The following is a 53,402-nucleotide window of genomic DNA, read 5'->3' on the forward strand; positions in this document are numbered from 1 at the left end:
TGATGTAAGTTTAAAGGTCTGTCAGTGGGTCAGCGACAGGTTCACGCACTTACAACTCTAAAATACGGAGTTTCGCTACGGTGGCCAGAGTACAAGTAGCATTGTGTATACTTGCAGTAAGAGATGAACATCACCTGAACAAACACAGCATCGTATATGTATATTTTTTTGAAGGGGTAATTCCATATCTTGTGCTCATCATAAAAATTTACATCTCACATTTATTGATGTTTTTCGTATTAACTGATTTATTTCCTTAATAAAAAGCATCTACATTCAGGTAACTTTAATTTATTGCCCACGTTTATTCTTCACGTTTGAATAATAATTTTGCTTTAATTTTTCTCATTTAAATGAAACAGCAGCATACATACAAATTTATAAATAACGTTTTAAAATTGGAAGTATGTTAAAAGTGGTACTTAGTCGTTAAAGAAAGCGAATAAGTTTTAGATGTCTTGAAACTCAAATCAAATATTATAAAAATATATTTCTTTTGATTATGTGCAGTAACAGAAGTAAGAATAATATTTTTTTATCTTCTTTAACCTGTTCAGTGCCGTAGACGAGATAACTCGTCCAAGCTGATCGGTAACAAAGTGCTACGGACGAGTTAATTCGTTCTCAGTACTACCTAACTTCAACTCTAGATGTCAGCACCTTACATGCATTTGACCTACTTACAACTTGTTTCACTTTCGATCCAAAATGGCGTCACGAAAAAAGTTACAAGATGAAGAAGCATTAAAGTCGTATTTTGAACTTGGTTCGGAGTTGCCGTAGCAGCTGAAATACTTGGCAGTCAACAGGTTAAAAATCGATTTACGAGGGTTTATTTTAAAATGATTGAATTGAAGTTAAAGGTTTGGAGATGTTGTAAGTTTCGTTTCTGAGCTCCACAATATTAGTGTCATTATCTGGAACCCACTGGCTCGTTGAACCATAGCGAGAGATCGAGCCGGGGAATCAAAGTGCTGTTACATGGAACAAGAGGATTCCTGAAAAAAACAAACACAAATGGACTCACTGTTAGTATATATATCTATGTATAATAAATTTGCCAAATTGACAAAATAGTAATAATAATAATTCCATAACCAACTAATCAAAATGTATATCGTAAAAAAGTCCACATTTAAAACATAATTATAGGTTCTAAAATACCATTGAATTAGAAGAAATATGGCCCATCACATCTACTGGCGTGACAAAAGTTGTTAATGAAATAAGTGAAAATTAAAATTACATCCACCACTTTCAAAACGTGTACACAAGCTCAATTTACCATACACACGGAAAATTGTTTGTTTGTTGAACGTCGCGGAAAGCTAGCTACACGAGGTCTACGTACTACAACCGTCTCTAATTTCCTAGTGATATATTAGATTTCTTTCCTCTAATCCACCACTTCAATCAGGGACGAATAGCCCTAGTGTAACTGTGTGTGAAGTTCGACAATCAAACAGGAAGAAACGTGCGACATAAACTTGCAGTTATCTTTAACTCAACGTAGTTCGGAGGAAATATGTACCATTAAATCCTCATTGTATCCAAATCAACGTATATTTAGGACTTACTGGTCAAAGTAAAAAAAAAAAAAAAGATAACATATTAACCACACTATATCTTGAATATGTAACAACAACGCAGATTTTTGCTCAGTACTATGGATACTCAGAACAGCTGGGATAAGATATACAAAGTAGTAGTTAAGAAGCTATTTATATAATCAATTACTTGAACAATAATTGTTTCGGTGTAAACTAGATTAAGTTGATGAACTTAACATTTAACAATTTTGTTTAAGCAATTAAAAATCGTAATTAGGTTTATGATATTTAGCGGCCATCATATTTATTAATTATTTAAGATAGTTTGTAGCAACAAGGGCATAAAATCATAGTTAACGTATAGTTAGGAGGCAACAGATGGCGCTAAGTTCAGTTTACCTAAATTAAATTATATCTAATTTTAACTTTTGTTAAAAAGCAACAGATGGCGCTAAGCCCAAGTTAACTGATGACTACACAGGTGCACGGTTTTCCTTACATGGAGAACGAGGCTGAGTATTTTGACGGGTAAACAAAGCAAATTTTTTTCATTCTTCCCACTCCTAACCACAGCTATTACGTATGTCATCAGATGGTTAAACATAATGATATTCACACAAATACAACTTATCATAAGTAAGTTTTAATAGTACACTTAAGTCTTTTAAGAGGAAAACAAAGGGGATAACTACAGGTCTAAGACGATTAAAAAAGCGTTTTAGGCCTATATTGTAGTTAACAATCAGCTACATAATTTACGTCTCACTTTATACGAACAAACGTGTTTTATATAGTTTCGAGTTGTCCCTTTTCATCACATTCTCATGTTTATGTTCGTGTTTACAACACATTGTAACTAAAATAGGATAAAATACAAACACAGGAAAATGTAACTGTTTGGGTAGATGAGGGTAAGGGTGTCGATTTGATGTATCTAGATTTTCAGAAAACCCTTGTCAAAATACCACATAAGATACTTGTAAAGAAACTTATTTCTCTAGATATGGGAGATAAATTAACTAACTGGATAGAAAAATGGTTGGATAGGAGAAAGCAGAGGGTTGTACAAATAGAGTTTTATCAAACTGGATTAATGTCACAAGTGGGATATTTCAAGGCTCAGTCTTATGACCTTTTCTCTTTTGTAATTTGGCCTGGTATGGCCAAACGCGTAAAGCGTGCGACTCGTAATCCTCGGGTCGCGGGTTCGCGCCCGCGTCGCGCTAAACATGCTCGCCCTCCCAGCCGTGGGTGCGTATAATGTGACGGTCAATCCCACTTTTCGTTGGTAAAAGAGTAGCCCAATAGTTGGCGGTGGGTGGTGATGACTAGCTGCCTTCCCTCTAGTCTTACACTGCTAAATTAGGGACGGCTAGCGCAGATAGCCCTCGAGTAGCTTTGCGCGAAATTCCAAAACAAACAAACAAACAAACAAACTTTTGTGATTTACATCAATGATATAGATGAGGGAATGATCAATAAATTACTTATATTTGCTGAAGATATTAAAGTTTGCTGTTAACATACGGATATTTGAAAACCTTCACCATACCTTGTCAAAAGCCATATGCTGGTTTATTTATTCGACAAAGATAAAGGTGGTCAGGTCATTATGGTCACTAAACATGTCCCTATGCATTGTAAGGAGGTAACAGGCGGCATTAAATACCAGTTACGTCTAATTCAACGTATAGTTAGTTAGCAACATAGGACACAGAATTCTAGTTATGGTTAAACCAACGTTATATTATGAGCCAACGTATGGCATTAAATCATAGTTATATCTGAATCAACGTAAGGTTAGGAAGCAAAAAGTAACGTTAAGTCCTAGTTACGTCTAATTAAACGTATACTTAAGAAGCAGTACAAAACAAAGTCCTATTTACGTCTAAACTAATGAACAGTCAAGAGGCTACACTTGGAGATAAGTTTCATTTATACAGAAATAAACATACGTTAAGACGATCACAGGTTCCTGTGAAAGATTTGGTAAGTGGAATGTATCATTATAACATTTGTGTTAATTACATAATGAATGAAGTACTTTTGTTTTAAATTAATAAAAGCACTAATTATCCTCAAATTTCCATTTTGCTGGATAACTAAAGCAAAATTCAGTTCCAAAAATTAAAGGTTCTCATATAAAACCAAGTAACAGTTGTGATTTAGAGCTAAGTTTTATATTTTTAAACAGTTATTAATTTGATTAAATAAATACTCTACAGTTAGTAAATACACTTCTTTACATACACATCTCCAAAGAGCAGTCTGTAGTTTGATAATTGCTAAAATACAGTAAATCACATCAAGTAATAATGTTGAAATATTGCTTATTAAACGTTCATGTCTTAAAGAAATATTTAATTCACTAACTAATCCAGAATTTCATTCTAGACAGACTGAAACTTGCAACATGTGTAGTCGATAATTAGGTAAGTTAAACCTTCATTCTACAACGACAAGAACTTGGAAACATGTGACTAAAGCCTTGATTCTACAAAAACTGTTTGTTACTAATTTTATATTCTTGTGTCAGCTACAAGTACATTTTGTAAAAACAGAAAACTTACGTTCCTGAATAAGTTTACACAAATCTAATGTCAAAGTTGTAAATAATCACCCACACCCACAATCTGTTAAAATATCATTCATTACGAGAACCTTCCCAACGTTTACATTTTGGTGTTATTGTGAATAAGTAAAGATTAGTTTATCAAAACTTTAATATTTCATTTTGTTCGATTCTGTTTACATACAGAAAATGTTGAAGTGTAAGGGTAATTTATGAGAAAAAAGTTAAATACATAATCCGAAATATGAAAATATTTCTTAAACTTAAGAGTGATTTACAAATAAACAGATTTGTTTTGTAAGAGATACTTCACAACGTAAATGTTATTAGATCTTAAAAGTACGTTCGAGGTAGAAGCAGATGTAAATTAGTAGATATATGCAATAACAATAGATACAGTTCACTTGTTTCCAGTACTCACCAGTAACTATTGGGTTGCAGAAAGGCCAAAGGCTGCATCCTGTAAAACCTATCACTGTTGTCGCAGATAATTCGGGCGAGACTCGTTTTTTTGATTTCAGCAAGCTGATCTGAAAGATTCCAAGATACGTTAAAATGGTTACAAGGGTTATCACACTCGCTTCATGTAATACACGTGCTTTGTAATTGTTCAAGTTTATGTACTGTTGCATTTTTATAAGCTTGAACTTTCGTATCTGTTTTTGACGCTTAAAATATAAATCAATAGTTTTTTCTGAATATCTAAAGGCACAATATTATAAGGTTTGAGTAACGTTGCTGATGAGTTAATATTAATAGTTCAAAATGGAAGTTAACGTAATTTGTCTATCACTGTTTTTTGCATCCAAATACAAGTGATGCTAATTTGTAGGCTCTACTTATGGTCAATTCAATAATACGAGAATATATAATACCGTATCATTACTGTGAGTACGATAATATATAATACCACATCATTACTGTGAATGCGAAAATATATAATACTGCATCATTACAGTGAGTAGAACAGCATGCATTACCCATGAGTATTATAATTTACTATTTTATTATACGACGTGACTAAAAGAATGCCAGATGTTCCATCATTAGCATGGTTAATACGAGTAGGAATGTACACGTGATTGCATAATACTATGAGTTCGAGAGCGTACGACTTTGTTTCATTAGTACAAGTACCAGAGTGTACGGTGTTGTAATACATACCTTCAGAGAAGACAGACTCCATACCACTGTTGATAAATACCTTCAGAGAAGGAAGACTCCATACTACCGTTGATACATACCTTCAGAGAAGGAAGACTCCATACTACCGTTGATACATACCTTCAGAGAAAGAAGACTCCATACTACCGTTGATACATACCTTCAGAGAAAGAAGACTCCATACTACCGTTGATACATACCTTCAGAGAAAGAAGACTCCATACTACCGTTGATACATACCTTCAGAGAAAGAAGACTCCATACTACCGTTGATATATACCTTCAGAGAAAGAAGACTCCATACTACCGTTGATATATACCTTCAGAGAAGGAAGACTCCATACTACCGTGATACATACCTTCAGAGAAGGAAGACTCCATACTACCGTGATACATACCTTCAGAGAAGGAAGACTCCATACTACAGTTGATACATACCTTCAGAGAAGGAAGACTCCATACTACAGTTGATTCATACCTTCAGACAAAGAAGACTCCATACTACCGTGATACATACCTTCAGAGAAGGAAGACTCCATACTACCGTTGATACATACCTTCAGAGAAGGAAGACTCCATACTACCGTTGATACATACCTTCAGAGAAGGAAGACTCCATACTACCGTTGATACATACCTTCAGAGAAGGAAGACTCCATACTACCGTTGATACATACCTTCAGAGAAAGAAGACTCCGTACTACCGTGATACATACCTTCAGAGAAGGAAGACTCCATACTACCGTTGATACATACCTTCAGAGAAGGAAGACTCCATACTACCGTTGATACATACCTTCAGAGAAAGAAGTCTCCGTACTACCGTGATACATACCTTCAGAGAAAGAAGACTCCGTACTACCGTGATACATACCTTCAGAGAAGGAAGACTCCATACTACCGTTGATACATACCTTCAGAGAAGGAAGACTCCATACTACCGTTGATACATACCTTCAGAGAAGGAAGACTCCATACTACAGTTGATACATACCTTCAGAGAAGGAAGACTCCATACTACAGTTGATACATACCTTCAGACAAAGAAGACTCCATACTACCGTGATACATACCTTCAGAGAAGGAAGACTCCATACTACCGTTGATACATACCTTCAGAGAAGGAAGACTCCATACTACCGTTGATACATACCTTCAGAGAAGGAAGACTCCATACTACCGTTGATACATACCTTCAGAGAAGGAAGACTCCATACTACCGTTGATACATACCTTCAGAGAAAGAAGACTCCGTACTACCGTGATACATACCTTCAGAGAAAGAAGACTCCGTACTACCGTGATACATACCTTCAGAGAAAGAAGACTCCGTACTACCGTGATACATACCTTCAGAGAAGGAAGACTCCATACTACCGTTGATACATACCTTCAGAGAAGGAAGACTCCATACTACCGTTGATACATACCTTCAGAGAAAGAAGACTCCATACTACCGTTGATACATACCTTCAGAGAAAGAAGACTCCGTACTACCGTTGATACATACCTTCAGAGAAGGAAGACTCCATACTACCGTTGATACATACCTTCAGAGAAGGAAGACTCCATACTACCGTTGATACATACCTTCAGAGAAAGAAGACTCCATACTACCGTTGATACATACCTTCAGAGAAAGAAGACTCCATACTACCGTTGATACATACCTTCAGAAAAAGAAGAATCCAAACCACCGTTTTCATACCAAAACCTATCACCAAGCTTCAGTCTACGGAACTGGTCTGCAGTGATACAGGCAAACGTTGGTCCTAGAGTAGCTCCAGGAAGTGGATATTCGGCAATACCAGCCGGGAATAAATCGATGTCATCTACGTTCCTGGTCACACAAAAAACTCCTTTGACTAAGTACAAATTAACAGTTCTAAAACATTTCGATTCAGAAAAAAAATTCTACACGGACAAGCAGTATAAATACGTCTCTGGTCTCAATAATTTATTCAGAAATCAATAAATTCTGATATTTTTTTACGTCAGTAGTTTACTTCAATAACTGGTTTCGTTTGAATTTCGCGCAAAGCTATACGAGGGCTACCTGCGCTAGCCGTTCCTAATTTAGCAGTGTAAGACAAGAGAGAAGACAGCTAGTCATCACCACCCACCGCTAACTCTTCGGCTACATTTTTACTAACGAATAGCGGGATTGATCGAAACATTATAACGCCTCTACGGCTGAAAGGGCGAGTATGTTTAATGTGACGGGACTCGAACCCGCGATCCTCAGATTACAAGTCAAGTGCCCTAATCACCTCGCTATGGCGGGCCAGTAGTTTATCCTTGTATTATTACATAATTTATTAGGTCCGGCATGGCCAGGTGGTTAAAGAACGCGATTTGTAATCCGAGGGTCACGGGTTTGGATCCGCTCTCTACCAAACATGCTCGCCTTTTCAGCCGCGTTATAATGTGACGATCAATCCCACTATTCGTTGGTAAAAGAGTAGCCTAAGAGTTGGCGATAGGTGGTGATGACTAGTTGCTTTCCCTCTAGTCTTACAATGCTAAATTAAGGACGGCTAGCGCAGATAGCCCTCATGTAGCTTTGCGCGAAATTTGAAAACAAACATAATTTATTGCTCACTTTAGTATGTTACTTAAATCTGTTGCAAACTTTAATATTATTTGTAGTTAATTTTAATTATTTATTTGTTGTTAAGCGCAAAGCTACACAATAAGCTATTTGTACTCTCCACATCGCTTGTATCAAAATCCAAATTTTAGCGTTATAAGCTCCTCAGAATCATAACAAGTCACAGTATTTGACATGCCCATAAAATATTTACAGAACTTTGTCATTTTTCACATTATGATATTAGGTGTATTTTAGAAAATGTAAACAAAGTTACTGCTAAGAAGTTGATAAAGTTATAAACAAAATAATGTTAGAAATTCAATAATCTGTACCAGCGCCATTATATTCTAAGATAAATTTATCTCTTGATAAATGGAATAAAAACCTTCAAACTACCTGTACAGTCTCTTGAAAGCTTCAACAGATCCTGTCCTCATCCATGGAACTAGGTCGTCAAACGTCTGAGCTACGGGTAGACCACAGAGTTCTCTCCAAGCGTTGTACCCTGGCAGTCCGTGATCGCGCCCACGTTGGATGTTCAATGCAACAAGGTCCATTCCGAAATTTTGACCAGGAGGTTGAAAAAGATGGTTGGTCAGCTGTGGTAAAACATTGAATATTACAGTCATGGTTTAGGGCATGTTTGCTTGTCTAATTGGCAAGTTTCTTCCTTGAAGCGTGTTTTCAAATAATTATCTTTATTTTTTAATAAAAAAATTGTACAATCAGGTCAAAACATGTAATTCAAGAATATTCAACGTTTAAAACAGAACGTTTCAGTGTTTGCATTATTCAACCACGTAACGCAAGTAAAGAACAGATAACATGTAAATATCAGTGAAATAAACATTATTGTTAAAATTACTGACGTATAGAAGATGGTCTTCACAGCCAAGAAGGTCTGAAAATATAAATTTCTATTAAATTATTAAGCTATCAAACCTCATTGTCAGTTCAGTCTTACTCAGATATAAAATACAATAAAAACGTTTTCTTAATTGGATTAATAATTGATAAAAATTAAATCACCTGGTCAGTGACAAAGGAGTCAAACCGTTGGGAAGGTTGTCGAACTAAGCCTCTTAGCAGTTGATCCAGGCTGCCTTGCATGTATAAACGGGATGGATTAAAAAAGGCCGTTGATAAGGGCACTCTGTCCACGAGCTGATTGTTTCTCTCAAGAAGGTCCAGTGTTCCCTAGAAGGGAAACATTTCACCTAAATGTTTAATTGTATTAGTACAGAAAAAAATCCGTTATATTTTTTATAAGACAGGTAGTGTTAGGCTTACTGTATTTCTAAACAATGCGTTTTTCATTGGTTAACTCATTGTTTGTTTTATTATTATTTTAATCTCACTGCGTTTCACCATATCCATTGCAGATGACGAATTTCGCTAAATATCAGAAGTCGTACAACAAATATGGTAGATATCAGCCAGCTTAAAGCCATTCACACGGTAAAATGTTGTAATCCAGTTTTCTATATAACTGTACATAATATAAAAACAGTTATAGCATTGATCTCTTCATGTCAGTATTGCACTATTTATATATGTATAGGTAAATGAAAAGACAAAAAGATAATTTTAATATTAAAGCTGTAATGATTGCTACAGGCAAGAGTTACACTAATCACTTATTCCGAAATACAAACTGTTTTACCTGTACAATTGAGGGACCATAGTAACGTATTCTGAAATATAAGCCATCTTAGCTGTACAAGAGTGTGGCCATAGCGACATATTCCGAGAGAGAAACCATTTTACTTGCACAATAGTGTGTCCGTAGTGACAGATTCCTTAATATAAACCATGTAGTTTGTAAAATAGTGCAACCATAACGAAAATACAAACGAGTGTATCCAGAGAGACGTATTCCGAATTAGAAACAATTTTCCCTCTTCAAAAGAGAAATAATAGCGAGATGTTCCAAAATACAAACTATCTTACCTGTACAAGGGTGTGACCATAGCGATAGGCAGCTCCTGAAAAGGAATTTGATATGCTGGGATTGACACTTGGATTGTAGTTGTTACTATACCCGCTCTGTGTTAACGACAAATCAAACGCTGCAATTACTTTCCTACCTGAAATTGTACCAAGAAAAAATAGAGTAAAACACAGTAAGTTGGTGAAAAAATTCGATCTTAAAGATGGTAAATAAAGATCCTTATGAGATTTCTAGATTATGAAAATCTATGTATTTTACAACTGAAATTATTTGTTAAAGATTTCTTTACGTAAAAATAATCAGTTTTTAACCTTAGGAGATTAATGTACTTATTTATAAACCAGTTGTCCACATGGGTCGTCGGTAATTTCGAAAGATTATAATACAAAATTCAGGACTCGATCCATACGATGGACACAGTGCAGAGGAGCCTTTAGTGTACTTTTGCACTTACAAAAATATAAGATGAAAAATAAAAAGGTTAAAAGTGTTAAAATCAAATTAAGCCTAACATAATTTATTCTACTTTAAAGTAATCTTTGTTCTTGCCAATTTTACTGACCACTGGAAAGTTTAAAATGTTGATTTTTTTAAAATCACCTAACAGAAAAATATTTCTTACCTAATAGAAGAGGTAAGAACTCGTTAAATACGATGTGCTGCATCTGTGCACCAACAATACGACGGGATTCTTGGTACAGGATCTCATCATCCCAGTTCGTGTTGTAGGCTAGAATTGTGGCTATTCTGTTGTGTTCCCTCATCCAAATAGTATGGAGAACCGCTAAGTCAATTTGTTCGTTAGCACGTTCGTCACCTGGATGGACGTAGCACAGCAGTCCATATTCATTAATTTCAAATAACAGTATAAGTATATCGTGTGAATAACTGATATTAAAATTCACATTATGCATTAATTTCATAAACCTTGAGGAAGTAATTTTAGTAATAATTAAAACATTCATTTAATACTAATAATTTTTCTTTCAGGATGCAACTTGAGTAAAAATAATAATTTTTCTTTCAGGATGCAACTTGAGTAAAAATAATAATATTCCTTTAGGATGCAACATTTGTAATGATAATAATATTCCTTTAGGATGCAACATTTATAATAATAATAATAATAATGTTCCTTTAAACCTGGCATGGCCAAGTGATAAGGGTGCTCGACACGCCATCTGTTGGTGATGGGTGGTGTTGAACAGCTGCCTTCCCTTACGTGGATTTGCGCGAAATTCAGAACACACAGACAATATTCTTTTACACGTGTGTAATGAGTAAACTTATATGTTAAAATTCTGTATGAATTTATATACTTTCAATTGAAAAAAAGAGAACAAAAAATATACACTGCCCTTTAATAATAATATTCTTCGTCTAAACCACATATGTTCTTTCCTTAACAACGATAAATCTTCGTCCAAACGACGTAGTATTCTCTTCCTTAATAGTTATGCTCCTTGTTCAGCCGCATAATTTTCCTACGTTTCATTATTACTTAGGGAACCTTATAGTTACTGAATCTTAAGAAATTTCACACGAAACCTTCATAGCAAAGTTATACATTTAACAACGTTAATCTTTCTACCTCAAGATATGAGCCTGAAACTCAACCATTATGTGAGAAGCTAAAAAAGTCATGTAATCAGCTAAGTCCTGAGCGAATATTTATTTCTAATTTAATTTAATAAATTTAATTTAATAAAGGAAAAATTGTTTTCAAGAGAGACAAACTTTACTGACACAGGATCCATTATTTGGAAAACATTCATAAAGCTCAGTGTATAAAAGGTTTTATTTTGAATTTCGCGCAAAGCTACACGAGGGCTATTTGTAGTAGCCGTACCTAATTTAGCAGTGTAAGACTAGAGGAAAGGCAGCTGGTCATCATCACCCACCGCCAACTCTTGGGCTACTCTTTTACCAACGAATAGTGGAGTTGACCGTCAAATTATAACGTCTCCACGGCTGAAAGGTTTAACATGTTTGGTGCGACGGTGATTCGAATTCGCGGACCTCGGATTGCACGTGTGTACGTCTATTTTGAAAATGAAAATTATCTGGATGTTCAGGTTACTGGAGTATGTACGACATTCGTTTTATAGCTCTCAATACTTCTGATATTGCAGACCCGAAAATTACTTCGTTCGATATGGAATGAATAAAACAGCCAAATCAGAGACCCCCTTCCAACATTCTGTTTATTACTTTAGCTTGTCTTGTGTTAGTAACAACTCTGATTACCACAACATCGTACACGTTCTTTGCACAATGCATTTTCAGTAATTTTACAAGAACTATTAAATAAAGCAGATCCTATTTCTGATAGGAGGAATAATATTTATAATTTATAGATAATTATGTACTGAAAGCATCCGCAAAAACTTCCCCAACGGTAAATTGAAATATTGAATCAGTCACAAAATCACTGTATTTTGACAAAATATTCTATTAGATTTGTTTAGAATTAAGCACAAAGCTACACAATGGGCTATCTGCGTTCTGCCCACCACGGGTATCGAAACCCGGTTTTTAGTGTGTAAGTCCGCAGACGTGCCACTGGGGGGCATTCTATTAAAAGTTATATACATAGATAATTAAAAAAGCAAAAAAAATCCACATTTTTTACTACCATTTACAAAGATTAAAATTAATCGAATTCCTGGCTTTTGCATTTATTATTAGCTAAACATTTTTGAACAGTATTGCTTAGATTTCAAAACTCTTGTAATTTGCGTGACGTTATTAGACCCGGCATAGCCAGGTGGTTAGGCCGTTTGACTCGTAACCTGAGGATTGCAGGTTCGAGTCCCCATCACACGAAACATCCTCCCCCTTTTAGCCGTGGTGGCGTTATAATGTTAGGGTCAATCTCACTGTTGGTTGGTAAAAGAGTAGTCCAATAATTGGCGGCGGGTGGTGATGACAAGCTGCTTTTCCTCCAGTCTTTTACACTGTTAAAGTAAGGATGGTTAGCACAGATAGCTTTGAGCGAAATTCAAAAAACAAAAAAAGAAGTTAGACTTTACATTATTCCAGTAAAGTTTAGAAAGTGAAGCTTATTCTAAAGACTTAAATACACTTTACCTGCTTTAAAACAAAGAAAATTTGGATTTTCCTGTGACCGCTGACATTCAACGTTCTCGTCAGTTTCTAAAGGTAAGAGGTCAACGTTTGCTATCCTGGATACACGAAGCTGTCCTGTGAAACAAAAGAATGTCGTTTACTACATTTAAGAATTAAATTTTCGTATCCCAAATGTTTAAGTAAGCTCAGAGTCAATCACTATACTTTGCGTGCCACATGTTGTTACAAAACGTTAATAGGAAGTTTTGGTGACGAGGCTTATTTCAAGAAGTGTAATAAATTAATTATATTCATCACGTGCAACACTTTTCATATAATTTTGAAGAAACATTTCACCAGTAATTAAGAAAGAACAATAATAAAAAACAACAAACAAAAATAATGAATGTAACAATAAATAAATAATTTTTGTCTATTAAAACTACAACCAAAACATTTTCAATGTGAAGGCTGCCCCATTTACTTCTTCTAGCTTCTGTTGCGTGTTTGATTCCAGAAAATGAAGATGAGTTTTGTTTTGTTTGTTTCGAATTTCACCCAAAGCTGCACGAGGGCTATCTGCGCTAGCCGCCCCTAATTTTGCAGTGTAAGACGAGAGGGAAGGCAGTTAGTCATCACCACCCACCGCCAACTCTTGGGCTACTATTTTACCAACGAATAGTGGGATTGACTGTAACATTATAACGCCTTCACGGCTGAAGGTGCAAGCATGTTTGGTGTGACGAGGATTCGAAACAGTGACCCTCAGGGTATGAGTCGAGTGCCTGAACCACCTGATCATGCCAGGCCCGAAGATGAGTTATAATTTAAACGTTGTTAACACACATTATAGTAATAGTAATATATTACGAGATTGCCTTCATTTCTTCTTAGAACTTGGTTAATGTGTCTGATATTTCAAATTTATATGGCTGAACTCCTTTTATAACTTGGCGTTTCTTCACACTGACAATGTCTTGGATATCATTTCGTTTTTTTCACACACATGTTTAATGTCACTTATTTAAGCCGTTGTCCTAAATTAGTCATGAACAAATATATTTCGAACGTATGTGCTACTGGAAGATGTTAGTTTTAAGTCTTCTATACAAATAAAACAACTTAAAACAGCTAATGATACTAGCGTTTAGAAACTTGTAACTTGTATATGACCTGAAGTGTATCCTCCTGGGTTAGATTACAGAGTAATATAACGTATACAAGGTTGCAGGTTCGATCTACACTACTTTACACTTTTATTATATTTAATTCCCAGGGAATTCTCAGGAAACAAACACTCCCTTCTTGAAATATGAATAAATAGTTTAATACAACGATACAATAAAAATCACTGTATATGCATTTCCTAGTTTATTTTGTCATTTTGAGAGCTTACCAATCAAGTGATGATCCAGCAGATAGCCCGATGTGACTTTGCTATAAGAAAATTCACTCACCCACCCACTTAATCAAGTGAAAAATGTACCTTTGATGCTATGTACCATATTACTAATTAGTACTAATGGCTGGCGTCCATACGCTGACTTTCAAAATTTGTAGTACATACTAAAGGGATTTATACACTTTGGTAAGAAAAAGTTTAAAAGAAAAACTACCTTTACTTTCCAGCTATGTGTATAACTGTTTTTAAACTTTAACCAACGTTTAAACTTTCCGGCTTTCTCAAGGTTACTACATATTAAATAAAAGAGATCCGCATAAACCCACTCAGCATTTTAACTAAAAAATAATAATTATTTATGTATAATATTGATCATGGATCTTAAATGTGTTAACACCAGGTCTCTGAACAAAATATTATCGATAGTTTAATTGACTTAATAAACAAAATCAATACACAATGAGCGACATCACCCGATGTGCGGACCTTACCATAGGAAAAGCTTCTAAGTGCGATCATCTCCTCTTCGGTAGACCCGTAGACATTTGATGCATCGATAAAAGCCGTTAATTGGTTCAGTTGTTCGCGAGGTCCTGAATAAATATGGGAACTTCAGTAATTAGGCATTTAATGAAAAATGACAAATGGAAACATATTTGGCATGACCATCAACCTAAAGTTTTTAATGTATTACGTTCACTTTTACTTTGTACAATAAACGCAATCTGTAAAACTATAAAACTAAAAACGTGTTGTATTTGTTTAAGGTGGAAAAAACTCTTCAAAAACTGTCATTGAATGTTCTTTACAATAGTTGAAATAACAGATACGTACCGAAAGAACAACCAGGTCGTGGTGCAGGAAGTGACCTCACAAACTCCATACATGTTTCACCGAACCAGGAGAAGAAGGGGTCATTCTTGGATATTGCTATTTCGAAGCAAGCTGGATGACGAAGCCTAGGGTTCCTCAATACCTCCTCATTGCAGCACACTATACCACTACCATTGTTTCCTAGCAACAAAACAAAATAACAAGCGAATTGTACAGATTTTCACTGTTTGTATGAGCATAAAAATAATATCCAAAAGAAATAAAATTGAAAAGATATTGTTGGTATTGTTTAGGGAGTTCTGGCTGTTTAAGCAAAACCCAAGTTTACAACTTTGAAGCAGTTACATCTTTTACCTCAAATTCCTTGTGATTTATACATATATTTCCTAGCTTTTGGAGTTTTAACAAAAACAAAACTCATTTATGTTTTCCTTCTGTGTTTCAATTACTTATTTACAATAAATATTTTCAGAAAAGCTCTGTAATTTACAAAAAAAATTATGCCTCAAACTTGAAATTCAAGTCGTGGACTCACGATGAGGAACTACGTAATGATTGTATTAAATGTATAATGTGATGATATAACTACCTCTTGTCAAGCCCACTAAAGATAAGTCATGATCCAAAAACTGTGCAAACTGCATAACGAGTAACGTGTAAGCTTCATGAGGTACGTTAAAGTCCGGGGTCGCTTCTACGGAGATGTCGCGTGCACTAGGAAGAGGTCCTCCATCAGAAGCTATCCGTGGCAGGTTAAGGCCTGTCAAATATAATTTATTGTATTATTTAAAATACAAACCTTATTTATTTCATCAGGAATTTAAATTCAAACCGTTTATCACACTGGTGTAAATATGAACAAAAATTCCTCACTTGACAATATCTTATAATTCAGAAAGCGACACGACTTCAAGAAAATAACAAACTAAAACTTGCTGTAGTAATATGACCTGTTACGTCATTTATTTTCGTACAGAATGCATTTGTTGATACGTTCTAACTCTATCAGAGGATTCGAAAAAAATCTTATCTTGCCCTTTCACTGTTTATATTTAATTATCCTTAAAATTACAAACGTAATTCATACCCATCAGCTCTCGAAATACATTTACTACAAATTTTTATTTGTTCAATCACTTGTGGGTCCGTGATTTAATTGGTTTAAGGGCCGTTAACAATATACTGTGCAGATAGCCTAGTTACTTTGCGCCATAAAACGTCAAACCAACCAACCAATAACATACGAGTCACACATACTAAAACAAAATTAAAGCAAATATACAATCATACTGAAGATAAAACACGATCGGGTGAAACATACGCTCGTATGTTAACTGTGTAACTGCTAAAACATACAACATAGATACCGCTTATGGCTATTTCTTTTCTTTTTTTTTCATAATTACTATTTTAATTACCAAATCCTAAATTAGAATATAGAGTTTACCAACAGGATACTTACCATCAGCGTAATCTGATTGCAACAAACGGATAAATGCTGTAAATGATTGGCCCCAGGTGGGATTTTGTAGGTTGTTACAGCTACCATCTATGGTTCTGTATTTTGACAATTGGCAAAAGGGAATTCGGGGACAAACAGAGTTTGCTAGAGTGTCCTTCAAACTAAACTGAGGAAGACTGTTTCTGCTCTGTGTGGGGTTCAAGCGCAAACTAGAAAAACAAAAATAATCACTAAATTAATAATTAGTAAAATAAAACTAATAAAATACGAAGGTTGTTTATGCTCTGTGTGTATTCAACTGCATACTACATGGACAGTTAAGTATGATTTAATAAACTGAAAAGTAAATGAATTAAAACAAAAGTTGAATCCATTGATTTGACTGTTCCAAAGGGCCTTCATTCTAAGCGTACAACTTTGTTCTACTTGCGTTGTGTTATTTACTTATAATAGTTTTAAGTATATATATATATATAGTAAAACCTGTGTAAGGCGGAATCGCACGGGTCCGAGTACAATTTCCAGCTTAAGCAGGTTTTCCGGCTTAGACATAGTGAACATGAATTTCCTTAATTATATATAATTTTTGAGCGGAACGTTATACTTGTTTGACTCAAGGGAAGTAAGACATTTGTGAATAAAGTCTATGCTGTATTTATTAGAATAAGAACAAAAATTGACATTCAAGATATACACAAGTACAGAAAACCTTAATCAAATTTATCTGAAGAAAGTATCCAATTTCAACTGTTTTTTTTTTTAATGGGCTTTCTTATGTGGTTAAAAGAGAACACTAATTCTACAGCCTTTTCATGAAGCTCATTTCCCCCCCTTCATTTTTACATACAATTTGATAGCGTTAACATAACTTAACACTTGTGATGATGTAGGAATTTCTATTTCCTCAATATCTTTTCCATGTTGTTCATCTTTTGAATCTCTCACACTGTTACCATCTTGCGATTCTATTATGGATTTTAAATCATACATTTTAAAGCAATTATTATTTTTTGTTTTTTGTGTTTATCTGCATATAACTGTTAAACCTCGAAAATGTATATTACAAGTTGTATATGATGTATACGTAAAAATACTTTTCAATTTTAGAATGTAATTTTAAAGAGAATGTTATTTTATAAAGTTTGTTATAAAGAATGTTATTTTGAGGCATGTAAATAACATCTAAAAGCACAAAGAAGTTTGTTGGACTACTCACGAGAGCGCAGATAGCCCTCGTGTAGCTTTGGGCGAAGTTCGAAAACAAAATCAAACTGCTCAGGAGACAGAGATAATAAAATATTATGATAAAAATTGGAAAACAATGGACTATTATACGAACTCGACAGGTACTGCATATATGATGAAGATGACCCTAAGCACCTCTCCCCGATTAATTTATATATTAGATAATTAAGATAAAATTATTAAATAATTAAAATAAATAAATAAAAATAAAAACAGGCCACCAATGAGCTAGACATTAGTGAAGGAACTGATGGTACAAAATACATGGACATTATCCTGATAGGGGCCCGAGTAAATGTGGGTTACTCTGGCCCTCATGTAGTAATTATTAATATACTAAGCAGTTCACACCAATAAGGAAAAGGAAGAGGTCAAGTGCACCTGACCCTCCTAGGAATATACACACACATATACCCAAACAACGAGATAGAGAGAAAAAGACACACATATTTTTTTAATGTTTCGTGTTGTTAGCGCCCTCTTTTATATTTACACTAACGACACGAAACATTAAAAAATATGTGTGTCTTTTTCTCTCTTTTTCAAATATTAATCGTAATGATAGTAAATTTCAAAATTTACTATCATTACGATTAATATTTCTGTTAGCCGTTTTCGTAGCAAATATCTTAATGAAAAAGTTTCTTTAAATTTTTCCTTTTTAAAGAAGAAGACATGCCATTTTAACAACGTGTATATTATTCTGTACTATTTTGAGTATCCCAGCAAATGTGTCTGTCACGTGTGAAAATTGAATACTTTCACAAACTAAAAATCTTGTGACGTCAACACGTTTAAGTCGTTCAGAATACTTTCCCTGAGCTGATCACTAGAGTAGAACGGCTTAAAGACAAACACAAAAATCATCGTTAGGGTTAGCTGTACGGAAAACGTGATAGGATTTAAAATAGGTTATACTGACAAAGTCAATAAATCGAAATGAACTTACTTTTTAGCCAATTCTTCAGTTGCCTTCAAACCAACAAATCCATCATCTCCTACCTTCTGAGTAAAAGCTTTTGTACCGAAAAAGGCCTGATGGTAGGCAGTAGATGTGCCGCTTTGCACAATTAAACCTGTTGAAAATAAATACTGTGCTGTTGAGAATACAGAAGGTAATGCTAAAACGTAAACTCCAATTAGTATTATTATAAAAATACACACACAAACAAAACAACAATATTTAATAATCTTCTGCTTTTATTATTTATTTTTCTTAGCCCTCTGTAATAGTAAAGTTAAGATGCATTAATAATGAGTAGCTGTGTTTCCTGGCATTGAACTCCCCAACCCCTTATTTCTGATAGTGAAACAATTTCCCACAAAATCCGACAAATGTATGTATATATACATACATATATTTACACACACACACACACACATATATATATATATACAAACTTAAATAAACTTTCAAATTTGGCAACACACGTAACAGGAAGTTACGTGTAGAACTCAACTCCAACTTGGTTCTTTGTTGTGTTTAATTTCGCGCAAAATGTGGGCTATATGTACTAGCCCGCTATAGCTTTAAAATGACAGATAAAAAGGAAGACAACTAGTCAACTGTGGAATTGTGATTTTGATACCTAGTTCCCTTTCCTTTAGTTTATCAATTAAATCCTGTAAACAGCTATATGAATATAAATAGTTTGTGTATGTAGTTTTATGCAAAATTATAAATAAAAATATGCTAAAATAAAACAGTGGTAGGTTAGGTTACAGTATTTATTTTTCTACAATTTTTTTTTTCGTTCATGAGAAACTTAACCGATGCATTATTATAGCTCAATATTTAGTTAGATTTAGCAAAATATTTTTCTATCTCATTTAATTTTTTGCTTCATATAAAAGAAATATTTTAACAACTCTGCGTAAGGACGAAATATAATAAGACACAAGTGTATTACCAAACAAACAAGGAAATAGTTACTAGAGGTCTTTTTATTTCACGAAAACCTGTAACAAGTAAATGAACAAAAGTAGCTTTCAACTGAACGATTCTATTAACTTACCTAGGATTTGTAGCTGGAACTCCAAATTTTGCAGCTCTCTTAAGGCTAACAATCCAGCTTTTCCAGCTACATTCAAGTCGTTTAATCTTACTTGCTCTCTGCTGTCCCTTATTGGAATGACCACAGTTGGAACCCTAATTGGAACTGGTAAAATAGTTAATGCTTTATAAACATGGTACTGAGTATCCATAAAGCACATTACAAAATCTTCAAGTATTGTGTATATCATACAGAATAAAACACAGGTATTGAAACATGTTGAAGGTGTAACATGTATATTTCGAAACATTCGAGAATTAAGTTTGGACTTCAGATTTACAAGTAACAAGAACATAACTTAAAGAAACTGATTCTTCCTTTCTCACATGGAAAGAAAACGTTATTTATTATCTGCAATAATATTTTGCATTAACAACAGATTCAAAGGTCGCACTGTAATGTAACACGCATAATCTGATTAGTCATTGTGGCCTTATTATTGTGGTTGTTTTTATCTGCTAATTAATCCTAAATTAGTCAGGTTTCAGTTACACACATTCAATAATCCGAAAATAATATTTCATAGTAAATTTCAATAAGGTTTGTACAAGAAATGAGATAAAACCCCATTCTGTATTTCAAACAGTAGTCAGTTTGCGAACGGTCAGTTGCAGGATCTCTCTTTGTTAACCTGACGATAACCTAGGAAGGTCAAAACGTCGTTGTTCTCTGCTTATCAATAAATGATAATACCCATACCAGTCATTCTGAGATACATTATTATTTCAAGTGGATTTCTGTTATCGAGAAAAAACCCATTCTATTATCTCCTAACTCCATTTTTTGTTTATTGGAATAAGAATAAGGTCTGCTGATCAAGAGATAATGAACAATTATATTCCAAGCGACTTTGATGTTACATGTCACAAAAAACCAAGTATCAGAGGTAATGCTAGATAACACTGGAAAACATAAAATTTGCGACTGGAGAAAACTCCAGTGATTTGAGGTAATTTGATTGTGCCAATTTAAGAAATTTACTCAGAATTTGTCTACTACTTCTAGATTTTGAGTTATTGTAATATCTCAATATATTTTATCAGCACTATGTGAAATACCATGTAATCAATTCAGTACAATAGATTTATGCCGTGAAACTAAGTTTAGTTGGATAGCTTAATGGGTAAATGGCATACATTTTTATCCTTTCAAGCATTAACTGTATTGCACTGGATAATATTGTTCATAATTATTATTCGTTCTCGATATAATTGTCGCAAACTGCACCACTTTTTGTTCATTTTCAAGCTCAGCTGCTCTGTCAGGGAATATCAATTTGCTAGAACATTCGAAAAGTCTCTCGACTTAGCATAAAACAGGTGGAGTCAGATGCCTCTCTCTTAGTTGCTTCTTACTCACTCAGTTGATCACTTCGCCTCATTTCATGCACACTCAGAACAAAGTTTGATCTTCTTTTTCAAATTATGTCTGTGATATAATCAAATTTTGCAATTTTTTTATAAATCTTTGAAAATCTAGTTCTATAAACATAAATCCTTTTATAATTTTTAGAAAAATCAGTTGAAATGCTGGTTCTCTTCAGTTCGAGTAAAGTCCGAAAATGCAAAAAAATCATCCCAAATTTTTTGAAAAAAATACATAGGATAAGGCAGCTTACTACCACTATTTTGGGTGTCAAATTTGTGCCCAACAAAAACATTAGGTTCCATATGCATGTTGCACATTTTACACATCTGGCTTGATACAGTAGCTGAATAAGAGGAGAGTAACTATGTCATTTACAGTTCCATGATATGGTGTAAAGATCATGTAACCAACTGTTATTTTTTGCATAACTGTAGTTTCTGGATATTAAGGCAAAGCTAAACAATAAATTAAATATCCGGATACTGCATTTGAAATTAAAACAGTACCTCATAAGTGATGATTAAAGATATGCTCAAGAACTACAGGAAAATGTGGTTTAGGATGTCACCAAAGATGAACTTTTTACACTTCCATTTAGTTTTCTTTCCAGATGATTTAGGTGCAAAAAACAAGAGTGAGTGTTTCAACCAAGGATAATGGAATACTGCGATGACGGGAGATTACTGTTAGTTCTTACAACGTGAAACTGAGAACATTCACAAAAGACGCAACAAATCATCAAGCAGATACTTTGTAAAAATAAGAAAATTATAAAAGTTTTGAACATAGCCTGAATGTATTTTCAGCATATAATCTAGTTATATTCATTAGTTTTAAAGTGGTATCGTTATTATGTATTGTTTCTGAACATTCTTAAATGCAATTGCAGTGAATAAATAAAGTTCTTAAAGAAAACGTTATTTTCACGATTTATAAAAATACTTTGAGCAAGTCTTATCGTAACTCGTAAACTAGAGGTGATAAGCAATTTTCAACATGGTTTTTAAGATCAACATCGTCAAATTACTCAAAAATAGTTCGGTGTTTTCTCGTGGCAGAGAAAGTTTGTTGTTGTTGTCCGGTTACTCTAAGCATAAGAGATCAAAGAACTAATTTTATTGTGGAAGTAGTGCAACAAATGATGCACTGAATGGCTAAAGAATTTTAGTAAGAACTCTATTCCAACAAAACCTTTCTCTTTTACACCCACGGCACAAAAAAAAAGATAACTCTTTAACTACCATAGAAGTGAAAAAAAGTAATAAAAATATTGAGAAAATGGTTGTACAGGGCACAACAGGGCGACTTCCAGGGCAGAAAAAAAGTGTTTACCTTTGTGCAACTTTACTGCTAACATGCTAGACAACGTATCACTCCCTTCTACACATAATAAATTACACATTTGTTGATCATGCATTGCACAAGGCATAAAACTAGGGATAATTTAGAAGTTTTCTTATATATATACTCACTACGTATTTCAGACTTTGGCAAAAACTTGACAATATTTTAACGTTATTTAAAGTTTGTGAAAAGCTATTTGTGATATAATAAACTGGGTGCAACACTTCATCTCAAATCATGAGATATGGTCATGCACAACACTGAAAGTACAAATACTTTAAAAATAATAGTAGCACCATCTGTGTTTTTAATGTAAATGACATTATACAAATATTACGAAGCTCCCTGATGTTTTATTTGTTACGTTACGTTGACAACGTCAAAAGTTGACAATGACACAGTTTGTAAAACAGAATTTTTTAGATCGTGAAAGTTTTTGTACAAGAAAAGCGCATGTACCAAAATAACGACCAGGTGAACTGAGCATATAAAATATAATATAAATATAACAACAGTGGTGCTATTGTGTTTGTTTTATACAACAGCAGATGACGCTAGCATCGTCCTATGCATGATTATTTGACTGGACGTAATTGTAATTTGAATGTTCACTTTAGAGACTACAGTTTGCACCTGAATAAATCTACTATCCATTTAACTATTTCGAATACTTTATAAATAGGGTTCGCAATTAAGAGGACACCTCTTAAAAAGAAAACATTTTAAAGTTGTTTAATAAGAAAGCGTTTTCGAGGATTAAGTTCTTCCACAGTATCATTTGTCATTCTGGTTGTCATTTGTATAGTAGTGACAATAAAGGTGGCAATTATATACATGACATACTTGATTTTATTACTGTAAGAGCTTGAACTGGACAACAGGTGCCGATGTCATTGTTGTCTAGACGACAGGTAGATTTTTGTAGGTCATCAACACTCTCAAACTCAAATACACAGCTGCTACGGTATTTACAGTATCCTTGAAGTCCGCTAGATGTGATGCAGTGTTTCACCTTAATTGGTTGGTAATGCCCAGGAAAAACCAGTGGGGCATCGAATTCCTTCCCTGCAAATAATAAAGTAATACTTATAATGTTTCGTTCCAACGACAACAAGAGCAACAAAAACAGGCGGTAGTAACGTTACATAATATAATATTAGTAAAATAACTAATCCGTAGAAAACATACACTATATCTCTCAACGTGGCAAGAAGTTAGAATATGCTTTGTTTGTTTTGAATTTCGGGCAAAGCTACACGAGGTCTATCTGCACTAGTCGTCCATAATTTAGCAGTGTAAGGCTGGAGGGAAGGCAGCTAGTCATCCCCACCGCCAACAAGTAGTGTACTTTTTCACAAACTAATAGTGGGATTCACCGTCACATTATAACGCTACCACTATGAGAGCCAACATGTTTGGTGTGACGAGGATTCGAATACGAGACCCTCAGATTACAAGTCGAGTGTCTTAACCACCTATCCATGCCGGGCCATTAGAATATAGAAACAAATTCATCATGAAAATCTAGGGTGAGCGTTGAACAGCATCACAAGAAACACTTTTACAGTGAGTGGAAACAATTTGTGTTCTAAGATAAACCACAACATAGATTAATAATCGAGGTGATGAGTGCTACTGATAATATCATGTTGGCTACGATATTATACTGATTGATTGATCGTTTGTAATTAAACACAAAGCTACAAAACGGGCTATCGTTGTTCTGCCCACCACGAGTATATTGAAACATATCACTGAATTCAGTTAAAATATTTTTGAAAATAAATGAATGTAAGCTAAATCAAGTTTTCATTGTTTGTTTATTTGTAGTTAAGCACAAAGTTACACAATGAGTTATGTGAGCTTTGCCCACCACAAGTAAAAAAAAAATCGGTTTCTAACTTTGTACGTCCGCTATGCACCCCCCTAGTGAAGCGGTAAGTCTACGGATTTACAACGTTAATATCAGGGGTTCGCTTCCCCTCGGTTGTACTCAGGAGATAGCCAGATATGGCTTTGCTATAAGAAAACACACACAACACATACGCGTCCGCTATAAATTAAGTTACTTATTTGTCATGTTAGTACGTATTTTGTTTAATAAATTTTATGTGAAACCTCACAATTTGGGCTGTAACACAATGTCAGTAGTATTGCAGTATAATTATCTAAGCTGGTATACAATTTCAATGTGATCTAAGATATAGTAAGCATAGTCTTAGTTATTTTTAATCTTTTTCGACTTTATATGTTTCAGCAATTATCAAAATATATACAGTGTGTGATTTACCCTTATAATGAATAGATTTAATTAACTTTGATATAAAGACAGTTATTTATATAAGCAATATTAGCAAGCGTATCTTATTTCGGCGTTTAAAATATTTTTGATATTAAAAAGTCCCACTATGGGTCAGGGGTAATTCTGGGGGGCTTATGGCGCTAAACAATCATTTGGGTATCGGTGTGTAACTTTTGTTGAACAACACGTAAAAAAGAAACCCTATTTCAAAGATAGATAGATATCTTCTGATATAACTAAAGCAATTAATCCTCACATTATAGGGGGAGGGTCTATATATTGCACAAAGTTAAGAAATTTTATTTTTGTGGCTGCTCAACACCCATTTAAAGAACTAAGCAAAAACGTTTGGATAAATCGTTTATTTGCTATGTAAAACAGGCGGAGGTCACTAGCCATGAGTAATGGGAGTAGCTGGAACACTGAATGGATTTCTGTTCATTGTTTTATGCGAATCATATGTTATAAAGAATTATATAATCAACAAAATCGTTGACTTGCAAAAAATTTGGTGCATAAACAATCTAGAAAGGTATGTTTAAATAGGTCAATGGGCCCCAGTGGTATTTCCGAGACTAAATGTTCTAAGAAGAACGGATGGTCCTCAGTGGTAGTTTTAGGGTTAATTACTGTAAAAAGTAATAATCTTGGGTCTAGGGCTCCAGTGGTAATTCTTGGATTAATTATTGTAAGAAGAATGGATAGGTCCCAGTGATGAGTTTAGTATTCAATAAAAATAAAATAGGATTAAAGTTTCTTTACCATAGGTTGGATTCACGTGGAGCTTGATATGTTGAAGATTTGTTGTCCTACAACGGGAAAATCCTCTCCTAAACTGGAGTCTAAAAGGATTGGCGTCATCTAGTTGACATTTGGGCAAATATCCTGTCCATTGTAAATGACAAAAACAACAAAAAAGTTGGGTTAAAACCTAATACCTAAACTAAGATTATTAATTTAGTTGAGTTTTGTTACATTGAGAATTTGCCTTTTAAGTCAGCACCAATTAGCTTATGATTGGTTATTTTCTGAGCCTAAACCGAAATTGTGTTACATGGTATGTAGTATAATGTCGTTAGCTCAGAATAAATTCAGCACCTTAAGTATACGGACACTACCTCGGACCATTGGAACTGACTTATAACCCTTTGTATTCATTACAGTTTACACGCTAGTAACTTCTAATACATTAAATGTATCTTCACAAAATTTGGTAGACTTTTAGTAAACATTGCAAGGCTTTTGCACACGAAAAATAATTTTAATGAAGTATTTTTTATTATTCTTTGTTCGTGAAATTATCGATTCTTTTTAACTGATATGAGAGCAAAACGATTTTGATTTTGAGATTAAAAACTCTTTTTTGTTTCAAAAATGTCATATTTCACTTGTATAACCTTTAAAACTTCTTAAATAAATATATATTTTTTTCAGTAAAACTTTATATTTAATTATTACGTTTATTACTTTATATTTAATTATTACGTTTATTACTTTATATTTAATTATTACGTTTATTACTTAATTCTTCAGCCTGTAGAAAACTCAAATACAATGAAAATAAAAATCAGAAATAAAATGAGCAGCTGTGTCCTTTTCTTCATTATTAATAAATACTTTTTAAAGTAGGTACTTTGAGAGTTTCAACTATTAAACGTATCCCATAAATTTTCTGTGTTTATTTTACTTTCAACATGTAAAGTTAAACCCACTTTAAATAAAGCTATAACATTGACCGTCTCAGCCCTGTCTTTGCGCAGTACCATGTGAAAGGACACCCTACAGAGCAAGAACGCACGCGCAAAACAGAAAAATGTCGTTTATACATGCCCTTGCTCCAAAAACACAAAGTTGGACTAAGCGGCTTATGTTTCCTACAACACTTACAAAAGAAATTTCCAAGGGTAGTAAAATTGCAGTTAAAATCTGTGAAAACGTTTATTATACAGTTCAAACTTGCGCTGGTGAAATAAAAATTGTAGGTGTTTCAGTACTACTGCTCAGCTGTTTAATGTCTGCCGAATCCCATCATATGTGTATGAAGGTATTGTTTGGGCAATTAATTATAAAATTTACTACCCTCGTGTCTTAAAGTTGTCAAGTTTTGAATGTGGTATAATGCGGTGATAAATTTACCTCAGCTAAGACAATAACATAAATGAAGTGGCCTAACTATGTATTAGCCTAGAAATGTATATTATTTCGGCTACAGTACATTGCATACGTGTATAAATATATATATACATATTACTATTTACTCGTAAATGTTTAAATTTTAGATATATTTCTTACAACATAGAAAGTAAATTAGAAATGCATGGAAAAACATTGATTTGGAGTACGTAACTCTAGTGCGAAATTCTGCACTCGTGCACATGTACTATCCTAAGCCTTGTCTAGGCTTGCGGGTGGGGTATGTAGAGATAATAATTTTTGAGGATTTTTTAAAGATTAACTTTTGAAAAATGAAACTTAAATATCAAATAACAGTATTAATATCCCCAAAATCCCTGTAATTTAAGAGGGTCTCTGAGTAAAGTGTACGTACGTTGAAACAAATCCCATTCCTATTTAGTTTCTGAAAAATTATTTATTTTACCTTCAAGTCACTTACAAACAACTGTTAAAATTACGTAGAGGGGAAAATTCTCTTTCTAACGGTTATAAACTTGAGCTACTTTAATAGTACAGTGGTACCTCGGTTCTTGAAATTAATCTGTTCCAGAAAGCTGTTCGAAAACCGAATCAATTTTTCCCATAAGAAATATTGTAACTTAAATTAATCCGTTACACCCCTCAAAAAATTACTCATTATGAAGCATTTTAAGTAAAAGTATTGCTTATTTATACCTGTATAATAATACTTACATGTATAAAGTCTACCACAAAAACTATAAACACAATAAAAAAACAATAAATGAAAATTTAACTGCACTTTACCTGTGCTGAAGAGACCTGATGGCGTAAGTGAAAGGTAGTGAGGAACATGGAGAGTAGGAGGGTTATTATTGTTTGGAAGGGGAGTCACCTACCACAAAAACGTCAGGAAGCTCTCCTTCTGGGGTTCTTTCCCTTTTCTGTCTCTTTGCTCCACTACAACCTGCTTGAGACTCACTGGACCTATTTCTCACTAAAAACTTGTCTAATGAGGTTTGTTTCTCCATGCATTTTAAATTGTTTCTGAAGTAGGATATGGCATTGCCATTGAAAAGGTTTATGCTGCGGTTTGCTACAGCTTTGTTAGGGTGAAAGTTTTCCACAAAACTTTGTAACTTTCCCCATTTTCCACACATTTCCTTGATTAGTGAACTAGGAACATCTTCCCTTCCCTCCTCCTCATCTGAAGACACTTTCTCAGTTGCCTTCTGTTGCTGCTCCTTTTGAAGGTCTTGGAGTTCTTCCGTGGTAAGCTCAGTGTTGTGGTCTTTCACCAACTTCTCCACATCATCACCAATCACATTCAAGCCCATACACTTGCCTAGTGAGACAATATCCTCGACAACAGGCTCAGCCTTCAAAGTCTCTATCTGCTACTGAGTCTGGCCACAATTTCTTCCAGGTCCTCAAAGACACTTCCCTCCAGGCTTTGTCTATAATCCTCAAGCAATGGAGGATATTAAAGTGATTTTTCCAGAACTCTCTGAGGGTTAACTCTGTGTCAGAGGTTACTTCAAAGCGCCTTTGAAACAGTGCTTTGGTGTAGAGTTTCTTAAAGTTCGATATGACCTGCTGGTCCATGGGCTGAATGAGAGGAGTCGTATTAAGGTGCAAGAGCTTCACCGTAATGCTGTACTCCTCCACCAACCCGTCCTCCAAGCCTGGTGGGTGAGCAGGTGCATTGTCCATCACAAGAAGGGCCTTGAGTGGCAACTGTTTTTCCGTGAGGTAATTCTTTACACTTGGGGCAAACACTTTATGGACCCACTCAAAAAAATATTGCCTGGTTACCCATGCTTTACTATTAACCCTCCACATGACATTTAGTTTACTTTTCAGGACATTATTTTTCTTAAAAACCCTCAGGTTCTCAAAATGGTACACAAGCAAAGGCTTAAGTTTTAAGTCCCCACTTGCATTACTACATAGCAATAGAGTTAGCCTGTCCTTCATTGGCTTGTGTCCTAGCAGTGACTTCTCCTCCTTGGTGATGTAGGTCCTCTTTGGCATTTTCTTCCAAAAGAGGCCTGTCTCATCACAGTTGAACACTTGTTAGGGAAAAAACCCTCAGCTTCTACATAGACCTTAACTTCCCTAAAAATTTATTAGCAGCGTCTTTGTTAGAACTGGCACCGTCCCCATGTCTCACTACACTGTGTATGCCACTTCTCTTCTTAAATTTTTAAAACCACCACTTACTAGCCTTAAAAGCATCACTTGTATCAGCACTCGTTCCAGGGGTGTTTTTCAGGAGGTTAGCATGCAACTGCTTTGCTTTCTCACAAATGATGGTCTCAGAAATGCTATCACCAGCTAATTGTTCTTCGTTTACCCAAATTAACAACAGTTTTTCTACCTCTTCCATTGTTTGTGATCTTTGTTTCGTAAGCACTGTCACTTCTTTTGCAACATCAGCTCCTTTGATGACCTCTTTATTTTTCAGTATGGTGCAGACTGTAGACTTCGTTATACCAAACTGTGTAGCAAGGTCAGACACGGGAACACCACTCTCATACTTTGCTACGAGATCTTTTTCACCTCTATTGTGGCTCTAACAACTTTTTTTAGTTTGCTGCTTTCATTATCCTTCTTTGACCCCATGGTGGCTTATTTAATCAGAATATTTAGAAAAACAAGAAAAACAAACAAAAAGAAAAATGAGAACGTTCACAGCAGATTTTAGCGGGGGTGTGGACTGAGCGACAGGTGCAGGTAAAATGTTTTGGACAAGCTTGGCGTGGGCCGAAAATAGTCGAAGGGTCGTTCGGGTCATCAGTCGGGTTATTTCGGGGTTTCGGGCCGCAACAGCTTGGTTCGGGAACCGAGTTTATGTTCGACAACCGAGACAATTTTTTCTCAAACGATATGTTTGAAAACCGAATTGTTCGAGAAGGGAGTCGTTCGAGAACCGAGGTATCACTGTAAATTGTACTACTTAAGAACTTTCAAATTATTGATTTCAAGGGCGGAGCCACTATTATAGATTTGCTAAATATATTGACATCTCAGCGAATCATAGCGATTGGAGGTTCTTATTTTATATTTAGCTTGTCTATATTTCAAATTTGATTTTCTAATTCGTTAGCTACTTGTACATGTTGTATGGCGGGCGTAACAAAATAGAAACTGAGCAATAAGACAACTGATCGTGTTATATGACCCACAAAAGCCGATACTTAACATTTTTTCTTTATATTTCCTTTTAAATTAAAACAAAATTAAAACATATACAGTTTTAATATTTAAATTATAACCTACGTTTTGATACCAATCTCATTGACGTAAGTGGTAAAAATATTATTTAATAATTTTTTTAAAAGGGGCGAAAGAGTGAAAGTTCTGTATTACACCCCTATACTACTTCCGCAAATTTAGGCTTAAGTTGATAATTATTATATTTTATTATCTCTCTATGCCGATTACAAACGATAAAGATTTTGTAGGTTATATTGTTTCATTAAATCAGTAATAAATTAAGCCTTTGTTAGTATTATTAAGTACATACATGCGGCGCAATTTCTATTGATTTCAATCTTACAGGTGTTGTCTTGAAGCTGAAAAATATTAGCCACAAAGAAACGAAAAAAGGCATAAAATGAAATGAAATTCAAACGTATAATTAAGTTCCAATAAACTTTAAAATAATGAAAATATCTATGAATATAATATAAATGCTTTCTATCCAAGTAAACAGTATGCATTACTCTTATCTACCGCCTATAATATTTCATTTACCGAATGAGTTTTCTATGCAAAAAAATGTGTTAGTTTTGTGAAACAACTTAAAATATTATATAACACAACCTTATATTTTTCTACATTCGTGATTAAATAAACCTGTATTTCTAAAATGAACCCATTTACAAATGGAGGATAATTCGATTCATGTCATTCAGAAACCCAGGAAATATCATTCAACAAATGAACCCACTGCATGTCAGGAATAAGTAAGTTGAATAACAACAACACATTATTTAAGTACAAAAAGTCAAATTATTCTAACTGTTAACAAGAAAAACATAAATACATGTGGGTGTAAGCACTCATTTCATAGACAAATGTGACTTGATATACTCAGCGTGTGATACATTTCACTCTTATTATATGACGTCATTGTCCTACCTTGCCGTTTCGTCCTCTTCTTTCCTTTCAGGACGCTAAAAGCTGATATCAGAAGAAGGGCAACAAACACATTTGATAATGTTATCTTCATTTCTATTTTCTGCACAAAAGAAAAATCCAACAAATCGTTATAAATGGACATCGAATATCTGGACACTCCGAATCCATATTTTTGAGCTGAAGATACGGACAAGGAGTGCCTTAGCGCAACATTTAGTATTAAACCTGAATTACTTTAATTACCACCGCCTTTAAAAATATTAGAGCGTAGCCTCTAATGCTTCAGTTATACCATAGTATAAAATTAGTGGAATCTCAAATGTTTGTTTATTTTTGAACTTCGCTCAAAGCTACACGAGGGCTATCTGCGCTAGCCGTCCCTAATTTAGCAGTGTAAGTCTATATGGAAGGCAGATAGTCATCACCACCCACCGCCAACTCTTGGGCTACTCTTTTACCAACGAATAGTGAGATTGATTGTAACATAACACACCCACGGCTAAGAGATCGAACATGTTTGGTGTGATGAGAATTCGAACCCGCGACCCTCGGATTACGAGTTGAGTGGGCGGTCTCTCTCTGATATTCTAGCTCGATTATTTGAATCAGTGCTTACGAATACCATAGTGCAACCGCTAATATTTCAGATCTATTATTTGAACCACTACATTCGAGCAACAGAGGTATGATCTTAGTGTGCAAATTCGATTAAACTTAGGACATTTTACAATAGTAAATCACCTTAGAATGTTCACTACTGGAAATTTCTAGAAGCCAAGACAATAATAATATGTATACGATTGATTTACCAAAGATCCACAAAAAACGAAACAAAAAACGTACGCATGTAACACAGATTACTTTGTACCTTAGCTATAGTAACATGTATACATGAAGAAAAACATTATCTAAACTTGGAGAAAAAATGTTGTTTTTTTTAAAGAAAAGGTACAGTCTAGTGTTGAGTCATATTTTTATTAATTTAACTTATATATATACATCTATACGTTACAGTTAAGTATTCCCTCCAAGCAGTAATTATTTTGTTGTATGGAAATCACACAAAAATATTTTACACATTTTCTTGTAGCTTTTCTAAATAGAAAAATAAAACGACTGAGAGACAGAACTGTGTGTTAAGAAACGTTTTAGTGTTTAAATATACCAAAATTATCCAGTGCTTTTAGAAACGTTTTAGTGTTTAAATATACCAAAATGATCCAGTGCGTTTAGAAACGTTTTAGTGTTTAAATATACCAAAATGATCCAGTGCGTTTAGAAACGTTTCAGTGTTTAAATATACCAAAATGATCCAGTGCGTTTAGAAACGTTTTAGTGTTTAAATATACCAAAATGATCCAGTGCGTTTAGAAATGTTTTAGTGTTTAAATATACCAAAATGATCCAGTGTGTTTAGAAATGTTTTAGTGTTTAAATATACCAAAATGATCCAGTGTGTTTAGAAATGTTTTAGTGTTTAAATATACCAAAATGATCCAGTTCTTGAAATATTCTATTTGACCTCTTGTTTGCGTTTCATAAACATATTTCGAATATGACAAATAACTAAATTACGGTATGATAACTGGAGTATTCCAAATATGTTTGTTTGTTTAGAATTGAGCCCAAAGCTACACAATGGGCTATCTGTGCTCTGCCGACCACGGGTATCGAAAACCGGTTTCTTGTGGTGCGAGTTCGCAGACATGCCGCTGTGCCACTGTGGGAACTTTTAGATATGAAAGCTATAAAATGTTGGGAATTTTTTAGGAGGAAACGCCCTGTCAGTATCAATAGAATTCAAAAAGGGAAGAAACAAGTACTGAAAATACAAGAAATTCAAGGGGGTAACTTTTTCTATATTAAAATGAAAAATATTGAAAATGCGAAAAATAATTTTTTTTTTTTATCAGAATGAAAAATGTTTCTGTACAGAGCAGCATCTATTATTGCTTCCTAAATATCTTATATGTTAGGGCACACTTTTAGTTTTTAAAAAGGCTCCCAGTAGTTTAACCGTAGTCTGATGACTTGTAACTCTTAAACCTGGGTGCTGACAGCCCATTGTGTAGCTTTCTGTTCAACTAGAAACCAATAAACAAGCTATCGTTAATTAATTAAATTGTATGAAAACTTATATCAAATTTAACGTCTCATAGCACCTAAAACTTTCATACCAACCGAGATGTAAAAGTATTATGTAACCAAGCAGTTTAACGTTACGAATCTTGGAAATTTTTGAATTACAAGTATTCTGTCAAACTTTCTTTTAACACGAGTTAGCTTAGAAAACTGTACTAGTATCCTTACACTTCGCATCCCCGAGTGTGGGTATGACAACAAATTACAGGAAAAAGTGCCGTAAAAATGTAACAAAAATACAACAAATGATGGTGTCAGCTTATTCTACGTGTTTTAGAGTTTTCCTTTTATTCTTTACCGACTGAAATGTTTCCATGTTTTCAGACCTTTACTAACTGGACCAAAGTTGTTTTTCATTGACTGGACCATATGTTTCAAGTTTACAAAGCCATTGACAACACTGCACAACAAAGTTTTTGCTTCTTGAACACTGTTCGGTGTTACTTATAAATTTTTGGCTGCTGATCACGAAAATCACATCCAAATTTGCCCATCACGTATCATTTCATCGAAATCTTCAGTTTTGTCATGTTTTTTCTTATATTTGTGTCCAAAAATTTTCGTGTCTGTAAGAGACCTATGAACAATGTTTTGTGCAGTCTGGGCATGTTCAGGCATGAAATCAGGCCAGGTTGAAAGCTGTTCTGTGGAAGTATGCAGCCCGGGCATGCCTGGGCAGGTCGAAGCCAGCTTGACACTGTCTCAGTAGGCTATAAAAGTGGCTTGCATACACAAATGCTGCTCATTGGATTAATATAGACCTTATAGTGTGTACGTATTGTTTCAGAATATAGCATTGCCTCAGTAGCACTGTAACAAGTAAGTTAGATGTTATAGACGTTTTACAGGACGATTGGTGTCAGTTAATATGTCTCGTCAATGTCGTAACAGCCGCGATACATTCTGCTATATTTGTGGCGAGTATACGTTTGTTCATCAGAGACGCTCAATGACTGCTCATGTGAAGAAAGCATATCATCTGTACTTCGGTTGTAAAATTGGTGGTGAAGACCAAGAATGGGCGCCTCACATTTGTTTTGCAACATGTGCTGTCTGTCTGAGAGCTTGGGTCAGAGGCACTCGAAAGACAATGCCGTTTGCTGTCCCGATGATATGGAGAGAACAGAAAGACCATGTGACGGACTGCTACTTCTGTTTCACTAATGTGTATGGTTTCTCTGCCAAAAACAAGAATTTAATTGAATACTCTAATCTGCCTTCAGCAATAAGACCCTTGCCACATGACGACAGTCTTCCAATACCGAAACCACCAGAGGAATGGACATTAGACAAACCAGATGAAGAAACTGCAATGCAGGAAACTGGCAGTGACATTGATCCGGATTTTGAACCGTGCTCCTCCGGCGATCCTCATCCCATAACACAGTCAGAATTAAGCGATCTGGTCAGAGATTTCGGTCTATCAAAAGCAAAAGCCGAATTGTTGAGTTCGAGACTGCAGGAATGGTGTTTGCTGTCACCAGGTACGAAAATTTCTGTTTTTCGAAGCCGCCAAGTTGATATAACCAAATTCTTTGCACAAGTTGACAGTCTCTGTTTCTGTGTTGACATCGAAGGATTGTTCTCTGCTTTGGGTTGTGACCATGACCCACAAGAGTGGCGTCTCTTTACTGATTCATCAATGTTAAGCCTCAAAGCTGTTCTGTTACATAATGACAACGTTCACCTTTCAATACCTGTTGTCCATGCGGCACACATGAAAGAAACCTACGAGAACATGGAAATGTTGCTGAAGCACATCCAGTACAACTGGAATATCTGTGGAGATCTGAAAGTCGTTGCTCTGTTACTGGGACTGTAGCTCGGCTATACAAAGTACTGTTGTTTCATCTGTGAATGGGACAGTCGTGCCAAAGAGTCACAGTATTCTAGACAGAGTTGGCCACTCCGTAAAAAGTTAGTTCCTGGACAGAAAAATGTGGCGCCCGAACCACTTTTCGACCCGGCAAAGATTGTTTTGCCTCCTCTTTACATAAAATTCGGACTTATGAAGAATTTCGTGAAAGCAATGAACAAAGAAGGCGAAGGTTTTCTTTATTTAAGACAGATGTTCCCAAGAATAACTGAGGCCTAGATCAAAGATGGCATTTTTGTTGGCTCTCAGATCAGACATGTTATGAGTGACAAGCGATTCGAAGATCTCTTAGTTGGTCCGGAAAAGATAGACTGAAAAGCCTTCAGAGACGTTGTTGACAATTTTCTTGGCAATTACAGAGACCCACATTTACATTCAGCTGGTAGACAAACTTCTCAAAGCATACAAAACAATGAAGTGCAGCATGTCATTCAAGATTCATTTCCTCCACTCACATTTGGACTTCTTTCCCGCAAATCTCGGTGCTGTCACTGACGAACACGGTGAAAGATTTCACCTGGACATTGTTACAATGGAAAACGATATCAGGGCAACCGGAATCCGTCAATGCTTTCTGACTACTGTTGGACACTGCAACGTGATGCACTGGACATTGAATACAAACGAAAATCAGGAGCAAAACACTTTTAATTATGTTGAACTTAATAGCGTATTAGAAACATAAACGCAATTAAATACGTTATTGCCGGTAAACAGTTAACTGTCTATTTCTCAGAGTTCCTACGTGATGAAGCAAAACCAAAACTATATTTGTTTGGCGAGCATGTTTGGCGCGAACCCGCGACTTTCAGATTACGAAATGCACGCCTTAACGCGCTAGGCCATGCCGGGTCCTTTCAGGAAGCAAAACTTAAAAAAAAAAAATGTTGTGCAGTGCAATCAATACATATTTCCAAACCGAAACACAAAGTACTTTGTTAATATAATTTCTGTGTGCTCACAAACAATATATGTTTTACTGTGCCTCAAGCCGTTAAGAGTTGAGAATAAGCATCAGTGTGATATGTTTTACTGTGTCTCAAGCCGTTAGTATGGAGATTTATGGAAAACATCTGCAACCCAAATGTATGCCAATAAATTATTGACAAATACACCAGTTTTAATCTTTATTTTCAACAATAATGAACACATTAGATTAGCTATTTTAAACGACGTAACTGAGATTAGTTACATGTCTTTTATATTGGGAGGGTCAGTGCGTTTCTGTCAACGTTTTCGTGGATGACAACAACAAAAATCCCTAAAGTCTAGTTACCGTCAATATTATTATTATTATGACGTCTAGGTTTTAAGTTAGGCCTATTTAATCATTGGTGTAAATGTTCTTTCATTCAATTTAATTTTGTTATTCTCTTCTGATTGATTAATTATTTTATTTATTTATTGGCCAGGTGGTTAGGGATTGCTAGACTCGCAATCTGAGGGTCGCGGGTTCGAATTCCCGTCACACCGAATATGTTCACCCTTTCGGCTGTGAGGGCGTTGGTAAAAGAGAAGCCTAAGAGTTGGCGGTGGGTGGTAATGACTAGCTGCCGTCCCTCTAGTCTTACATTGTTAAATTAGGGACGGTTAGCGCAGATAGCTCTCGTGTAGCTTTACTCGAAATTCTAAACAAACAAACAATATCATAGTAATCGTATATTGCCTGTCCATTTTTTGTGATACAGATAAGAAATCAATATTTATTGCCTACAACGACTAACAGAAAAAAACAGCAACAACAACAAAAATCACGTGGTTGTAAGGCGTGACAAGAGAACCCACAATAATAAATACGTTGAAGTAATGGAATCGTTCATCTACATGTATTATGCCAGAGTTAAGTGATTTTTTATCACTGTAGATTATCAATATAACTAAACGAAATTCATCTTTATTGTAACCTTGACATTATATGTTTACCAAAGTTAATAGTAATCTGATGTGTTATCATTGAAGGAAATAATTATTATATTTAGCAGGCAATTATTTGAGACCGTTCGGTTCTGCACGTTTCAATAGCCACACCTGAACCACTTTGAGTAGGTTGGACATACCAAGTCGTCCATGCTGAATTATAACCAAAACCTTTGTCATTTCCTCCCTCTCAGTTAGATACGATTAACCCTAGTATTGTAGCACTCGTTCATGCTTAGTAAAGAGTAATTAAGGCTTAAGATCGTATTGGTTTAGACCTACTTTTATAGATATTTGACGGTTTGATTTAGTAAATGTTAAAATTATGTGAGACGAACCTAATAAACACACCTCTCGGTAGAGATCGGATCATACCTCAGTGTCGGATCAATACAGTGTGATCCGAAATAATGATATTGTAAAGTGAGCCTTTTCTTAGGCGTAGAGAGAGAACTACGGCCTTTCTTGAAGAATGACAGACAACGAGAGTTTGTTTGTGTTAGCACAAAACTACATAAAACCCCAATTCATTCGGTCCATTACAGGGAAGTGAATCTCAGACTAGCATTGTAAGCCCGTAAACTTAAGGTTGACCCCATGGGGAGGACAAGAAATTGACTGTTTTAGAGAATAATTGCACAATGAGATATCTGTGCTCTGTCCAATACGGGAAGTCGAACTCCAGATTTTAACGCTGCGAGTTCGTAGACGTGCTGTTGACCCACCGTAGAAGTTGCGAAAGACAAAATAATATCTGAAATAATATTTATAGATGCATTATAACAAATTAAAAGTTATAGTTTAAATTCAGAAAGCTGGTGAAGTTTCAGAAGCCAGTAGCCATAAATGGTGTGAAGACAATCAAGTTAACCGCATATATTCACCCATCCCCTGAGAAATTGTTGTTAGCCTAAGTTTTATTCGCACTTACAATGCTAGAAACCTGGTTTCACTAATTTTAATGACAAATGTTTCTGTTTTTAGAGGGTGACTGCTGATTAAAGATGTCTTTGATTGGGGTGTGTTAAGATACACGATTCAGTATATATAAATATACAGATATTTAACATTCATTATGGGTTATTTATAGCTGCAGTTAGTATTTGAATTCTGCGAACAAGACTTAATCCATGTCTATAACAAATTTCCTAATAATAAAAGTATTATGGGTTGGGTTTCACTCATCTACATTAGCATTTGTTTTCCATTTATGCTTGTTTGTTTTTGAATTTTGCGCAAAGCTACTCGAGCGCTATCTGCGCTAGCTGTCGCTAATTTAGCAGTGTAAAACTACAGGGAAGGAAGCTAGTCATCACCACCCACTACCAACTCTTGGTCCACTATTTTACCAACGAATAGTGGGATTGACCGTAACATTATACGCCCCCACGGTTGAAAGGGCGAGCATGTTTCTATCCACCTGGCCATGCCGGGCCTTCCATTTATGTGTTTTTTTGTTACATAATTTGTAGCTACATTAAAAGCAGTTCTATCCCTTGTTTTAATCATGAAAGACGAAAGGTGAACAAGTCTTTATTTAGGAAGACATTTGAAACCAATTCGCTTTCCAGTAGCACAGTGGTGCATCTGCGAACTTACAACGCTAGAAACTGGGTTTCGATATGGGCAGAGCACAGATAGTCCATTGTGTAGTTCTATAATTAACTAAAAACAAATTTTATCACAAATTTCTGTCTTTGTTTGCTGGTTCCCTGAATACAGCAATTCTAATTTGATCAATAAAAAATGTAATGAAACTGAATAAAGCCTTACACAAACTTATGTAAATATAAAACTGTTAAATATTTGCTTTAAAATTTCAGTTATCAAGGCGGCTGCCTTTAAAATAATCGAAGCGATAATGGTACTTGTGGAAAATATAATCATAAGTAACTTACCTTACAAAGCCCTATTTAATTTATTAACGTGGTTATTTTATTATTAGTGTGTGTGTGTTTTCTTGAAGTAAAGCCACATCAGGCTGTTTCCACCGAGGGGAATCGAAGCCCTGATTTTAGCATGGTTAATCCGAAGTCTTTACCGCTGTCCCAGCGGGGACTAGTATACTGTTTGAAAACATGGTGTATGATTTAAAAAATGAAATCAAAACTACATACAAAAGTATGGCAGTTGGATGGATTATAGATCTACTTTTATCATTTTCAAAACAGTTTGTTTTGAATATCGTGTAAAAAAAACTAACGAAAGCTAACCGTCTATAATTTGGCAATGAAAGACTAGAGGAAAAAAACATCTAGTCATTTTTATCCACCGCCATATTTGGGCAACTCTTTTTCCAACATATATTGGGATTGATCTATCTTCACATTATAATGCTTCCACGGCTGAAATGAAGAGCTTGTTTGGTGGTACGGGGATTCGAACCCTCGAACCTCATATTGCAAGTCGATCGTTCTAACCACCTGGCCATGGTGAGCCCACATCTGAAATCGTAAGCTATAATTAATTCCGTTATTCGATTCAATGATAAAGCTTTTGTGTTGGTGGGTGTTGGTTATTGGCAAACTTCCTCTTTTTTTTCAGTAGTTTAAAATTCAGGATAATTATACAGGAACCCTGGAAATCCTGATCTGGTTGTATACCCTAAGTGCGCAGAAGTTGTCATTCAAATTGCAAGTTCTAATTACAATTTTTACTTGCTAGCTTATGATGGATAATATGCAAATTAGGTAACTAAGAAAAACAAGATAAAATATTATTTTAATGTTGGCTGATACCTCAATTTCAGGTAATGGGAATGAAACACAAAATTGGAGTTTTGAGATCAAGAAAGAGAGTCAAGGTAAAACACATTTAGGCAAGTGTAATTAACTTCAAACCTTGAAGAAATAAAATTTTAAAAATATTTCTCAGTAATTTAATCGAACCTGTCAAGTTTGTCTGCAACGCCCTCTTATCCGATAACTTCGTCAGTGATATATGTATCATGTGACTCAGTCGGTGACACTAGTGACGCAATGACCTATCTGTGACAAAAGTATACAAAGTAGACTGGCCATTGATTTAAGAATGGCCTGATAGGTGCTATACGACAGAGATGTTATTTTTATACCATAAAGATACCTGATAGTTTGATAGTGACATGAATAGTCCAGTAGCATCGTTATGTACATAAGGAAGTCTGGGAATACAACAAGAACCAGTACTCCGGTTATATGAATTAAAATAGAGGACTGATATTCTTTAAAACTGATGATTCGAAGGCGATATAAGAAAAAAAAAGCTCGATTATCTAAATAAACATTGATACAAAAAAGCCAGAGGGTTGACCTCTGAGGAATAAACTGACATAATGGAGTAATTTGTGGTTTATGTTTGTTTATGAATTTCGTGCAAAGCTACTCGAGGGCTATCTGCGCTATCCGTCCCTAATTTTGTAGTGTAAGACTAAAGGGAAGGCAGCTAGTCATCACTACCCACCGCCAACTCTTGGGCTACTCTTTTACCAACGAATAGTGGGATTCACCGTCATGTTATAACGCCACCACGGTTGAAAGGACGAACATGTTTGGTGTGACGGGGATTCGAACTCGCAACCTTCAGATTGTGAGTCAAGTGCCTTAACCACCTGGCCATGCAAGGCCTTGTGATTTATGATTTCCAATTCTGTTGTTTTATTTACTTATGTTAGCTTTTACCGAATGCAACTAACAAACAGTAGTCTTGCAGAGAACCACATCAAGATGAAATAGTTGACGTCTGAAAAATCTGTATTCATCATATCGTGTTGACATAACTGGCTACTTTTTTTGATAATACTTGTTAATTATTCATCTGGATTCTGTTTCATTCCATTGGTCATATTACCACATTACGGCTGTAACTCATATTTCAACATCCAACATCAACTTAGCAGTAGACGTAGGCGGCTTTTAACTCTTTCCAATTTCTATGCAAGATAAATCAACTTCCTTATTTGTAATTCACCGAAAACTGAAGATAAAACGCTGCTCACTTGATAAGTCAATATTGTTAGTACGTGTCTTGTACTTCGTCGTTTGGCTTCTTGCGGGTTTTGGCGAGAAAATAAACGCAATTTTATAACCACTAGGAAAGCTCTTTAAATGTTTACGTACAGTAGCTTGTACAGCATTAGGCATTTTTTGTTCCCTTGATACATAAATGTAGTTCCAACTAATCAAACAGGAGCAGTGTCATCTCAAATAAACTTCTGACTATACAAATACAGTACTCGAGGAAAATATATCAAAATCATCAACATAAGTACTTAAACAAATATGTTCGTATTTTCGAAAGAATTTTCTTTTTGTTATGGCAACATACACTCAATAGTTCTTTAAGGACACGTTTCTTTGTTTTATAGCAGAGCTACGTTGGACTATTTGCTGTCCATCAAGGATACTTTAAAGGTATCAGACCGAAACTTGTTTGTAACCACTTGCACTCAGCTGAGAGTTCCTCTGAATAATTAAATAAACAAAATTTAAGCTTCCTTCTTTATTTGTTCTTTTAAAGGTTGAGTGTGCGCATATTGTTCTCTGACATCATTAAAATAAATCACTTAACATTTGGAGATTCAAAATTAATATTGAAAGATGACTGATAAAGTCGTTAAAACATTTGATTATACTCTCGAACGATACTTCTCGCAGATTAGAAGAATTAGTCGTTTATAATTCCAAAGTTTGTTTCTTTCTTATATATTTTCGGAAAAAATTCCGGTTATGAATATCCCTAATCAATAAAAAGTATTTACCTTCCACATCTAATTCATGTGTTCAATATGTTAATGTCAAATGATAAAATTGGTCAAAGAACGTTATTTACAGCGGAAAAAATGATCAATATAAGAATGAATATGTCAACAAGAGGCCTACAGGTATTAGTTAGTCATATACCAGTTTCTAATACATGTAAAGTCGCGAGAAACGAGAAATACGAATTTATTTGGTCGCACAAGCCTTAGTGCTAACACTTCTCAGAAGTATGGGTGAACTTTATGCAGGTTATAGAAAATAGGGTTAGAAACGATATTTTTTGAAATGCCAGAATTTACATCTGAATATCAAAATTCGTATAAGTCTTCTCCACTGTAAAGTTAATCAAATCAAGAAAAACTAAAACTACCATTATCTAAATATTAAATATGTTAGGCGTTTAAAATTTTCAGTTCAAATCTTGACAAATAATATGTAGTCAGTCCTTGAATTTCTTAACAGGGGGTAAAAAAAAAACCCGAGAAAATAAACTTTAAACGAGTTTTACTCCCACCTTGAGCGTATGCTCGACTTTGGAACGACATCATGCGGCCGTTGTTGAACGCTTAACGACATTACAATACAATGCTTGTTGAATGACACCTCATACTGTCCGTTAAATTTCGGGCTAAACTGCTGAGGGTTATCTGCGCTACTTTTACCTAATAGTGTAGAGGGAAGTCAACTAGTTGATACCGCCAACTTACAACACTTATAACATTCTCACGTCCTCAGAACCTGAATCGTGGTTTTATTTAGTTGTAATGGGATGCAAACCATTGATTCGTAATCCGATGCGCTAAACATTGGGACGTGATGAGTCAGACGTGGCTAAATGACTGACGTATCTGGACTGTGAATCCGAGAGTTCATGGCTCGCATCTTGTTGCTGCAAAGGAATAGCGTTCCACATTCTGGTCATACACGAGTTGACGGTGGGTACTTTTGGCTAGTTGTCTTCCCTCTATACAGCTTTTCTCTCATAACTTTGCGTTGCGCGAAATTTTCATAACAAATAAATCTAATAGAAAGGCAGCTGATAAACAACACTCGTTTCCAATTGAAATTTGTTTAGATTTGGGCCGAATAACTGGAGTGTCTGTCACTCTTATAACACACCAATAGCTAAAAGCGAGAAGTGTATTCAACGGCATCAGAAGTAATATAGAATCACAAGGAATGTATAAGATGTTCAGTTTTTATTTTACAGTATATCGAAAAATATATGTTATTAGCACTTTCAGATCGCATAACTTGTATGGATTGATAATTAAACTGCAAAGTATAATCAGTTAAGGGATAAAAGCTTAAAAGACCCTGTTTTTACGTATATTATCATGACGAAATGTTGCCGTTTGAATATACAGACACTATAGTAAAGTATGGTCACTTGGTTAAACTATGAATAATTGATACTTAAGGACAATAAATACTCGCAAACAAACAAGTTAAATTTAAATCCAGGCATGTAACAGTTCGTTTGTTTGTTGTTAAGCATAAATCCACACAGCCAGTTAAGCCTAAAGCAGGTATAAAAATCGAGTTTTTAGTTCTATAAGCTCTCGGAATTACTGTTGAACCACAGACGTAACAGGAATTTGTGACATGCGTTGACGTTATAATGAACAACGAATAAAAACTTTCAGAGAATGTGTTTAAGTGATTGATTTTGTGGTAAAGAAAAATAAAGATGCCTATAATGCAACCTTTAACCAAGCAACTAAAATAAAAATAATTCCCAGAAAGGGGACTAAAAACCACCTGGAAGGGTCACCTATTTCAACCTCTCGCACCACTATACAGTACTGTGTTATCAGTCAGCCAGTAGACACTAAAATAACGTCACATAACGAACGCGTAACATTGCAATTCTACTGTCGTGACGTCAGTAAAGCGTGAGCATGCCATGAATCATGAGAAAAATTATGCACTCATAATAACAAACAAAAAAATCTTCAGTTTCCCCAATACATCTGGTAGTTTGTTCCATTTACTGAGGATTTTCAGTAAATGCTACACATGATATTATGTTCTTTTATCACTAAATTGAACAATGGATATGAAAAACAAATATTTACACAGATCTCATCTAAGCAGTGAAACAACACTGTTTGGGATGTAAGAAACACTGTTGTCAGTTTCTTTTTGAGTTGGATTAGAATGATCTGGGGGAGATAGGAAGTTTGACTCTCCACCTGCAGATCGAGAACTCGAATCCTATCATCGAGCATGTTCATCCTTTCAGCGGTAGGGACATTATAATGTAACGATCAATTCTACTATTCTTTGATAAAAGAGTAGCCTAAGAGTTGGCGATGAATGGCATCGACTAGCTGCCTTCTTATCACTTGTAAGTAAGAGACGGCTTACGCAAACAGCACTCGACTAGCTTTGTGTGACATTGAACAACCAAATAAACTTTCTGAGTCCCGCATATTTAAGTATTAATGGTGGATTTTACGCTCAATATCTTGAGCAATTAAGAGTAAATAAAACCAAAATTAAAAGTGACAAGTATTTTAATGCTTTGCTTTTCAAGTGCATATACCACGTTGTGTTTTAATGCATGATTCTTCTCGTGATTCATGCCATGCCCACGTTTTACTGACGTCGCGAAAGTACAAATTGCAACATAGGCTTTCTTTGCGTGACGTCATTTTAGTGGCTGACTGAGATACAACATACTACTGTACATTGATGCGAGAGATTAAAACAGGTAACGCCTTCCAGGTGCCCTTTGGCCTTCTTTGGAAAAAATTATATACGTAGAACGCTTTCCGCATTGACTCCTAAATAACTTAACATTAAATGGCCTAGTAGTTACGGCACTCGATACGCAATTTGCTTGTCACAGATTCGAATTCCTATCAAAGTGGGAGCGTTATAATGTAATGATCAATTTCACTATTCGTTGGTAAAAGAGTAGCTTAAGTGTTGGTGGTGGGTGGTGTCGACTAGCTACCCTCTTTCTAGTCTATCACTGTTAAATTAGGGATGACTAGCGCAAATAGTATTCGAATAGCTAGCTATGCGGGAAATTCAAATCAAGCCTAACCGAATAATATCGTAGAATGCGTATTTTTATACAATTGATAACGCACTGGCTTTTAAAATAAGTAATAACGTGACGCTGGAAGTTAAACGCTAACAGCTACAAAACGGTTTCAAATTATTTGAATATGTAGTTGGTGTGAATATATTTTTACCCTTGATTTGCGGTTTCGTACGAGTAATTATTAAAAACCTTATAATGGTCATGATTTATTTGAGAAACGTTTCTGATCTAAAACGATGCAATTATATTTAACTACTTACAAACACTATTCTAACAGTAACCGACTTTATCAAATTCCGCTCACAGAATTGGTTTGATTATAATATTCGCACATATATACGCAAGGGTTATCTGCGCAACCATCCCTAACTTGGGAATACAAGTACATACTCAACAGTATTCACTGTCAACACTCGGGCTGTTTCTCATAAGCGCATCCACTGTTTCATAGAGTAGAGCGTATTTCTACAGCAACGGAACACAAACCTCTCACAGAATTGGTTTTATAATATTCGCACATATCTACGCAAGGGTTATCTGCGCAACCACCCATAGCTTTGGAAGACAAGTGTCAACAGTACTCACTATCAACACTCGAGCTGTTTCTCATAAGCACATCCAATGTTTTATAGAGTAGAACGTATTTCCACGGCAAAGGGACACGAACCATGTCAGTCAAGTTTATACTTCAGCACACTAGCCATTAACAAGCCCGATCGCTCCATAAAGGGAAACACCGCGTCTACATTGAATTAATTTAATTCTACTTATTCAAAAATTAAAAATTAATAACGCGAATTGCAATATCTTTACGCAATGTTGGAAACAAAACATAGTATGAGACAGCAAATATAAAGCCAATAACAATGGAGTTTTAAAGCCTTACCTCGTTATCGAGAAGAGTATTTTTTTTTCTATACTTAAATTAAACTAACCATCAACCTAAACGTTAATTAAGTTTACTGCTCACAGACATAAGTTTAAATGAAACTAGTCTACAGTTTTCCGGTTTTATATTGTCAGGCGACCGAAGTAGTTCTCTGGGACCGAGGCTATGAAAAACATTGTTTAACTATAACCGCCAACCAGTGAAAGTAGCTGCTGTGGCCCTCTTGTAAGAAATTCCCGAACTATTAAATACACAGCACGTGAACCACACCAGTGATGCCAAGGTTAATGATACCTCGTTTGAGCTGGTTCCCGGTAGGTGGCGACGCACCCAACTATGTACAGAAAAGGAACAACCACTTCGAAGTTTCTTCAACTGGTTTTATTTAAATAATAAACAGTGTTATTGTATGGCTGTTAGGTTACAGGGAATTCCAAAATTTTAATGGATGGGACAGGAAAAATAATCTGATTTTTCTTTGCAACTGATACGATAACATTCTAAAAATAAAAGGGTGAACTGCTTTACGCCTCACGATACGATTTCGTCTCTGAATACTTCGTTCACGGAATTATTCAAACTGCGTAAATTAGCAGTGTTTATAAAAAAAAAAACACCTAATTAATAACAGGTACGTTTTTCTTTATTAATACACAATTATTACTACCAGTTTAGCCTGTTTGCATTTGAACTTACTTCTTATTGTCCCTTAACACCAATTTTACTTTCAATTTTCTTGTGTAACTTAGTAGAAATAAAGTTAACAAAATTAATATGATTACTTATGATTAAGTAATATTCTGGTCAAAACTGTATGTTTTTCTTACTTATACTTGTTTAATCGAAAAGCTACACGGCTACCTCTGCTATGGTTACACAACCATCGAACTCCGAATTGCAGTGTTACAATTCTCCAAGTGATTACTTTCCTGGTGGCAGCTGGTTCTGCTGGCTGACTGCCCGACCACCATCGGGTCAGTAGCTTAAAGTTAGAAACGGCCTCACTTTTACCAGAAAAATCTGTGATCTGGTCGGCCCGGCATGGCCAGATGGTTAAGGCACTCGAATCGTAATCTGAGGGTCTCGGGTTCGAATCCCCGTCACACCAAACATGCTCGCCCTTTCAGTCGTGGAAGCGTTATAACGTGACAATCAACCCCACTATTCGTTGGTAAAATAGTAGCTCAAGATTTGGCGGTGGGTGGTGGCCTCTAGTCTTATACTGCTAAATTAGGGACGGCTAGCGCAGATAGCCCTCGTATAGCTTTGCGCGAAATTCAAAACAAACAAGCTGATCTGGCCAGTGAGACCCAAGTGAGACCACCAATTTGTCGATCAAATAAATAATTCCAACTTGACTTTGCCAACCAGTAAGAAGTAGCCATTTTTCGACATGGATTTCACTATACAGTTACTAAAGGCAACTTCTTTCGTAATTGTTTAGAATTATTGATCAAAAGTAAGAAAACATTATTGTTTCAATACGTAAGAACATACGACAATATTAAAAAAAAACCTTTAATTTTATCGTTACGTAGAGTTTTGTGCTTTATTAATTTAGAGTGTGGAATTACGACTTAAGTCTTTTAAGCTGGCCGAAACTCATGAGATATTACTGTAATCACTGTGGAAATTTTTTTAGTAATAACAGTTCCAAATGGCGATTCAATGCATTCTAAGTACCCGGCATGGCGAGATGGCGCTTGACTCGCAGGTTCGAATCCCCTTTGTACAGGACATAATTGCCCTTTCAACCGTGAGAGCGTTATAGTTTTTACGGTTTCATTTTCACTGTTAGTTGGTTAAAGAGTAGCCCAAGATTTGCTTTCCCTTGAGTCTTTCACTGCTAACATAGAGACGGCTAGGGCAGTCAGCGCTCGTGTTGTTTTGCTCAAAATTAAAAAAAACAACAACAAGTAAACGTTCTAATTATTAAGGTTAGTAATAATGTTTGAAATTACATTAAAAATGACATAACCAAAAAATTAATAAAACTCACTTTAAAGAAAGATGTAATATAATATTAATTGCAAAACTCTTTTAAAAAATCTATCTTTCATTTACAAGGCTCACACAGCTTACAGCCCCCGAAATCTGGTTATATTATCAGAGATCATGTATTTGCAGTAAGCATTTAGGGTGTGAATCAGGGTCGGTTAAGGATAAAGCAAATTCTTGAAGGACCTCGAGTTTGATTGATTAATTGTTTCCTGTTAACCACAAATCTACACGATCGGATACTTGTACTGTTTCCATTGCAAGTACAGAAACCCGATTTCTAGAATTATAGAGTACAAATTTGCGCAGAGTCACCAAAAAGCATAGCACATTGAACTATAGTTGACGACAAAGTATATTCAATAGTAAACGTTTTGAAAAGAAAGATAAGACTTCATAAAAATAAAAAAGGCAGGAAAATATCTGGAAACAGTTATATAAAAAGCAGGTCAATAACTAAAACAGACACAAGTGAGCTAATCAGTAAAAAAAATAGTTATGAGCAAATCAAATAGAAATTACTTCAGAAGAAAGGTTTATTGCTTAAGCTCAGAGAATTGACGATTAGTATAATTTGTAAAGTATAAAAACCAACAAGTGTTTAGTCTTAAGAACTTGAAGAAACTGATCATTGTCACCGTAATGTTAGGAAACGAGCCACGAAAATAATTCTCACTGACGGAAGTTTTGTTTTGAATCTCGCGCAAACCTACTCAAGGGCTCTCTGCGCTAGCCGTCCCTAATTTAGCAGTGTAAGACTAGAAGGAAGGCAGCTAGTCATCACCACCCACCGCCAATTCTTAGGCTACTCTTTTACCAAGAAATAGTGGGATTTACCGTCACCTTATAACGTTCCAACGGCTGAAAAGGCGAGCATGTTTGGTGCGATAGAGATTCGAACCCGCGACCCTTAGATTACGAGTCAAACGCCTTAACCATCTGGCCATGCCGGGCCACCTGACGGAAGTAACAGGTCTAAATCTGAAGCAGCTCGAATCAAAAAATAATAAACAAAACAAGTCACATAGTTATCACTGGCGGAAGTAACAGGTGTGAATATAAAGTAGTTTAAATTACCATGCAACGACAGAAATAATGAACCCTGGAATTAGAACTTTAAACTAGGACCTTTGGTTAATACATCGAGTGCTCTACACAACTAAGCTATCGAAGTGTACGAACTATTTTTGTCTTTCCTCACTCATAAAGTGTTTTAATTATGAAACTTCATACTGTTTTACGGTACTGTTATTAGGCAACTAGTGGACTACCATCTAACCGAATCGTAGGAGTTTAATTCACATTAAGAATAAATGAAATTGAACTTTCTAACACCAATATGACTTTCATTTCATTTATCGCCTTTCAATATACAAATAATTTGTATACATAATTTAAAAAGCGACACTACGCGACTGTAAATATCAGTTTATATTTCCCAATAACAAAGATATTCTTACTTTACATTTAAGTTTTTTGAGCTGAGAGTAAAACAACGTACACTAGGTTAGATCATCATTTCTATTAGATTTAGACTCGATACGCATCAGTTGGAAAACAAAATGCAATCTCTTGTAGTTATATAGTGATAACTTATACAAATTGCCCATTTAAACGTTATATGCATAGTTGAACCATATAATAAGATTAGAAACAGAGAGAAGCAAGTCGACCAGTTTCCAATAAGAGGGGGCAGCACTTACTCTGCTCCATTTGCCATACATTTCGATAGACTTAATTGTTGTTGTTTTGAATTAAGCACAAAGCGACAAAATGGGCTATCTGTGCTCTGCCCACCACGGTTATCGAAACCCGGTTTTTAGCGTTGTAAGTATCCAGAAATACCGCTGAGCCACTTAGGGGCATAGGCTTAAGTTTTTCTCGACATCGATTGAATCTTTGATTCAAAATAAAATTCGTTATAAACAAATAAATATTCTCAGCAGACTTTGGTATGTGAAGATGAGGAATCGAGATGATAAGTTAAAAAAATTAAGATAAAAGATAGAAAGTCATGCAAGTTGGTAATTGAACTGTTTATTTTAAAATTATTTTCGCTTATGCTTTTTCCTTGATTGCGGTTATATCTTGATCATCATTGAATGAAAATAGGCACGCATTGCCTTTTTAATTAAAATATTTCTAGGGATGTGTCCTCAAACCCTTCTAGGTTTTGTTTACAGGCGAACTTCTGACAAGCTTCATTCACTTGCAACTTTGTCTTCCTACACACATCTTAGCTTCAAACTCCTGCATTAACACATCATGATATTACTTCATTCACTCGCAACTTTGTCCCCCTTCATACTTTGTATTAGAACATCAGCGTTGTTGTTTTGAATTAAGCACAAAACTACTCAATGGACTATCTGTGCTCTGCCACCATGGGTATCGAAACCCGGTTTTTAGCGTTGTAAATCCGCAGACATGCCGCTGAGCTACTGGAGCGCACACATCATCGTATTTTCAACTATCACATAAAATATAATGAAATATAATATTTAAGAAACCCTTGTTTTACTTTAATTTGTGAAGTAAACCTACAAAAAGATGGGGACATTGTACTGACTCAAAATTAGTGTCAAAATTTCGAATCCGAAATAGCTTTCCTATTTGGTCTTTAATCGCATTAAAGGCTTAACTATTTCATGTGAAAAGCTGTAATTTCAAACGTCCCAGTTCTACGATCCTATAGCGATTTGCCACGCCCACATCTACACCATATTTGTCTAGAGAAAGAAGAGCGTGGTGTTGTTTTCTAGATAGGCATTTAAGACTGCGTGCTAACGACCTACTCGTACCTCACACAGGCTTGTCTGACGGTGGTTCACTGTACTATCCCACTTTCCTCTCCAAGTTGCCATGACGCCTTGTTGCATGTGAAACTAAGGATAGCATGAATAATATGAGCTCATGGCTTATTTTAGCTGACTAATCTGGTGGGGCAAATTAGGCATATCACTGTTTTAAGTAGGGCAATGAGTTCTAAAAGCCCAACATTATTATATTACATGTATCATCTTACGTTTTAATTTCTCGATGCTAAAACACCATATAATACCTTTTATAAATGCATCATGTACTGTAACACGTGTATTAAGAATACTTTTCTCGGAGTAAAGGTAACAAACAAAGGAAACATGTATTTCAGGACGGCTGGTATGGATATTAACACTTTTATCGATAAGCAGAGAACAACGTTTTGACCTTCCTAGGTCATCTTCAGGTTAACAAAGAGAGTTTGCAACTGATCGTTACCGGACACGTCTCAGGAAAGAGAGTACAAACGGGCACGGACTACAGGGGCGCTGCAGTTGGATGTTAAATTATTAATTAGTATAGGAATAAAGGTGTTCCTTTATATTGGTTTAATTTTGGTTTTAGTTACTGTATAAGTAGGGCTTCTTTTATTTTGTGTTTGTTTATATTTGTTTTCCAACTTAGTATCTATGGTTATGTTGTGTTTATTTGACTTACAATGTTCAAAAACGTGTGAAGGTGTTTTTTGTGTTATTTGAATCTATTTTCCATTTTTCTTTTTGTTTCTCCAATATAGAAGTAGTGGCAGCTGTTACAGTGTATTTTATAAATTATATTGGTGTTGTGTTTGTCAGTGTAGTTTTTACATTCTATGGACTTTAGTTTTGTACCTGGTTTTTGAATAAATTTGGTGTTTACTAGAATGTTGTGATTTGTTATAAGTTTTTTCAAATGTTGGTTAATTTTTCGCTGATGTCGTGAACGTAAGGTATGCAGTAGTGTAAGGTTTTGTAGTCTGTTGTATCTTGGGATTTATTGTTGTTTGTTTATTTTTGATCTCAATGTGTGGGTATAATTTTTCCCACAGTTTTCTGAGAAAATTTGATGATGTTGATGAAGTATTGTTTTATTTTATTGATTTCGTCGTTAATTTTATTGGGTGAACATAGTTTTGTGACTATGTTTATTTGGTTTCTCAATATTTTGATTTTTTGTTTTGTTTCATGTGCTGAGTCCCAGGGAATGTATAATCCGGTACGCGTGATTTTTCTGTGGATTTCTGTTTTGAATTGTGTATCAAATAAACACAACATAGAAAACTCCAAGATACGAATTAGGGAAACAAATATAAACAAACGCAAATTCAAAGAATCCCTACTTATATAGCAACTAAAACCAAAATTAAACCAATATAAAGGAACACCTACAGTCCTGTGCCCGTTTGTACTCTCGTACCTAAGGCATGTGTTCGGTAACAGTTAGTTGCAAACGCTTTTTGTTAACCTGAAGATGACCTAGGAAGGCCGAAACGTTGTTCTCTGCTTAACAATAAAAGTGTTAATATCCACACCAGCTGTTCTGAGATACATTTTTATTTCAAGTGGGTTTCTCGTTATCAAGAAATAAAGAAAAGTTTCTTAAATATAAGCCTTTAATGATGAAATCAGCTTATTCTATAGCTAAATCATTAACACATGCAAAAAAAGACTATATTCAACAACAAGCTGATAACCAAAATTGATATCCCTTCTCGGTGGTTATGCGAATTTGGAGTCTGTTTGTGATATATTCAGGTATAGGCTTGAGAGTTAGCTGCTAAAACTGCTTAACAAGAGATTTGACAAGATTTCATAATTTTATTCCATCCCCGAGAGTGATTCGGAGCTCTACTTCAAACCTCATCACACCAGAAACTGTCTTGTTATTGGGACGTGATCTCTCACACCCAGGTGATGTCGCATTACCTTACTTAACACCATTTCCCGAACTTGTCAAAGAAAACGCCCTCGTGTTCACTGTGGTCATCGAAAAGAAAACTGTACCATACAGGTAGTGCAATTTATCCGAATAAGCAGTTACGTTTTCTGTGGATCAACTGTTTTCCATCATGTTGAAATGTTACTGCAACTAAATGGTACTGTTTGCAGTATCAATTTTTTTCCTCATCTAAGTGCTCAATAAATTCTATAGCTGGACAATCCAGACTCAACATAAAGCATTTAACTGCTCGCTTAGGAATCTATTTGTCCCAAGCAATAACTTGTATAAAATGTTTTAGAAGAAGTACAGGTCTTTCTTTGCCAGGGATTTTAACATTGGAGGAGTGATTTGTTTGACTTTGCTCAAGGGAGATCTAAGGGTGCAAAAAAGTGCTTTCTTACTGAACTTTCGGCCACTACTTGATTGTAAGGTTCATGATGGGGCAAATAGGATTATTCGAACGCCATAATTGTTCGACGCTCAATAAGCTTCTGATTATGAGGAACAGAAGAACAAGGTGCAAATGGCAGATCACTTTTTCCTTTATCAACTCCAGAACCCCTCCATGGATTACATCCAGAGCTCTCAGCTCATAGCTGTCCCACAACCCATTAAACACCTATTATTTCACCTGCTGGCAAATTTGCTCCATTTGTCAGATTGTGTTCATTAAAGGTACTTTAACTTATTTTTCCTCGTGATGTGTGACAAGAGCTGTGATTGTACTCTGGCTTGGCTGGCATTAATCTGAGAAGCTTTTTCAGACAACCCAAGTGGTATTGGACTCACCAAGTACTACAATTTCACAGCACCTCTCAGTCTATGTAGCTCATGCATTGACGTCGACTCTCAGTGTG

General features: G+C 35.2%; 1 protein-coding gene across 1 annotated transcript; it reads right to left on the reverse strand.

The window, feature by feature from the left end:
- Positions 1-220: 220 nt before the first annotated feature.
- On the reverse strand, positions 221-45,959 carry LOC143255171 (salivary peroxidase/catechol oxidase-like). Its single transcript, XM_076510421.1, has 18 exons — positions 45,805-45,959; positions 31,190-31,289; positions 25,673-25,795; positions 23,452-23,673; positions 19,858-20,001; positions 18,792-18,918; positions 16,598-16,806; positions 15,725-15,895; positions 15,136-15,315; positions 14,793-14,894; positions 12,921-13,034; positions 10,453-10,647; positions 9,830-9,966; positions 8,909-9,076; positions 8,276-8,478; positions 6,957-7,126; positions 4,544-4,652; positions 221-998 (listed from the first exon to the last, which is right to left on the reverse strand). Exons 2-18 carry the CDS (start codon positions 31,278-31,280, stop codon positions 914-916), a joined length of 2,550 nt encoding a protein of 849 aa, XP_076366536.1. The 5' UTR covers positions 31,281-31,289; positions 45,805-45,959; the 3' UTR covers positions 221-913.
- Positions 45,960-53,402: the final 7,443 nt, after the last annotated feature.

The sequence above is a fragment of the Tachypleus tridentatus genome, chromosome 7 (assembly GCF_004210375.1).
Source record: "Tachypleus tridentatus isolate NWPU-2018 chromosome 7, ASM421037v1, whole genome shotgun sequence".
Classification (NCBI taxonomy): Eukaryota; Metazoa; Arthropoda; class Merostomata; order Xiphosura; family Limulidae; genus Tachypleus; species Tachypleus tridentatus.

Bases quoted from the DNA above. Each gene is read 5' to 3' on its own strand.
- LOC143255171 (XM_076510421.1), bottom strand. From the start codon at position 31,280: ATGAAGATAACATTATCAAATGTGTTTGTTGCCCTTCTTCTGATATCA. The intron at 14,895-15,135 runs GTACGTATCTGT...ATATTTATTCAG, and splicing joins ACGACCTGGTTGTTCTTTCG to GACCTCGCGAACAACTGAAC. The intron at 7,127-8,275 runs GTAGTTTGAAGG...TTGTGTGACCAG, and splicing joins GCTTTCAAGAGACTGTACAG to GAACGTAGATGACATCGATT.